General features: G+C 48.9%; 4 protein-coding genes across 4 annotated transcripts; 3 read left to right on the top strand and 1 right to left on the bottom strand.

Moving 5' to 3' along the window:
- Positions 1-2960: 2960 nt before the first annotated feature.
- On the top strand, positions 2961-9122 carry LOC142471105 (vomeronasal type-2 receptor 26-like). The gene is made up of 2 exons (XM_075577901.1): positions 2961-3120; positions 8218-9122. The coding sequence occupies exons 1-2, from the start codon at positions 2961-2963 to the stop codon at positions 9120-9122; spliced, it is 1065 nt and encodes a 354-aa protein (XP_075434016.1).
- Positions 9123-16873: 7751 nt separating this feature from the next.
- LOC142471107 (extracellular calcium-sensing receptor-like) lies at positions 16874-29025 on the top strand. Its single transcript, XM_075577902.1, has 9 exons — positions 16874-16995; positions 18482-18773; positions 19788-20525; positions 21038-21265; positions 21514-21637; positions 24264-25163; positions 27546-27689; positions 28110-28180; positions 28861-29025. The coding sequence occupies exons 1-9, from the start codon at positions 16874-16876 to the stop codon at positions 29023-29025; spliced, it is 2784 nt and encodes a 927-aa protein (XP_075434017.1).
- Positions 29026-29990: 965 nt separating this feature from the next.
- Positions 29991-50419, bottom strand: LOC142471108 (extracellular calcium-sensing receptor-like). The gene is made up of 7 exons (XM_075577903.1): positions 50349-50419; positions 47357-47662; positions 42112-42403; positions 34209-35021; positions 33547-33774; positions 33116-33239; positions 29991-31746 (listed from the first exon to the last, which is right to left on the bottom strand). Exons 1-7 carry the CDS (start codon positions 50417-50419, stop codon positions 30842-30844), a joined length of 2739 nt encoding a protein of 912 aa, XP_075434018.1. The 3' UTR covers positions 29991-30841.
- Positions 50420-59686: 9267 nt separating this feature from the next.
- Positions 59687-68187, top strand: LOC142471109 (extracellular calcium-sensing receptor-like). Its single transcript, XM_075577904.1, has 6 exons — positions 59687-59808; positions 59995-60286; positions 60935-61747; positions 62181-62408; positions 64095-64218; positions 67196-68187. Exons 1-6 carry the CDS (start codon positions 59687-59689, stop codon positions 68098-68100), a joined length of 2484 nt encoding a protein of 827 aa, XP_075434019.1. The 3' UTR covers positions 68101-68187.
- The last annotated feature ends 2918 nt before the right edge of the window (positions 68188-71105 follow it).

Here is a 71105-nt window from a genome sequence, read left to right on the forward strand (position 1 = left end):
CAGATTGCCCTATCTACCTTCCTAATAATTGAGTCCCCTACCACCACAATCTTTCTTTGCATCTGGGCATCCTGAGTCCCCACTGTGCTGGAGGAACTATTCCCCTGGCTGCTAGAGGAATTAGTCTCCCCCAGCCTTGCCATTTCTGCCCCAACATTCCCAATATCTTCACTCAACATGGCAAATCTATTGGGATGTGTCAGCTCAGAAATGACCTGCCTCTCCCTATTGCCCCTGCTTCCCCTTCCAACTGTCACCCAGCTACCTACCTGCTCCTCACTAACAGCAACTAAGCTACCAACCTGCTCCTCACTAAAAGCACCTCCATCTGCACCACTAGTCGAAGCAAGGGCCTGCTCAGTGAGCTCTAATTCCCTTTCAAGATTGCCAATGTCCCTCAATTTTGCAAGTTGCCTCTTCAGATCAGCAATCTCTGATTCTAAAGAGACCACCTGCTCACACTTCTCACAGCGGTATGCTCCTTGGAACAGCTGCTCCAAGTGCACATACATGTGGCAAGATGTGCACTGAGTGGCATTTTCAATCCTGCTCATTCTAGCAACTATGAAGTTTAGAAGTACTAACAGTAAACTGTACTTCAATAAACTATACCTTGTTTAACTGCTTCCTTGTTCAAACTGCTTCTGGTTCTAACTGCACACACTTTAACCAACCAGCACTTCAATCAACCACACAGATCAATCAGTACACGCAAGCTCAGGATTCGTTAGAAGCCTCTGTTTAAATAGGGACACCCACCAGGTGTGTTAGGTTATCAATTAACTAACCCCACCCACTGCAGGTGTGTTAGGCCAGCCAATTAACCAGCCCCCAGGAGAAAGGGGGGAAAAAGTTACAGGCTTCAAATCACAGCACACTTTAAAAATAGATTAACCCACTGCACACTCCCCAAAAACAGCCACCCCTGCTAGTATACCCAGTACTTCCCTTTCCTTCTGGTTCTAACTGCACACACTTTAACCAACAGCACTTCAATCAACCACACAGATCAATCAGTACACGCATCAGTACCAGCCTATAGGTGCCAGATTCTGTATCCCCCTGTTCCAGCCCTATATGTGCCAGGCTCTGTATCCCCCTGTACCAGCCTATAGGTGCCAGGTTCTGTATCGCCCTGTTCCAGCCCTATATGTGCCAGGCTCTGTATCCCTTAGGCCAGTCCTAAAGGTGCCAGGCTATACATTCCTGTACCAGCCTAAACGTTCCAGGCTCCTCACTCCACCTTCATCTCTTCACCTCGTCCTTTCAGATCAGCTATCTATCAACCAGCTCCCTCCTGAGCGACCGTGCACAGTTCCCTTCCTTTTTCAGGACTGTCCCCAGCGACGTCTTCCAGTCCCGAGGGCTGGCACAGCTTGTGTCCTTCTTCCACTGGGCATGGGTGGGGCTGCTGGCTGAAGACAATGACTATGGGCAGGAGGGCATCTTGGCAACCAAGATGGAGATACTGAGATCTGGGGCCTGTATAGCCTTCATCGATTTCATACTGACCAGCCGGCCCGACCTCAACAGCCCCCACCTCTCAAGGGTCATTGCAGAATCAAATGCCAATATTATTGTTGTCTTCTCCAATGATTTATATTTTATTCCGGTGGTAGAAGAGCTCTTGAGGCGCAATGTCACGGGGAAGAGCTGGGTGGCAAGTGAGTCATGGTCAACCTCAGACCTGTTATCCAAGGAGCGATACTGGGGCGTCCTACGGGGCACCATCGGCTTTGCATTACACAGCGGGCAGATTCCTGGGTTAAGAGAGTTTCTTAATGCCGGCCACCTCAAAAAGACTCCAGATGACATCTTCATGACTGAGTTTTGGGAGCAGCACTTTGTCTGCAAATGGGAGAGACCTGGGATTCCGTTGCCCAACGGCACCAGACTCTGTACCGGTCAGGAGTCTCTTGGAAGCACCTTCCACAATATCAATGTTCTCGGGATGACCTACAGCATTCACATTGCTGTTTCTGCTTTGGCCTGGGCTCTGCAGGATGTCGTAACTCGTAGGCAAGAGGCTTGCCCTGAATCGCGTGGGAGATGCACTGAGACTTTGGATTTCCAACCATGGGAGGTATCTTCACCCATCTTCTCTTTCATGTTTGTAGCATTCGATTCTACTTTGAGCTATTCATAGGGTCAGCCGTTCCTCTCGCTAATGAGATAAGACGCAGGGCATTCCTACTGTATAAGTTAATGACGCCAATTGCATTTCTCTCTATGGGATAAGATCGTCTCACAAACAAGATTCCTAACAGTTGATAAGTTAAGTGGGGTCTCCCTCTGATGGGATAAGAGAGTGTCTCTAGCAGTGGATTCCTAGAAGTGAACAAAGTCAACATTTTTCTCATTCATACTGACCCTACAAACTTACAGACGATGCTAATACTGTGTATTACATCAGAGAATCCCGCACTACGGAAACACTATTAACTTATAGAATCATGTTTGTAAGACGCCCTTTTATCCCATCACAAGGAGGTTCCTCTGATCCTATTAACTTCCTCTTAGGTTCTGCACTCTATGAAGTCCATCCGTTTCCAGGCTAAAGACGACAAAGACGTGTATTTCGACTCCAATGGGGACATCCCCGCTCTGTACGACATCGTCAACTGGCAAATGACTTCCTCGGGAACCATAAAGCACGTGAAGGTCGGGAGTTACGATGTAAGTGCCGGGCAAGGAGACACATTCGTGGTGAACACCAGCGCCATCCAGTGGGCAGCGGGGGATACACAGGTATGGGCAGAACTCTGCACTAAATAGTAATGAGACTCAATCAATGCCCCACCTGGGGAGGAGGTCACCTCTACGGGTGAGAGATAGCTCAGTGCCTGCACCTGTTCTTCCCTCTCTCTGTATAACTGTATAAAGATGAGAGAGATATTTGTCTCTCATTTCTCTGTATATAAAGGTAATAGATGTCTCAGTCTCTGTATATACACTTGAAAATGAGGTATCTGTCTCCGCCCCCCATCTCTCTCAAGGTCCCTCTCTCCATCTGCAGTCAGAGCTGTTCTCCGGGTTTCAGGAAAGCAGCTATAGAAGGGAAGCCTGCCTGCTGCTTCCAGTGTGTCTCCTGTCCCCAAGGGGAGATCTCCAACTACACAGGTGAGGGATGACCTTCATCTCCAAGGTCACTTAAAACTGTGGTCCATGTTTTCAGAGTAGCATCAAGTAGATCATTCTTGTGTTGATCATTCAGTTTCAATAGAAACATCTCAATAACTTTGTGGAACCACAAGAACGTTTTCTGGAACCATGTATGACCCCATCCCGAACCATCCCTCTCACTCCCTAATTCCAATCTCACTCATTGCTGCTAATGGAACTCCCTTTCATTAAAGGCAGCTCATACTCCGCCCTCTTCTGTAGCGTGCACACTATATGGTTTTAGATCCTGTAAGACCAGTAGCACCTATTAAACGGAGAGTTTGTTGAGTTTGTGGTATGAGTCACGGAATACCTAAAATCCAGAGATCCCCGATCTGTGCCCAGACCCCTTACTGTCTGCTGTCACCAGAGCCTGCAGGGTAGGCTCAACCCTGTTATATCCCCTATTAGATTCCTTCAGACATAGGTCACCACTAGCCGACACAAGGAGCTACACTGGCGACACACTTTATCGCAGTGCGGCCAGATCCGCAAGCCGGGAGATTTCCCGGCTTGCTAGTGGCCGCCCCTCGGCGTGCCGCGCGTCATAGACGCGCGGTCACGCGTCTTCGGGAGCCTGCGCCCCCTGCACGCGCGTCCAGGGCTCCCCGAGGGAGCCCTGGTGTCCCGCGATCGCGGGACAGCGGCAGGGGGTTCCGGGGGACCCGGCGGACCCGGCAGTGGTAGGGAGAGCGCCCCGATCGGAGGGCGCTCTTCCGCTGCTTCGGCGCGCGCCCGTCACACTCGGGCGCGCGCCAGGCTACTGCTGCGGCACAGAACGGGCAAATGCTCGAATAAACTGTGCCGCAGCAGTAATGAGCATTGGGTCTTTTATGGGTATAGTAATCCAACTCCCCTTGACAGTTACAACATAAACGGGCAAATACTGAAATAGAAAGGGCTAGGTAACTGTCCTCCAGGATGCAGCTGGGGCATAGCGGTCTTGGGCTATTTTAGTCCATGTGGGTGACTCAAGCTGAGCCCAAGTGCAGTCCAAAATACAAAACAGTCCTCTAGGGAAACGATGAACAAAACAGGCTAGTTGGTTCCAGACAGTCTAGCTCTGTGTTGTTTGTAGCCTCCTTGCTACTCAACTGGTGTGGTTCGGACTTCCACCCACTGAAGCTGGATGCCCCAAATACAGTAGATCAGCGTTTCCCAAATGGTGGGTCGCGACCCGGCACCGGGCCACGGCACCAAAATTGCTGGGTCGCAGCGAGGCTGGCCTCGCAGTGTCTCCCGTCCTCCCGTGGTCCCGTGCGCTTGCGCAGGGCCCGCTCCCTTCCCCCCCCCCCCCCCCGCTTCCAACGTGGGACGGAAGGGGAAGTACCAGCTCCTCTGCGGCCCGCACGTTATGTGGGACGGAGGGGGAAGTACCAGCTCCTCTGCGGCCCGCACGTTACGTGGGACGGAGGGGGAAGTACCAGCTCCTCTGCGGCCCGCACGTTACGTGGGACGGAGGGGGAAGTACCAGCTCCTCTGCGGCCCGCACGTTACGTGGGACGGAGGGGGAAGTACAAGCTCCTACTGCGGCCCGCTTCCCCCTGTGGCCAGCTTCCCGAGCTCACCTCCCGTGGCACCCCCTGCCATGGCACCCCCTCCCGAGCCCCCCTCCCATGCCCCCAAGCCCACCTCCCGTGCCCCCAAGCCCACCTCCCGTCCCGGGCAGATGGGATATCGGGGGCAGCAGGGGAAAGCGTCCGGCGGCAAGGTAAGTCATCCCACCCAGTCACTGCCTCCCACCCAAGTGCCCCTGGCCCCCTCCCTCCCACCCAAGTGCCCTTGGCCCTGTCTCTCCCACCCAAGGGCCCCTGGCCCCCTCCCACCCACCCAAGTGCCCCTGGCCCCCTCCCACCCACCCACCCCTGTGCCCCTGGCCCCCTCCCACCCACCCAAGTGCCCCTGGCCCCCTCCCTCCCTCCCACCCACCCAAGTGCCCCTGGCCCCCACCCTCCAACCCACCCAAGTGCCCCTGGCCCCCTCCCACCCACCCAAGTGCCCCTGGCCCCATCCCTTCCACCCACCCAAGTGCCCCTGGCCCCCTCATGTGCCCCCCACCCAACCCAGTGCCCCTGGCCCCCTCCCTACCACCCACCCAAGAGCCCCTGGCCCCCTCCGTCCCACCCACCCAAGTGCCCCTGGCCCCCTTCCTCCCACCCACCCAAGTGCCCCCTCCCTCCAACCCGCCCAAGTGCCCCTGCCCCCCTAAGTGCCCCTGACCCCGAAAAAGTGCCCCTGGCCCCCTCCCACCCACCCAAGTGCCCCTGGCTCCCTCCCTCCCACCCAATTGCCCCTGGCCCCCTCCCTCCCACCCAAGTGCCCCTTGCCCCCTCCCTCCCACCCAAGTGCCCCTGGCCCCCTCCCTCCCACCCACCCAAGTGACCCTGGCCCCATCCCTTCCACCCAAGTGCCCCTGGCCCCCTCATGTGCCCCCCACCCAACGCAGTGCCCCTGGCCCCCTCCCTCCACCCCAAGTGCCCCTGGCCCCCTCCCTCCCACCCAAGTGCCCCTGGCCCCCTCCCTCCCTCCCACCCAAGTGCCCCGGCCCCCTCCCTCCAACCCAAGTGTACCTGGCCCCCTCCCTCCCACCCAAGTGCCCTTGGCCCCCTCCCTCCCACCCAAGTGCCCCTGGCCCCCTCTCCAGTCACTCACATCCGTTGTTGCCTGTAATTCACTGTTTGTGTCTGTGTGCGTATAGGGGAGAGCGAGTGTGTGTGTGTGTGTGTATCTGTATCAGTGTGTTTGTGTGTATCAGAGTGTGTGTGTATCAGTGTGTGTGTGTATCAGTGTGTGTGTGTGTGTGTAGCAGTGTCTCTGTGTGGCTGCATGTGTGTCAGTGGCTGCGTGTGTGTGTAAGTGGCTGCGTGTGTGTCAGTGGCTGCGTGTGTGTGTGTGTATCAGAGGCTGTGTGTATGTATCAGTGTGTGTGTCAGTGGCTGCGTGTCTGTCAGTGGCTGTGTGTGTGTGTGTGTATCAGTGGCTGTGTGTGTGTGTATCAGTGGCTGTGTGTGTGTCTGTGTGTGTATCAGTGGCTGTGTGTGTGTGTGTATCAGTGGCTGTGTGTGTGTGTATCAGTGGCTGTGTGTGTGTCTGTGTGTGTATCAGTGGCTGTGTGTGTGTGTGTATCAGTGGCTGTGTGTGTGTATCAGTGGCTGTGTGTGTGTCTGTGCAGGCCCTATAGGCCAGTATAGGCGATAAAATTTTTAGTGGGTCACGAAGGAGAAGTTCAAAAATAACCGGGTCACGGAAAAAAAAGTTTGGAAACCCTGCAGTAGATCCCTTCAAGGGAACAGAAGGAAAAAGTGGCTCCTGGCTACCTAGCACTGTGCAGTGGGGACCACAACCCACCAAAGCTGGAGACCTCAAGATTGGCTCTCCAGTTAGCTCTCTTCCAGGAGAGACCTCTGTTATCCACAGCCACGCTGGGATTATCCACAGCAGTCTCTCTAATTCGAGACTCCCCTCTGATGTTCCAGCACTCAAATTGCCTCCCGCCGAAGTTACACACCATGACTGAAAGAGGATCCTCCCCGTGAGCTCTCCTTTAGCTCCCGGTACTTTGCTCTGGCGCCCAAGCACACAACTCTGCTAGGTCGCATCAGACAACTGCACTGGGCCTCTTCAGGATCCTTTGCTGAACACCGTACAGGGGCTCTCGCAAAGTCTGTTACCAGGGTTCTCTTGCTCATTGGGTCTGTCCTGGTTACATTAGCTGGAGTTCCCATTCACAAAATAGATGGGGTGGTCCTCTCAGCAGGTGGTCTACCCCTCCTCATCCCCCAACAAAGTGCACACAGACAGATATCAGGCCCATACAATAGGACTAGTACACACATTCCCATAAAATGGGTCCCCCTTTCCTGGCATACCATGTCCAACTCTGATGTCATTGACCAAGAGTCAGTCCAGCTTAACCCTTGCATGTCCATAACCTCTTGAACAGAGCGGTATCACTGTTTTTCTAACATTTCTACATATAAATACATAGGCAAGCCCCCTGTGCCCAACATTAACCCACGGCTGCCCATTGTACTACAGATAAGACTGGTCAGGACTTCACCTTTATTTTTGGGGGGAGTCCTGCTGCCCATTTGATCCCAGTATGCTGCATACTGTGGGTTAGGGGACTCCGTAGGAATGACTTGGAAGCTCTTCCGTCCAGCACGAGTGGAGAAGCTACTGCTATGGTACCTATTTATCTGCAAACATTTGGAGGATCTGGTAGCTACACCACTATTAAGAGCATGATCCATGTGACAGGACCATGAAGTGACAGCAGGAGAGGGTGTATGAGAAGAGCAGGGATATAACATGGCATTCTTGTGTCAGACTGAGTTTCTTTAGCAGCAATGTGTCCCCAGTATTAGAAGTATCTGCAGCTCGACCATTCAGTTCTGTTGTATTTTCCCATTCCTGGGAAGAGATAAAGATTATGGGAAATCTTATTGATGTCTTGGACACATGGAACTTCCTGTACCACAAGTGACATCATCAGAAAGGCAACCTGGGGACCTCTTTTTTTCTACCTTCCAGAGTTCCTTCTAGGGTCGCCTTTCTGTCCAAATACAGTATTTAAGTCACCTCAGTGAAGTATTTTACTAGTTTTATATCATGATTCTGTGTCCCGCTCTAAACGCACTTACTCACCCTCTTGGGGAGATAATAAAGACTCACATTCACACCTCTTCCTTCTTTCTCTTGAAGTTTTCCACTTCATCAAAAATTGTAAGATGTTTGGTCACAGATTCCTTTATTTTATTGTTTGCTTTTATTTAGTGTGGGATTATTACTGTTTTATATTTATATTGCCAAAATTTCCCGCCATATAACTCTTCCTCTAAGTGTTCCTAAACCTGCTCCCTATAAGCCCTCTTAGTCTTCCCCTAACTGCTCTTATAACCATTCCCTCCTCCTCTAACTAATCCTATAATTGTTCCAAAAAACTCTTCCCTTAACTGCTCCGATAACTTGTTCTACAGTATACAGTATCTCCTTTGATAAATGACAAGCTATGTATGCTCCACAAACCAAGATATATGTTTTGGTCTCTTTCAGACTCCATTGACTGCCTTCGATGCCCGTGGGACCAGTTGCCCAGTGTCCAACAGGACACATGCCTCCCAAAGACCATTGAGTTTCTGTCCTATGAAGAGTCCTTGGGTGCTGCTTTGGTAGCCACTAGTGTCTTTTCCTCCATGATCCCAGTTGCCCTCTTGGGGCTTTTTAGTAACTACAAGACCACTCCCATTATCCGAGCGAACAACTACTCTCTAAGTTGTCTTCTTCTGGTGTCCCTGTCCCTCTGCTTCCTCTGCTCTTTGGCTTTTATAGGTTACCCCCAACCTGGGAAGTGCCTCCTTCGCCAGGTGACATTCGGCATGGTCTTTGCCCTGTGTGTCTCCTGTGTCCTTGCCAAAACGGTCATCGTTGTCATCGCTTTCAATGCCACCAAGCCAGGCAGCAGCCTAAGGAAGTGGACAGGGACAAAGGTGTCCTACATTGTCATTGGACTGGGTGTCCTTATTCAGCTGTGCTTGTGCCTCACGTGGCTGTCAAGCTCCCCTCCCTTCCCAGAATACAACATACAAACCCAACCAGGGATTATCATTGTTGAGTGTAATGAGGGCTCTCCTACTGCCTTCTGGTGCATGCTGGGTTATCTTGGGTTCCTGGCCACCATCAGCTTCATCGTTGCCTTCCTGGCCAGGCGGCTCCCTGGCAACTTTAACGAGGCCAAGTTCATCACCTTCAGCATGTTGGCCTTCCTCAGTGTCTGGGTGTCCTATATCCCAGCCTCCCTCAGTGCCCGTGGCAAGTACACCGTGGCCATGGAGGTCTTCGCCATCCTGTCCTCCAGCTGGGCTCTGGTGGTCTGCATGTTTGTGCCCAAGTGCTTCATTATCCTCTTCAGGCCAGATCTGAACACGAGAGACAATTTAATGGAGAGAGGGAAAAAATAGAACAAAGAAGGATCAACCATTGGAGGTCGCCTCTAAATGATATTATTGAATATTTGAGCTCTCTCTCTCTCTGTCTTTCTATCTCCACCTTTCTCTTCATGCCAGACATTCACTCTCAATTTTTTTTCTTTCTTTTTACTTTATATCTTTGATGTACTGAAGGTGCAAGGAACATAATTTCAGTGATGTACAGTATGTTGTGTGTTAAAGGATCAGTCCCAGGTAAGAGCAAAGTGACTTAATGGCAGTGACACAGACAGAAGGGAGCTATGAGTCTGTCCCTTCCCCCGCAGGATGACATAGTGACACAGACAGAAGGGCGCTATGAGTCTGTGCCTCCCCCCGCAGGGTGACAGACAGAAGGGAGCTATGAGTCTGTCCCTCCCCCCGCAGGGTGACACTGTGTAAGGAATCCGCTCCGCGGTTTATGGTTTGCCTCACCTTGCAGACTTGTGCAGTCCTGGAACACTCCTCCTGTTATTTACTGCAGCCTGGATTCTCTCACCAAAGCAATACTGCCACACACTCCCTCTGGTATCTACTGCAGCTGTGCAGCCTCTCACTGCAACCTAGACTTGGATTCACTCATTGGAGCAGTACCTTCACACCCCCTCCGGGGATTGGCCTAGTCCTTTCCGGATGTCTTTCTGTTCTGCCACAAGCTCCCGCTTGTTCTCCTGTGCTGAAGCGGAGGTTTCGCCTTGCGTCCTTCAGCTTCCTTCAAGCTCCCGCTTGTTCTCCTGTGCTGAAGCGGAGGTTTCGCCCTGCGTCCTTCAGCTTCCTTCAAGCTCCCGCTTGTTTTCCTGTGCTGAAGCGGAGGTTTCGCCCTACGTCTTCAGCTTCCTGGTTTCCTGCACTGAAGCAAAGGTATCCCCTACGTCTTCAGCTTCCTGCTTTCCTGCACTGAAGCAAAGGTATCCCCTGCGTCCTTCAGTCTCCTGATTTCCTGCACTGAAGCGGAGGTTTCCCTGTGTATCTTCAGCTTCCTGGTTCCTGGGGTCCTACTTTTTCCCTAATCTAGAGAGGCCGTGTCCTGGTTCCTGCGCTGTTACAGAGGATTCCCCAGCCCGCTCAGGACTCTTGTGCTGTAGCACTGGTTCACCCGTGCAGCAAAGCGGTGTGCTACTCTGGTCTGCTTACCATCTCCTGTGACCAGTACCATGGGCCATGGTCGTCGCTCGCGCAGAGGACAACCCCGCACTCCTAAGCTGAAGCGGGGCTCTCCTGACTACCTGTTGCCAAACTCTTGCTTGAACAATGTTTATCCTGATGTCTCCTGTCCTGACCCTGGCTTGTACAACTACGACGCTGTCTTCTCCTATCCTGATCCTGCTACGTATGACAACGAATTGCGCAATCCGGATCAGCCTGCGCGGTCTCAGGTCGGTGCTTTTACAACCCTACCTCAGCCACACGGTCCGACCCTGGTTTGTGGCGAGCAGAACCCTGACACACAGTGACACAGACAGAAGGGAGCTAGGAGTCTATCCCTCCCCCCGCAGGGTGACACAGTGACACAGACAGAAGAGAGCTATGAGTCTGTCCTTCCCCCCGCAGGGTGACACCGTGACACAGACAGAAGGGAGCTATGAGTCTTTCTCTAGGCAACTGGTCCCACGGGCATCGAAGGCAGGCAATGGAGTGTAAAAGAGACCAAAACATATATCTCGGTTTGTGAAGCACACATAGCTTGTAATTTATACGAGGAGACATATATTGAGAAGTTATCGGAGCAGATAAAGGAAGAGTTACATGGAATGATTATAGAAGTAGATAGATTGGTAGGGAATGGTTATAGAAACACATAGGCGAGGCATAATAGGAAGCAGTTAGAGGAGCAGTTGGAGATTAGTTATAGAGAGCCGTTAAAGGAGGACTTATAGAGAGCAGTTTGTGGAGCAGGTGATGGAGGGCTTTTAGGGAGATGTTACTGGAACAGTTAGAGGAAGAGTTATAGGGAGGCAATTATTGGGAATATAAGTATGATACATTAATAATCACACACCAAAGAAAAGTAAACATTAAAAGTAAGGAATCTGTGAACAAAGATCATTGAATTGTTGATGCAGTGGAATACTTCCAGAGAGAGAAGGAAGAGGTGGGAGTGCGGTGGTCTCTAGTATATCGCCATGGGGGTGAGTAAATGTATTGATCATGGAACCATAATATAAAGTTAGTAATATACTTCACTGAGGTGACTTGAATATCTGGACAGAAAGGAGACCCTAGAAGGTTTAAGTACTCTTTTATTAAAAGCATATTGAACTCTGGAAGGTGGAAAACAGGAAGTCCCCAGGTTGCCTCTCTGATGATGTCACATGTGGTACAGGAAGTTCCACGTGTCCAAGATATAAATGAGCTTTCCCATAATCTTTAGCTCTTCCCAGGAATGGAAAAATACAACGGAACTGATTGATCGAGCAGCAGATACTAAAAAATAAAAAATATTAAATGTTCCCAGCACACAAAAGAAGGAAAATGGGGGAATGGTGAACCAAAAAGTTTAATAAGCACAACACGAAGTGAGTGAAAAAACCACAATACAAAAAGGGGGAGGGAAGGGAAGGGGTGGGATGAACAAACGTAAAAGTATAGGGGAAAAGGGGGGCGGCAAAGTTTCGGGTTATGAACCCCTTCTTCAGGCCCGTTCCCAAAAGACACAGGGTATCTAATGGTACTTCCTTAGTCCCTATACACGTCTCCCAAAGAAAGCACCAAAAACAAATGGGCAATGACACATGGATGTATCCTAGTAGGGAATAATGTAACCAGGTATATAATCTATATATATATGCATATAAGTGTCAAAAGGAGTGCCAGTGGGCGTGACTAAATGTATACAACAACAAAAAACAAAGATGCCAAAAGCTACTTCCAATGTGACAAAAATACACAGTGCAATACCTATATATTCTCTTGTAAAGGGGTCATTTAGTTTAACCCTTTGGCCAAAGCGTCTTAAGCCGGCTGCCAGTTACAAGGCATGACCGTTAGCAGGTCCTAACACTACCTGAGTTAAAATTCTTATTTACCTGTATAAGTATCCCAGCAAAATGAAACTGACCTGCCAACTTGGAAAGTGGGGAGGGGCCAGCTTAAACCTTGGGGGGGAGGGGCCACTACCCTCCCATAAGCAGCTGAGACCAGCTGCACGCAGGAAATACACAGATTCCCATGGGCATGGACCAACGGGAGGTAATGTGTTACCAGTGCCCACTAGTTCTATGCTCAGTCCCCTTCATGATAGTGTGCCGTCTTACAAACCAAACATTGATTGCACTGTGGCGGTCTGTACCGTGGTCATCTCTTTTTTCATGCCCGACTCGTTGCCGCAATCTCTGCGTGTTTTCGTTGTGTACACAGCACGCCGCTCCTTTACGCAGGCCCCCCCCACCCCCACCCTCACGCTCATTGGTTTTTATGCTGCCACCGCATTCGGTATTTGCCCTTTTGACTCTCAATGCAGTGCCGTGCGTCCGTTGGTGTGCACGCGCCAGACCATCGCCATGCCGAATCGGAAAAAAGACGCTTTGGTGGTGCGCACGCGCCGAATGACCGCCGTGACGACCGGAGGACGCGCTACCAGTGCGCATGCGCCGGGCAAAGTATCAGGATTCGCAGAGGATGCAACTGGCTCACGCTGGTTTCCACGGATGCTGTGCGCTTTACGATAGAGGCGCCTGCACTCACAATGATGTCAGCAACATGATGGTGCCTCATGTAAACACATACAGCACGTGACGCCATTTTCGCAGTTTTAGTGACTTTGTCATTGTTTTGTGGTAATCGTTTGATTGCTTGGATTTATTGCTTGCACTGTGGTGTGTGTGTGTAAATATATATATATATATATCTCAAATAAAAAGATCAATTGTGAGCACATTCACATGTCTTACACAGGTCTGCAACCCCGCCTTTCGCCATTATCCACAGCATACGGCGCTTCCACTGCAGCAAGGGATTCTGGGAAATGACATGCAAATGAGCACATAATGTGTCACCTTTTGCCTAAAAACCCATTGTTACATGGAGCCCATATAAGCTAATCCTCGCTGTTAACACAGCTTTAAAGCACAGCATGGGATTAGATGCAAAGCCAGAGAAACCACTCGCAGACATGTTTCAACCTTACTGGGTCTCATCAGTGTGAAGTTGGTTGTACTGCTGGCTTTGCAATTTTCAAGACTGTAGGGTTTACCATCACGTTTTAAGTTATGGTGGGTGAAAAAGGTGACAAGGAACCTCTTGTTGCCTTTTTCACCCACCATAACTTAAAACATGATGATATATATATATATATATATATATATATATATCTTATACTATATTAGTGAAAGCACTGTATGTTTGCCTGCCTGCCTGGATGTCCGGTGTCCCTAGGGGAAATCTCATTGGTCCCTTGGGTCGCCCGCCCCCGCACACCTCTCATTGGCCTGAGGCGGAGTGACGGGCCAAAGGACACACAGGGACACACACACACACACACACACACACACACACACCTCTCTCTGTCCTCTCACCCCCCCCATCACACTCACCTCCCTCTCCACTCACCTCCCTCCACCTCCCGCTCCACTCACCTCCCTCCCGCTCAACTCCCTCCACCTCCCGCTCCATTCACCTCCCTCTCCATTCACCTCCCTCCCGCTCAACTTCCTCCCCGGCGCGGGGCCGCTCAACTCCCTCCCCGGCGCGGGGACAGGCAGTGGGCAGGGCAGCCTGCCGCTGCCTCCACTCACCTCCCGCTCCCTCCACCCACCTCCCGCTCACCTCCCCTCACCTCCCACTCACCTCCCCTCACCTCCCGCTCACCTCCCTGGCGCGGGGACAGGCATTGGCCAGGGCAGCCTACCGCTGCCACGCGGCACCTAACCTCCCTCCCGCTCAACTCCCTCCCCGGCGCGGGGACAGGCAGTGGGCAGGGCAGCCTGCCGCTGCCTCCACTCACCTCCCGCTCCCTCCACCCACCTCCCGCTCCCTCCACTCACCTCCCCTCACCCTCCACTCACCTCCCCTCACCTCCCGCTCACCTCCCGCTCACCTCCCTGGCGCGGGGACAGGCATTGGCCAGGGCAGCCTACCACTGCCACGCGGCACCTAAGATGGCGGTGGAAGGAGGGACCCCTTCCTCCCTCGTGGACTAACTAACATGGCGGCGGCCAGAAGGAGAGGTCAGTGTGTGTGAGTGTGTGAGTGTGTGAGTGTGTGACTGAGTGACTGAGTGTGTGTGTGTGTGTGTCTGTGTCTGTGTGTGTGTCTGTGTGCGTGTGTGTGTGTGTTACACATTGTCTCAGACACTGTAGAGTGGGGACCGGAGCTACACATGGGGGGTGGGGGTGGGGGGGGGTCAGGAGCGGAGAAAGATACAGGGGGAGTGGAGAGGAGGGACCAGTCAATTTAAACCAAACCAACCCCCCTCCTGTCCACTGCCCCCCCCTCCTGTCCACTGCCCCCCCTCCTGTCCACTGTCACCCCCCCTCCAGGCCACTGTCACCCCCCCCCCCTGTCCACTCTCCCCCCCCCCTGTCCACTCTCCCCCCCCTCCTGTCCACTGTCACCCCCCCTCCTGTCCACTCTCCCCCCCCCTGTCCACTCTCCCCCCCCTCCTGTTCACTCTCCCCCCTTCCTGTCCACTCTCCCCCCCTGTCCACTCTCCCCCCCCTCCTGTCCACTTTCCCCCCCTCCCATCCCCTCCAAATAGTCACCTATTGTTCCACCATTTCTAAATAATACTACCTATTACGCATTTACATCCCGGGCAACGCCGGGTCTCTCAGCTAGTATATATATATATACCTATGGTGTTTCTGTCAATCTTCCCTTACATACCCCTGAGGAAGGTCCTGTGTAGAGGATTGAAACGTTGGTATAGATGTACCACTTTTCAAAATACACTTGTTTTGTTGTGTAGACAAACTACCATTTGTGTGCTGCCTCGTGCTTGCCTGACTTTGGAACGGTATCGTACACCTATATTATATATATGTGACATGCACCAACCGCTTATATTTCAACCCAACCCTTCTTTTTAGAGGAATCTGGATATTTAACATCCAACTGGACATGCGGGAGTTTTCCTCGTGGTTTATATATTGATTAAGCTAAATCAAGGTTCATATATAACACCTACGAATTGTGATCGTTGTTTTAAAGTTTGTATTTTAAATGAAAAAAAATGATCTTTATATATTTCATATTTCGTTTTCTTTGCCATTTAGGACCTCGGTCAGAATTGTGTTTCTATTATCCCATTACTAATTAGTCACTAACATTAGTTTAAGCTTTTTTTCTTTCTCCAGAGCTTGAGAAAGGACCTGTTCGATCTGAAACGTCGCTCTGAATTTATTCTTGGAATTCATGACGTGTTCGTGCGTTAAATAAATAAATGTTGGTATTTTTCTCAATCCTGGAGGGCCGTGGACCTTTTCTTTGCCAGTCATCTGCTCCTCTCTACATACCAGCTCTGATGTCTCGCTCTGCCCCTGCTCGTCTCCTGCGTTCTGCCCATAACCGTCTCCTCTCTGCCTCTTTCACCTCCACTGATCTCTCTGGCCTTAACACCTTTTGTCTCACTGCCCCATACCTGTGGGACTCCCTCACACTCCATATACGCCAAGCACCCTTGCTCCCTCTTTAAGTCAAACCTCTAAACTCGTCTCTGAAATGAAACATCCCTATAGCCTGGGGTCATGGCCACTGTCCCATACCCAGAGTGTGGCCAAGCACTGCCATCTACTGCACTTACTGTATCTCTCACTTTGCCCCTGCGAGTCTTCTGCGTTCTACCCATAACCATAACTATTCTTATCTGTACATATAATGGTTCTCCAAATCTCTCACTGCCAAAGCAGGACACAATATGTTGCTTCCTCTCATTGCTAGGGCCGTCACACTGACACTGCTGTCATGTGTCCCTCGTGGGAATGGATGAGCAGGAAAATAGAGAGATGTGTATTTGGGATTAGCACTGATTCCCAGGGTGCTGTCATTTCTTTGATAAGATAATTAATGGGAGATGGTGTAATTAATATCTGCAATCCCTGGACATCTGCACACCTTATAAAAACTGATACACTAGGGCACACTGTATGCGTGACACTGACAGACTGAGGGAGCCCCTGTCCTGTGTGTGTGACACTGACAGATTGAGGGAGCCTCTCTCCCTGTGTGTGTGACACTGACAGACTGAGGGAGCCTCTCCCTGTGTGTGTGACAGTGACAGACTGAGGGTCCCCTCTCCCTGTGTGTGTGACAGTGACAGACTGAGGGAGCCCCTCTCCCTGTGTGTGTGACAGTGACAGACTGAGGGTCCCCTCTCCCTGTATGTGACAGTGACAGACTGAGGGTCCCCTCTCCCTGCGTGTGACAGTGACAGACTGAGGGAGCCCCTCTCCCTGTGTGTGTGACACTGACAGACTGAGGGAGCCCCTCTCCCTGTGTGTGTGACAGTGACAGACTTAGGGAGCCCCTCTCCCTGTGTGTGTGACAGTGACAGACTGAGGGACCCCTCTCCCTGTGTGTGTGTGACAGTGACAGACTGAGGGAGCCCCTCTCCCTGTGTGTGTGACAGTGACAGACTGAGGGTCCCCTCTCCCTGTGAGTTAGAGATGAATCACAGACACAGACAGAGCTGCTGTTTATACAGAATTGGAAGATTGCTCCCCGTTATAATGTGGGGGTTATACACATTAGCTGTGGAAGTGTGTATGTGCTGGGGGTCAGGGCGAGGATGCAATCTGTCTGGTGGAAATATGAATGATTATCTGAGCGGGGCTGGAGACGTTATTATTGGAGAAACTTTTCCAATTCACGTGGGCAGAAGCTACATCGAAAACCTTTTCACAAGCAAACCTGCAGATCTTATATGTGAGACGTAAGTTTTAATTGAATATTGTCATCTTTGTTGCTATGTTGGGGGACACTGTTTGTGTGACACTGACAGACTGAAGGAGCTCATCTCCTTGTGTGTGTGACACTGACGGACTGAGGGAGCCGCTCTCCCTGTGTGTGTGACACTGACAGACTAAGGGAGCCCCTCTCCCTGTGTGTGACACTGACAGACTGAGGGAGCCCCTCTCCTGTGTTTGCCACACTGACAAGCTCAAAAGACACTGTGTGTGTTTGTGACACTGACAGAGTGAGTGAGTGAGTGTGTGTGTGTGTGTGTGTGTGTGTGTGTGTGTGTGTGTGTGTGTGTGTGTGTGTGTGTGTGTGTGTGTGTGTGTGTGTGTGTGTGTGTGTGTGTGTGTGTGTGTGTGTGTGTGTGTGTGTGTGTGTGTGTGTGTGTGTGTGTTTGTTTTTGTGACACAAACACACTCTGTCACGGGAGACAAATGCTTTTAACACCTTTGATTGAGCAAAGCAAGAGATAAAATAAATGGTCATTTATTTATACAATGAACATACACAGCTTGGTTTACAATTACAACGAAAAAAATACACTTACTAGTTACGATGTTAAGTCTTGTTACAGGATGGAATTTAGATGGAACTGTTACCGCATGATTAATCTCAGATGGAACTTATTCCTGATGGGCTGCACCGATTATTATAGGGTTAAAACTCCCTATACCTAACCTGGCCAGCCAATCTCTGTGTGGGAATAAATTATCCCACCTATCCTTGACTTTGCCAGTTCTTTGTAGAGTGGCACCGGAAGCTTCATAGCAACTGGGCATGTGCGACAAACGCCATCTTTTCCCTTTTGTCATGCTAGACCCCCTGCCGGCTTAGCGCCAGAAAGTCTGGACAGAGCAGCCATTTGGCAGGATGGCTTATTGAAGTCTCTTCCTTCACCCCTCCTTGCTAACACAGGGTCTAACGCTTCCCTACCCGTGTTAACACATGGTTAACACCTTCATATCCTGGACGGCCTTTGAAGCATTGGGGCGGGGTAGCTTCCTCTGTTTCCTATGCAAAAGGACCTTCATCCACACTGAATGTCTTCCTCTGAACATTACTTTACCAAAAACATAACCCTTGAAGACTTTTATACATCATTTTTGTATATACTGTACCTTTATAAAAAAATTGCGGCATAACCTTTCTAATGATTTTACTCCAGCAGCGCTCACAGCCAAAACGCAGTGCTCCAGGACCTTCCTAGCCGAAGTTAGCTAAACGCTATGCGCTCTCATTTAATTCATGAAATTATTGCCGCCACCTTATACCTGGTGGGACACACACAGACATGTTTAATACATTTGCAATGTTGCAGCCACTAATGGGCACAGAGCTAGCACTCTATAATTCCCCAATATGGCTCAGGGGCACCCAGACGGGCATAATACCTTTATTCGTTGGCCTGGGTACCCCCTCACCATCACACACACGGTTTATGACATTTTTTTTCCCTCTAGGTTTGTATTCCAGTATTATCAGACCATGCGAGCGATGATATTTGCTATAGAAGATATTAACTCAAACCCCGACCTCCTCCCCAACATCTCCCTGGGCTTCCAGATATTTGACTCCTGCGTCTCCATGAGACGGGCAGTAGAGGGGACATTCTGGCTGCTGTCGGGAGGAAAAGGAAGCATCCCCAATTACCGGTGTCACAGAGGGCCTCCTCTAGCAGGTGTCATTGGAGATGCTGCGTCCACACGCTCCATCCTATTGGCCCACCTGTTGGGACTGTACAGATACCCACAGGTAAGAGAGGTACGAGTGTGTTATAAATTGACTTGAAATAAGAGTAACATGAGCATCGGTCTCATAACATGGGTAAAGAGCTCTCCAACCTCCACATGTACAGTACAAACCTTTTCAGATCTTACATGTCTACTTTCAATTGTAAGCACTGGTCATTCATTCATTAATCTCTCTCTCTCTCTCTCTCTCTCTCTTTCTCTCTCTTTCTCTCGCTCTCCCGCACTCTCTCGCAGAGGGTGCAGGAGTAGAAAGGAGCAATGTTTGCTGGAGGAGAGAGAGAGAGGAGGCAGGGGCTTCAGGAGGAGAGAGAGGAGTAGGTGTTGCAGGAGGAGAGAGAAGGCAGAGGGTGCAGGAGGGGAGAGAGTCAGGCAGTAAGGGAGAGAGAGAGGTGCAGTAGGAGAGAGAGAGAGGTGCAGTAGGAGATAGAGAAGGCAGGGGTGCAGGAGGAGAGAGAGAAAAAAAAGAGAGAGAGTGATGCAGTCAAGCAGTAAGGGAGAGAGCGAGATGCAGTAGGAGAGAGAGAGGTGCAGTAGGAGAGAGAGGGGTTTCAGTTGTTGATAGCGAGATAGGATGCAGTTGGAGAGAGAGAAGGCAGTGGTGCAGTTAGAGAGAGAGAAAGAGAGAGATAGAGAGACAGGGGTGCAATAGGCAAGAGAGAGAGAGAGAGGTGCAGTAGGAGAGAGATAAAAGAGAGAAAGTTGGCAGGGTGCAGTAGGAGATAGACGGTGGTCATTGTGAACATGTTTTCAATTCATGTATGACCTTTGGGACTACATACATGCATGCATACATACATACATGCATACATACATACATACACATTGTGCCAGGCTCTGTATCCCCCTGTACCAGCCCTATATGTGCCAGACTCTTTATCCCATCTGCTAACACTACATGTGAAAGGCACTGTATCCCTTAGGCCAGTCCTAAAGGTGCCAGGCTATGTATTCCTGTGCCCGACTAAACGTTCCAGGCTCCTCACTCCACCTTCATCTCCTCTCCATCTCCTTTCAGATCAGCTATCTGTCAACCAGCTCCCTCCTGAGCGACCGTGCACAGTTCCCTTCCTTTTTCAGGACTGTCCCCAGCGATGTCTTCCAGTCCCGAGGGCTGGCACAGCTGGTGTCCTACTTCAACTGGACATGGGTGGGGCTGCTGGCTGAGGACAATGACTATGGGCAGGAGGGCATCTTGGCCACCAAGATGGAGATACTGAGATCTGGGGCCTGTATAGCCTTCATCGATTTCATACTGACCAGCCGGCCCGACCGCAACAGCCCCCACCTCTCAAGGGTCATTGCAACATCAAATGCCAATATTATTGTTGTCTTCTCCAGTGATTTATATTTTATTCCGGTTGTAGAAGAGCTGTTGAGGCGCAATGTCACGGGGAAGAGCTGGGTGGCAAGTGAGTCATGGTCAACCTCAGCCCTGTTATCCAAGGAGCAATACTGGGGCATCCTACGGGGCACCATTGGCTTTGCACTACACAGCGGGCAGATTCCAGGGTTAATAGAGTTTCTTAACGCTGGCTACCTCAAAAAGACTCCAGATGACATCTTCATGACTGAGATTTGGGAGCAGCACTTTGTCTGCAAATGGGAGAGACCAGGGACTCCTTTGCCCAACGGCACCAGACTCTGCACCGGTCAGGAGTCTCTGGGAAGCACATTTCACAATATCAATTTTCTCGGGATGACCTACAGCATTCACATTGCTGTGTCCGCTTTGGCCTGGGCCCTGCAGGATGTCGTAACTCGTAGGCAAGAGGCTTGCCTTGAATCGCGTGGGAGATGCACTGAGACTTTGGCTTTCCAACCATGGGAGGTATCTTCACCCATCTTCTCTTTCATGTTTGTAGCATTCGATTCTACTTTGAGCTATTCATAGGGTCAGCCGTTCCTCTCGCTAATGAGATAAGACGCAGGGCATTCCTACTGTATAAGTTAATGACATCAATTGCATTTCTCTCTATGGGATAAGAGGACGTCTCACAAACAAGATTCCTATCAGTTGATAAGTTAAGTGGGGTCTCCCTCTGATGGGATAAGAGGGTGTCTCTAGCAGTGGATTCCTAGAAGTGAACAAAGTCAACATTTTTCTCATTCACACTGACCCTACAAACTTACAGACAATGCTCATACTGTATTACATCCGAGAATCCCGCACTACGGAAACACTATTAACTTATAGAATCATGTTTGTAAGACGCCCTTTTATCCCATCACAAGGAGGCTCCTCTGATCCTATTAACTTCCTCTTAGGTTCTGCACTCTATGAAGTCCGTCCGTTTCCAGGCTAAAGACGACAAAGACGTGTATTTCGACTCCAACGGGGACATCCCCGCTCTGTACGACATCGTCAACTGGCAAATGAGTTCCTCGGGAACCATAAAGCACGTGAAGGTCGGGAGTTACGATGTAAGTGCCGGGCAAGGAGACACATTCGTGGTGAACACCGGCGCCATCCAGTGGGCAGCGGGGAATACACAGGTATGGGCAGAACTCTGCACTAAATAGTAATGAGACTCAATCAATGCCCCACCTGGGGAGGAGGTCACCTCTACGGGTGAGAGATAGCTCAGTGCCTGCATCTGTTCTTCCCTCTCTCTGTATAACTGTATAAAGATGAGAGAGATATTTGTCTCTCATTTCTCTGTATATAAAGGTAATAGATGTCTCAGTCTCTGTATATACACTTGAAAATGAGGTATCTGTCTCCGCCCCCCATCTCTCTCAAGGTCCCTCTCTCCGTCTGCAGTCAGAGCTGTTCTCCGGGTTTCAGGAAGGCGGCTTTAGAAGGGAAGCCTGTCTGCTGCTTCCAATGTGTCTCCTGTCCCCAAGGAGAGATCTCCAACCAAACAGGTGAGGGATGACCTTCATCTCCAAGGTCACTTAAAACTGTGGTCCATGTTTTCAAAGAAGCATCAAGTAGATCATTCTTGTGCTGATGGTTCAGTTTACACAGAAACATCTCAATAAATTTGTGGAACCACAAGAACTTTTTCTGGAACCATGAATGACCCCATTCCGAACCATCCCTCTGACTCCCTAATTCCTTTCTCACTTATTGCTGCTAATGGAACTCCCTTTCATTAAAGGCAGCTCATACTCTGCCCTCTTCTGTAGCGGGCACAATACATGTTTTTAGGCCCTGTAAGACCAGCAGCACCTATTAAACTGAGAGTTTGTTGTGTTTGTGGTATGAGTCACAGGATACTTAAAACCTGGAGATTCCCGATCTGTGCCCAGACCCCTTACTGTCTTCTTTCACCAGAGCCTGTAGGGTAGGCTCAACCCTGTTATATCCCCTATTGGATTCCTTCAGACATAGGTCACCACTAGCCCGACACAAGGAGCTAATGAGCATTGGGTCTTTTATGGGTATAGTAATCCAACTCCCCTGGACAGTTACAACATAAACGGGCAAATACTCAAATAGATAGGGCTAGGTAACTGTCCTCCAGGATGCAGCCGGGGCATAGCGGTCTTGGGCTTTTTTAGTCCATGTGGGTGACTCAAGCTGAGCCCAAGTGCAGTCCAAAATACAAAACAGTCCTCTAGGGAAACGATGAACAAAACAGGCTAGTTGGTTCCAGACTGTCTAGCCCTGTGTGGTTGGTAGCCTCCTTGCTACTCAACTGGTGTGGTTCGGACTTCCACCCACTGAAGCTAGACGCCCCAAATACAGTAGATCCCTTCAAGGGAACAGAAGGAAAAAGAGGCTCCTGGCTACCTAGAACTGTGCGGTGGGGACCACAACCCACCAAAGCTGGAGGCCTCAAGATTGACTCTTCAGGTAGCTCTCTTCCAGGAGAGACCTCTGTTATCCACAGCCACGCTGGGATTATCCACAGCAGTCTCTCTAATTTGAGACTCAACTCTGATGTTCCAGCACTCAAATTGTCTCCAGCCGAAGTTACACACCATGACTGAAAGAGGATCCTCCCCGTGAGCTCTCCTTTAGCTCCCGGTACTTTGCTCTGGCGCCCAAGCACACAACTCTGCTAGGTCGCATCAGACACCTGCACTGGGCCTCTTCAGGATCCTTTGCTGAACACCGCACAGGGGCTCTCGCAAAGTCTGTTACCAGGGTTCTCTCGCTCATCAGGTCTGTCCTGGTTATATTAGCTGGAGTTCCCATTCACAAAATAGGAACACGGGGCGTAGCCAATCAGTGGCGGGATAATCATAGATGGGGTGGTCCTCTCAGCAGGTGGTCTACCCCTCCTCATCCCCCAACAAAGTGCACACAGACAGATATCAGGCCCATACAATAGGACTAGTACACACATTCCCATACAATGGGTCCCCCTTTCCTGGCATACCATGTCAAACTCTGATGTCATTGACCAAGTGTCAGTCCAGCTTAACCCTTGCATGTCCATAACCTCTTGAACAGAGCGGTATCACTGTTTTTCCAACATTTGTACATATAAATACATAGGCAAGCCCCCTGTGCCCAACAATAAGCCACGGCTGCCCACTGTACTACAGATGAGACTGGGCAGCAGGTCAGGGCTTCACCTTTATTTTTGGGAGTCCTGCTGCACATTTGATCCCAGTATTCTGCATACTGTGGGTTAGGGGACTCCGTAGGAATGACTTGGAAGCTCTTCCGTCCAGCCTGAGTGGATGAGCTACTGCTATGGTACCTATTTATCTGCAAACATTTGGAGGATCTGGTAGCTGCACCACTATTAAGAACATGATCCATGTGACAGGACCATGCGGTAACAGCAGGAGAGGGTGTATGAGAAGAGCAGGGATATAACATGGCCTTCTTGTGTCAGACTGAGTGTCGTTGGGAGCAATGTGTCCCCAGTATTAGAAGTATCTGCAGCTCGATCATTCAGTTCCGTTGTATTTTCTCATTCCTGAGAAAAGCTAAAGATTATGGGAAATCTCATTGATGTCTTGGACACATGGAACTTCCTGTACCACTAGTGACATCAACAGAAAGGCAACCTGGGGACCTCCTGTTTTCTACCTTCCAGAGTTCCTTCTAGGGTCTCCAATCTGTCCAAATATTTAAGTCACCTCAGTGATGTATTTTACTACTTTTATATCATGATTCTCTGACCCGCTCTAAATTTACCTACTCACCCTCTTTGGGAATACTAAAGACTCACATCCACACCTCTTCTTTCTGTATCTGGAAGTTTTCCACTGCATCAAACATTGTAAGACGTTTGGTCACAGATTCCTTTCTTTCATTGTTTGCTTTTATTGATTATTATATTTATATTATAATATAATTCGTGCCCTATAATTTTTCTTCTAAATGTTCCTAAACCTGCTCCCTATAAGCCATCTAAGTCCTCCCCTAACTGCTCTTATAACCATTCCCTCCTCCTCTAACTAATCCTATAATTGTTCCAAAAAAATCTTCTCTTCTTCTCCGATAATTTGTCCTATACAGTATCTCCTTTGATAAATTACAAGCTATGTGTGCTCCACAAACCGAGATATATGTTTTGGTCTCTTTCAGACTCCATTGACTGCCTTCGATGCCCGTGGGACCAGTTGCCCAGTGTCCAAAAGGACAGATGCCTCCCAAAGACCATTGAGTTTCTGTCCTATGAAGAGTCCTTGGGTGCTGCTTTGGTAGCCACAAGTGTCACTTCTTCAATGATCCCATTGGCCCTCTTAGGGCTTCTCAGCCACTTCAGGGCTACTCCCATTATCCGAGCCAACAACTTCTCTCTAAGTTGTCTTCTTCTGGTGTGCCTGTCCCTCTGCTTCCTCTGTTCTTTGGCTTTCATAGGTTACCCCCAACCTGGGAAGTGCCTTCTTCGCCAGGTGACATTCGGCATGGTCTTTGCCCTGTGTGTCTCCTGTGTCCTTGCCAAAACCGTCATCGTTGTCATCGCTTTCAATGCCACCAAGCCGGGCAGCAGCCTAAGGAAGTGGACAGGGACAAAGGTATCCTACATTGTCATCGGACTGAGTGTCCTTATTCAGCTGTGCTTGTGCCTCACGTGGCTGTCAATCTCCCCTCCCTTCCCAGAATACAACATACAAACTCAACCAGGAATCATCATTGTTGAGTGTAATGAGGGCTCTCCCACTGCCTTCTGGTGCATGCTGGGATATCTTGGGCTCCTGGCCACCATCAGCTTCATCGTTGCCTTCCTGGCCAGGCGGCTCCCTGGCAACTTTAATGAGGCCAAGTTCATCACCTTCAGCATGCTGGCCTTCCTCAGTGTCTGGGTGTCCTATATCCCGGCCTCCCTTAGCGCACGTGGCAAGTACACCGTGGCCATGGAGGTCTTCGCCATCCTGTCCTCCAGCTGGGCTCTGGTGGTCTGCATGTTTGTGCCCAAATGTTTCATCATATTGTTCCGACCCAACATGAACTCGAGAGAACGTCTCATGGGGAAAGACAGAAGTCAGAGTTAGAATATGACATTCATCCATAAATGTTTACTTTTGAGGTTATATTTAATGTATAGTTACTCATCTCACTGTTTATTCTAAGTAAATAAATGTAAAAAAAAATGTTGTTCAAGTGATAGCAGAAAATATGTTTTTTTGTGCGTATTATGAAGCAAACTCGTTTCATGCCCTTCCCACCTATCCTCATTATCCAGGTAACTCCTCGCTTAACTCCTCTGATTTCTCCATATAACATCTCCCTATAACTCCTCATATTGTTCTATATAACAGCTCACTCTCAGTATAACTTTCTCTATTATCCCATACAATTGCTCCCTATAACCCTTCCTATTACCCTATATAAACACTCCCTGTAACTCCTCCTATATAACCGATTCCTATATCTCCTACTATTTCCCTCATACCGTGTCACCCTGCGGGGGGAGGGACAGACTCATAGCTCCCTTCTGTCTGTGTCACTGTGTCCCCCTGCGGGGGAGGGACAGACTCATAGCTCCCTTCTGTCTGTGTCACTGTGTCACCCTGTGGGGGGAGGGACAGGCTCATAGCTCCCTTCTGTCTGTGTCACTGTGTCACCCTGCGGGGGGAGGGACAAGCTCATAGCTCCCTTCTGTCTGTGTCACTGTGTCACCCTGTGGGGGGAGGGACAGGCTCATAGCTCCCTTCTGTCTGTGTCACTGTGTCACCCTGTGGGGGGAGGGACAGTCTCATAGCTCCCTTCTGTCTGTGTCACTGTGTCACCCTAGGGGGGGAGGGACAGACTCATAGCTCCCTTTTGTCTGTGTCACAGTGTCACTCTGCGGGGGGAGATACAGAATCATATCTCCCTTCTGTCTGTGTCACTGTGTCACCCTGCGGGGGGAGGGACAGACTCATAGCTCCCTTCTGTCTGTCTGAACATTTTCAATCTCATCCATTCCCACGAGGGACACATGACAGCAGTCTCAGTGTGACGGCCCTAGCAAAGAGACAAAGCAATATATTGTGTCCTGCTTTGGCAGTGAGAGATTTGGAGAACCATTATATTTACTGATAAGAAGAGTTGTTGTGATCCTCAGCAGGGGACCACAACACACTGTACACATATACAACACAATCCCCAAACAGTGCATTGTGGGTGTGAGTCAGTGTCAGTGGTCCAGCAGCCTCCCAATCCTGGGTATGTTGGGTTATGATGGTGCCGGCACACCGTGGGAGCTCATCTTGTACTGAACATGTTGAAGGCCTGTTCCTCTATAATGTGCTTCAGTACCACTGTGTCTTTATCGCCGGTGAGGGTCCCCTCCTGCGGCTCCTGCTCTCCTTTCCCCTCAGGAACTGTAACTCTCAGCTCCATGTGCACTCTGCCTGCAGACCTGGAATGAACCTGCTGTAATCAGGTCCACAATCTACTGTCATAGCTGCCATCCCCTTAATAACTTCTCTCCCTATTAGTACCTCCTTCTTCAGCAGCTTCTCTTCTGGCTCCTCATAGTCACATGTCCAACGGAGAGGAACCTGCTAGGAACCTGTGTGCCATACACGGGGTTACATCCTCCTCCTGCTAAAGCATTGATGTCCCCATCAAACAAGATAAGACCACCTTCGTACATTTATCTAAGACAACAGATGCCTCCTCACTAGGTACACAATATCATATGTACAGTGGAACCAACACACAGACCGTTCTTACAGATTGGGTCAGAACTACACCAAATGGTTCCACATATTCCAGGGTCACCTATTCCTAATGTCATTGGCACCATCCATTTAGTCGTAATAATCATGGCAAAGAGAAGAAGACTCCAATGGTGGATAAAATCTATTTTATTCGACGGAAAAGGTAAGAAGTGAAGAACTCGGGAAATGTGCTTAACTGATAAGCAAATATGGCAATCCAACTGTCCATGGGCTGCCCCTTCGATCCTCCGGTGTTTAGTTTCTGTGGTGTGTCTGCTAGCACCTCCTTCTCGGTGTCCCGAGGGTCCCGGTGCCGGGTTGTGGTCTGATGCTTGGAGCTGGCTGATTTCGCTGGTGGGGGAGCACGATTGAAATGTAACGGTCCTGTCCCAACGCCTTTTTGTGTTCCCCATTTAAATAGGAAGGCCCACCATGACACATTCTCATTGTCAAACTCTCTCCTGATAGATAACAGTTATTTTGTGTTATGCTGAAAAGACTACCCCTGCCTTCTTGAAAACAAGGACTAATCCCTGTTTGGATAAAGCTGCCAGAGTTCTGAAACCAGCATGGAGCTGGTTAATTGCAGCGACTCAATTAGCCAGTATCCACCTGGACTACTCAAAGCTCAGTGAAATAGCCTCATGTGAGACACAGGGGGGAGATTTCCTCAGCATGACGGTGGTGACATGAGGAGAGGGTCTTGAATACACAGGAGGACTGTGCATTGACAGCAAAACAAAAGAGGACCAGACCTCTTTTCCTGGACACAGAGGTCCCAGGAACCTCCCAGAGGCTGAACACTTAAGCACACCAAGGCACCTGGACACCACTGACCTGAAGGGTCACCTGCTTTTAGGTACCGCTGAGACATTGGGGTGGTTTACTGTTAAGGGGCTGATCCTCCCAGTCTTGTAAGAGAGGGACTGGGGGAAGTAAGTTAGCCCTTACACAGGGATAGGTGTTTGTGGTTTTTGTATATTTTTGTTTGCTGTGCTGTTTAAAAGGGACAGGCGCAATAAAGCCATATGTTCATTTCACCCGAAACGGTGTCCATTTGCACACCTCCGCACACATCTCTGACACTTCCCCTAACTCATTTTTTTCCATTCTCGGTCACCTCTAACCCGGGCCTCTCACGTGGAAGGCGTGAATTCTACCACTGGTCCACCAATGCATTTATAAACTTTCCTTGGCGCTTTGTGGATGAATAAATAAAATAAATATACTGACTTGTGTCCTGGAACAGGATTGTACATTTTTCCGTGTTCCTTTGCAGCTCTCAGAATAACTGTTTCTCCCAAGTTAAGCTGCACGTTTTTCCCCTGTTCTAGCAGCCCGTGCTGTTGTGTAAACTGCAACATTGTTGACACGTATTCCCCTCTTTACACAGCCACTAGTCGGTTGCCCTGGCAACCTCCCAAATTCTCATTGCCATGAGTTTGGTTTAGCCCTGTTGTTCCCCTGCCCCTGTTTAATTGGATTGGTCCTCAGCCTGTTCCTTCCTGTCACAGGAAAGTGTGCTTCCTTTCCCAACAAGCTGCCTAAGTGAGTGCACTCTCCCCTCCATTCCTCCCTCTGTAAAGGCAATCCTTTTTTACCTTCCCCCCCAAATCAAAGCACCTTCCTCTCAGAAAAGCACTCTCTCTCACAACGCAGAACACATTCCCATCATTAGGTCATTCTCCTGACAAGAGAACTCTGCCAATTATAACCTTGTGCAAGTACTTTTATTTCTGTTAACTCCCCCCAATAAAGCTGAAGAAAATAGAAGGACTTTGCATGCTTTAAAAAAGGGGACGAGTTAAGCTATCTGGATTTATTCGCATGCTACATATAACCCTGGGTCCAGAACAACTTGATAGTCAACAACGATGAAAGTCATGTGAAGCTCAGTATGTGCAGAGACCTCATGGGCTCGCTCTGAATGCACAGGGAACAAGTGATGGCGATGGGTGTAAGACAGATGACATGTCTCCCACCTCTTGTTCTTCGATGATAATATGACTCCCATATTTTGATCCCTGAAGGAGCTTGTGCAGATTATAGAGTATGGGCAGAGGATGGGGTACCAGGAGGTGCTTGGCTCCGGACTCAAGTTCACGTACCTCCTACACCTCAACAAGTGGTATCAGGAGAACTTAGAGATGGGGACAATGAGGAGGATGAAGACACAACCAGTTTTCCCATCATAAATCTTGGTGATGTCAGAGAGGTGATACTCAGGTGCGAGGTTTGGAGAGGGAGTCAGTGTCCCATAGCTCCCTTCTTTTTGTGTGACTGGGTCACCATTCAGTGGGAGAAAAAAACTACATGTTGCATAGCTCCCTTCTGTCTGTGCCGTCATGCAGGCCTAGAGATAGACTCATAGCTCCCTTCTGTCTGTGCCATCCTGCAGGCCTAGAGAAATGCTCCCTTCTGTCTGTGTCACTGTGTCACCCTGCGGGGGGAGGGACAGTCTCATAGCTCCCTTCTGTTTGTGTCACTGTGTCAACCTATGGGGGAAGGGACAGACTCATAGCTCCCTTCTGTCTGTGTCACTGTGTCACCCTGCGGGGGGAGGGACAGACTCATAGCTCCCTTCTGTCTGTGTCACTGTGTCAACCTGCAGGGGAAGGGACAGACTCATAGCTCCCTTCTGTCTGTGTCACCCTGCGGGGGGAGGGACAGTCTCATACACTGCCGACACACTTAATTGCAGTGCGGCCAGATCCGCAAGCCGGGAGATTTCCCGGCTTGCTAGTGGCCGCCCCTCGGCGTGCCGCGCATCATAGACGCGCAGTCACGCGTCTTCGGGAGCCTGCGCCCCCTGCACGCGCGTCCAGGGCTCCCCGAGGGAGCCCTGGTGTCCCGCGATGTGGGGGACGGCGGCAGGGGGTTCCGGGGGACCCGGCGGACCCGGCAGCGGTAGGGAGAGCGCCCCGATCGGAGGGCGCTCTTCCGCTGCTTCGGCGCGCGCCTGTCACCCTCGGGCGCGCGCCAGGCTACTGCTGCGGCCAAGAACGGGCAAATGCTCGAATAAACTTGGCCGCAGCAGTAGCTCCCTTCTGTCTGTGTCACTGTGTCACCCTGCGGGGGGAGGGACAGACTCATAGCTCCCTTCTGACTGTGTCACTGTGTCACCCTGCGGGGGCAGGGACAGACTCATATCTCCCTTCTGTCTGTGTCACTGTGTCACCCTGCGGGGGGAGGGACAGACACATAGCTCCCTTCTGTCTGTGTCACTGTGTCACCCTGCGGGGGGAGGGACAGGCTCATAGCTCCCTTCTGTCTGTGTCACTGTGTCACCCTGCGGGGGGAGGGACAGACTCATAGCTCCCTTCTGTCTGTGTCACTGTGTCACCCTGCGGGGGGAGGGACAGACTCATAGCTCCCTTCTGACTGTGTCACTGTGTCACCCTGCGGGGGCAGGGACAGACTCATATCTCCCTTCTGTCTGTATCACTGTGTCACCCTGCGGGGGGAGTGACAGACTCATAGCTCCCTTCTGTCTGTGTCACTGTGTCACCCTGCGGGGCGGAGGAACAGACTCATAGTTCCCTTCTGTCTGTGTCACTGTGTCACCCTGCGGGGGGAGGGACAGTCTCATAGCTCCCTTCTGTCTGTCACTATATCACCCTGCGGGGGGAGGGACAGTCTCATAGCTCCCTTCTGTCTGTCACTATATCACCCTGTGGGGGGAGGGACTGTCTCATAGCTCCCTTCTGTCTGTCACTATATCACCCTGTGGGGAGAGGGACAGACTCTTAGCTCCCTTCTGTCTGTGTCACTCTCATTAAGTCACTTTGCGCTTACCTGGGACTGATCCCTTAACACACAAAATACATCACTGCAATTATGTCCCTTGCACCTTCAGTACATCAAAGATATAAAGTGAAAAGAAAGAAAAAAATTGAGAGTGAAAGTCTGGAGTGAAGAGAAAGGTGGAGATAGAAAGACAGAGAGAGAGAGAGCTCAAATATTCAATAATATTATTAAGAGGCGACCACCAATGGTTGAACCTTCTTTGTTCTATTTTTTCCCTCTCTCCATTAAATTGTCTCTCGTGTTCAGCTGTGGCCTGAAGAGGATGAGGAAGCACTTGGGAAGAAAGATACAGACCATCAGAGCCCAGGTGGAAGACAGGATGGCGAAGACCTCCATGGCCACGGTGTACTTACCACGGGCGCTGAGGGAGGCCGGGATATAGGACACCCAGACACTGAGGAAGGCCAGCATGCTGAAGGTGATGAACTTGGCCTCGTTAAAGTTGCCAGGGAGCCGCCTTGCCAGGAAGGCAACGATGAAGCTGATGGTGGCCAGGAGCCCGAGATATCCCAGCATGCACCAGAAGGCGATGGGAGAGCCCTCATTACACTCAACAATGATGATCCCTGGTTGGGTTTGTACGTTGAGTTCTGGGAAGGGAGGGGAGCTTGACAGCCACATGAGGCACACACACAGCTGAATAAGGACACTTAGTCCGATGACAAAGTAGGACACCTTTGTCCCTGTCCACTTCCTTAGGCTGCTGCCTGGCTTTGTGGCATTGAAAGCGATCACCACGGTGATGGTTTTGGCAAGGACACAGGAGACACACAGGGCAAAGACCATGCCGAATGTCACCTGGCGAAGAAGACACTTCACAGGTTGGGGGTAACCTATGAAAGCCAAAGAGCAGAGGAAGCAGAGTGACAGGGACACCAGAAGAAGACAACTTAGAGAGAAGTTGTTGGCTCGGATAATGGGTGTGGCCCTGAAGTGGCTGAAAAGCCCTAAGAGGGCAAATGGGATAATTGAAAAAGTGACACTTGTGGCTACCAAAGCAGCACCCAAGGACTCTTCATAGGACAGAAACTCAATGGTCTTTGGGAGGCATCTGTCCTGTTGGACACTGGGCAACTGGTCCCACGGGCATCGAAGGCAGTCAATGGAGTCTGAAAGAGAAGAAAACATATCTCTCGGTTTGTGGAGCACATATAGTTTGTAATTTATCGGAGAAGACATATGGAGGAGTTATAAGAGCAGATAAGGGAAGAGTTATATGGAACTATTATAGAACTAGATAGAGGAGAAGTGGTAGGGAATGGTTAAAGAAACACTTAGGGGAGGCGTTATAGGAAGCAGTTAGAGGAGCAGTTGGAGAGGAGTTATAGAGAGCAGTTTGTGGAGCAGGTAATGGAGGGCTTTTAGGGAGATGTTACTGGAACAGTTAGAGGAAGAGTTATAGGGAGGCAATTATTGGGAATATAAGTATGATACATTAATAATCACATACCAAAGAAAAGTAAACATTAAAAGTAAGGAATCTGTGAACAAAGATCATTGAATTGTTGATGCAGTGGAATACTTCCACAGAGAGAAGGAAGAAGTGGGAGTGCGGTGGTCTCTAGTATATCGCCATGGGTGTGAGTAAATGTATTGATCATGGAACCATAATATAAAGTTAGTAATATACTTCACAGAGGCGACTTAAAGATTTGGGCAGAAAAGAGACCCTAGAAGGTTTAAGTACTCTTTAATTAAAGGCATATTGAACTCTGGAAGGTGGAAAACAGGAAGTCCCCAGATTGCCTCTCTGATGATGTCACTAGTGGTACAGGAAGTTCCACGTGTCAAAGACATCAATGAGATTTCCCATAATCTTTAGCTCTTCCCAGGAATGGGAAAATACAATGGAACTGAATGATCGAGCTGCAGATACTTCTAACACTGGGGACACATTGCTGCCAAAGACACTCAGTCTGACACAAGAACGCCATGTTATATCCCTGCTCTTCTCATACACCCTCTCCTGCTGTCACCGCATGGTCCTGTCACATGGATCATGTTCTTAATAGTGGTGTAGCTACCAGATCCTCCAAATGTTTGCAGATAAATAGGTACAACTGCAGTTCCTCTACTCGTACAGGATGGAGGAACTTCCAAGTAATTCTGAGTTAGTCCCCTAACCTACCGTTTTCCTCTTACCATACAGAACAAACTCTTTGTTTAATATGCGTAGTTGGTCTTACAGGACCTAAAAAAATGTAGAGTGCCCGCTACAGAAGAGGGCAGAGTATGAGCTGCCTTTAATGAAAGGGAGATCCATTAGCAGCAATGAGTGAGAAAGGAATTAGGGATTGATTGGGATGGTTCGGGTTGGGGTCATAAATGGTTCCAGAAAACGTTCTTGTGGTTCCACAAAGTTATTGAGATGTTTCTGTTGAAACTGAACGATCAGCACAAGAATGATCTACTTGATGCTACTTTGAAAACATGGACCACAGTTTGAATTGACCTTAAGAAACTAAGGTCATCCCTCACCTGTGTGGTTGGAGATCTCTCCTTGGGGACAGGGGACACACAGGAAGCAGCAGACAGGCTTCCCTCTTATAGCTGCCTTCCTGAAACCAGGGGAACAGCTCTGACTGCAGATGGAGAGAGGGACCTGGAGAGAGCGGGGAGGATGGAGACAGAGCTTATATTCACCTGTATATACAGAGATAGGAGTGAATAGATGTAAAGACTGAATTCTCATTTTCCTGTATATACAGAGAGAGGAAAGACTGAGCTATTTATCACCTGTATATACAGAGAGATGATAGACTGAGCTATCTCTCACCTGTATATACAGAGAGAGGAGATACTGAGCTATCACCTGTATATACAGAGAGATGAGAAACTGAGCTATCTGTCATCTGTATATACAGAGAGAGGAGAGACTGAGTGTGCTTAGTGCGGTGTTCTGCCCGTACCTGTGTATCCCCCGCTGCCCACTGGATGGCGCTGGTGTTCACCACGAATGTGCGCCCCGGCCCAGCACTTACATCGTAACTCCCGACCTTCACGTGCCGTATGGTTCCCGAGGAACTCATTTGCCAGTTGACGATGTCGTACAGAGCCAGGATGTCCCCGGTGGGGTCGAAATACACGTCTTTGTCTTCTTTAGTCCGGAATCGGACGGACTTCAGAGAGTGCAGAACCTAAGAGGAAGTTAATAGGATCAGAGGAGCCTCCTTGTGATGGGATAAAAGGGCGACTTACAAACACGATTCTATAAGTTAATAGTGTTTCCATAGTGCGGGTTTCTCTGATGTAATATACAGTATGAGCATCGTCTGTAAGTTTATAGGGTCAGGGTGAATGAGACAACTGCTGACCTTGTTAAATTATAGGAATTCACCACTAGAGACACCCTCTTATCCCATCAAAGAGAGACCCCACTAAACCTATCATCTTATAGGTATCTCATTTGTGGGACGCCCTCTTATCCCATAGAGAGAAATGCAGCTGATGTTGCTAACATACAGGTATGGCCTGCATCTTATCCCATTAGCGAGAGGAGCTGCTGATCCTGTTAATATCTCAAAGTAGGATCGAATTCTACAAACACCAAAGAGAAGATGGGTGAAGATACCTCCCATGGATGGAAAGCCAAAGTCTCAGTGCATCTCCCACTCGATTTAGGGCAGACCATTTGTTTATGAGTTAGGACGTCCTGCAGAGCCCAGGCCAATGCGTAAACTGCAATGTAGACATTGTAGGTCCCCCCCAGAACATTGAAACTGCTGAAGGTGCTCCCAATAAACTCCTGACCTGTGCAGTGTCTGGTGCCATTGGGAATTTGGGTCTCTGGTTTCACCCAGTTGCAGCCAAAGTTCTGCTCCCAAAACTCCATCATAAAGCTGTCATCTGGAGTCTTTTGGGGGTGGCCGGCATTAAGGAAATCTCTGAAACCAGGAATGTACCCACTGTGTAGGGTAAAGCCAATGGTGCCCCGTAGGACAGCCCAGTATCGCTCCTTGGAGAGCAGGGATGAAGTTGACCACGATTCACTTGCCACCCAGATCTTCCCCGTGATGTTGCGCTTCAAGAGCTCTTCTACCACCGGGAGAAAACTTATGTAACTGGAGAAGACAACCACAACGTTGGCATTTGACTCTGCGATAACCCTCGAGAGGTGGGGGGCATTGCTGTCTGCTCGGCTTATCATTATAGAGTCGATAAAGGCCACGCAGGCCCCAGCTCTCAGTATCTCCATCTTGGTAGCCAATATGCCCTCCTGCCCATAGTCATTGTCCACAGCCAACAGTCCCACCCATGTCCAGTTGAAGTAGGACACCAGCTGTGCCAGCCCTCGGGACTGGAAGACGTCACTGGGGACAGTCCTGAAAAAGGAAGGAAAGCGTGTACGGTCGCTCAGGAGGGAGCTGGTTGCGAAGTAGCTGATCTGAAAGGAGATGGAGAGAACAAGGTGGAGTGTTGAACCAGGAATCTATAGGGTGGTACATGGGAAACAAATCTAGAGCTTGTACAGGAACACAGAGTATGGCATGTCTAAGGCTGGTACAGGGGATACACAGCCTGGCATGTCTAAGGCTGGTACAGGGGATACAGAGCCTGGCATGTCTAGGGCTGGTACAGGGGGTACACAGTCTGGCATGTCTAGGACCGGTACAGGGGGTACATAGCCTGGCATGTCTAAGGCTGGTACAGGGGATACAGAGCCTGGCATGTCTAGGGCTGGTACAGGGGATACAGATCCTGGCATGTCTAGGGCTGGTACAGGGGATACACAGCCTGGCATGTCTAGGGCTGGTACAGGGGGTACACAGCCTGGCATGTCTAGGGCTGGTACAGGGGGTACATAGCCTGGCATGTCTAGGGCTGGTACAGGGGATACAGATCCTGGCATGTCTAGGGCTGGTACAGGGGATACAGATCCTGGCATGTCTAGGGCTGGTACATGGGATACAGATCCTGGCATGTCTAGGGCTGGTACAGGGGGTACATAGCCTGGCATGTCTAGGGCTGGTACAGGGGGTACATAGCCTGGCATGTCTAAGGCTGGTACAGGGGATACAGAGCCTGGCATGTCTAGGGCTGGTACAGGGGATACAGAGCCTGGCATGTCTAGGGCTGGTACAGGGGATACACAGCCTGGCATGTCTAGGGCTGGTACAGGGGGTACACAGCCTGGCATGTCTAGGGCTGGTACAGGGGGTACATAGCCCGGCATGTCTAGGGCTGGTACAGGGGGTACACAGCCTGGCATGTCTAGGACTGGTACAGGGGGATACACAGCCTGGCATGTCTAGGACTGGTACAGGGGGTACATAGCCTGGCATGTCTAGGACTGGTACAGGGGGTACATAGCCTGGCATGTCTAGGACTGGTACAGGGGGTACATAGCCTGGCATGTCTAGGGCTGGTACAAGGGATACAGAGCCTGGCATGTCTAGGGCTGGTACATGGGGATACACAGCCTGGCATGTCTAGGGCTGGTACAGGGGATACAGAGCCTGGCATGTCTAGGACTGGTACAGGGGGTACAGAGCCTGGCATGTCTAGGACTGGTACAGGGATACAGAGCCTGGCATGTCTAGGGCTGGTACAGGGGGTACATAGCCTGGCATGTCTAAGGCTGGTACAGGGATACAGAGCCTGGCATGTCTAGGGCTGGTACAGGGGATACAGAGCCTAGGGCTGGTACAGGGGGGTACAGATCCTGGCATGTCTAGGGCTGGTACAGGGGGTACATAGCCTGGCATGTCTAGGGCAGGTACAGGGGATACACAGCCTGGCATGTCTAGGACTGGTACAGGGGGATACAGAGCCTGGCATGTTTAGGGCTGGTACAGGGGATACAGAGCCTGGCATGTCTAGGACTGGTACAGGGGGTACATAGCCTGGCATGTCTAGGGCTGGTACATGGGGTACGAGCCTGGCATGTCTAGGGCTGGTACAGGGGATACAGAGCCTGGCATGTCTAGGACTGGTACAGGGGGTACAGAGCCTGGCATGTCTAGGGCTGGTACAGGGGATACAGAGCCTGGCATGTCTAGGACTGGTACAGGGGGTACATAGCCTGGCGTGTCTAGGGCTGGTACATGGGGTACAGAGCCTGGCATGTCTAGGACCGGTACAGGGGGTACATAGCCTGGCATGTCTAAGGCTGGTACAGGGGATACAGAGCCTGGCATGTCTAGGGCTGGTACAGGGGATACAGATCCTGGCATGTCTAGGGCTGGTACAGGGGATACACAGCCTGGCATGTCTAGGGCTGGTACAGGGGGTACACAGCCTGGCATGTCTAGGGCTGGTACAGGGGGTACATAGCCTGGCATGTCTAGGGCTGGTACAGGGGATACAGATCCTGGCATGTCTAGGGCTGGTACAGGGGATACAGATCCTGGCATGTCTAGGGCTGGTACATGGGATACAGATCCTGGCATGTCTAGGGCTGGCACAGGGGATACAGAGCCTGGCATGTCTAGGGCTGGTACAGGGGGTACATAGCCTGGCATGTCTAAGGCTGGTACAGGGGATACAGAGCCTGGCATGTCTAGGGCTGGTACAGGGGATACAGAGCCTGGCATGTCTAGGGCTGGTACAGGGGATACACAGCCTGGCATGTCTAGGGCTGGTACAGGGGGTACACAGCCTGGCATGTCTAGGGCTGGTACAGGGGGTACATAGCCCGGCATGTCTAGGGCTGGTACAGGGGGTACACAGCCTGGCATGTCTAGGACTGGTACAGGGGGATACACAGCCTGGCATGTCTAGGACTGGTACAGGGGGTACATAGCCTGGCATGTCTAGGACTGGTACAGGGGGTACATAGCCTGGCATGTCTAGGACTGGTACAGGGGGTACATAGCCTGGCATGTCTAGGGCTGGTACAGGGGATACAGAGCCTGGCATGTCTAGGGCTGGTACATGGGGATACACAGCCTGGCATGTCTAGGGCTGGTACAGGGGATACAGAGCCTGGCATGTCTAGGACTGGTACAGGGGGTACAGAGCCTGGCATGTCTAGGACTGGTACAGGGATACAGAGCCTGGCATGTCTAGGGCTGGTACAGGGGGTACATAGCCTGGCATGTCTAAGGCTGGTACAGGGATACAGAGCCTGGCATGTCTAGGGCTGGTACAGGGGATACAGAGCCTAGGGCTGGTACAGGGGGGTACAGATCCTGGCATGTCTAGGGCTGGTACAGGGGGTACATAGCCTGGCATGTCTAGGGCAGGTACAGGGGATACACAGCCTGGCATGTCTAGGACTGGTACAGGGGGATACAGAGCCTGGCATGTTTAGGGCTGGTACAGGGGATACAGAGCCTGGCATGTCTAGGACTGGTACAGGGGGTACATAGCCTGGCATGTCTAGGGCTGGTACATGGGGTACGAGCCTGGCATGTCTAGGGCTGGTACAGGGGATACAGAGCCTGGCATGTCTAGGACTGGTACAGGGGGTACAGAGCCTGGCATGTCTAGGGCTGGTACAGGGGATACAGAGCCTGGCATGTCTAGGACTGGTACAGGGGGTACATAGCCTGGCGTGTCTAGGGCTGGTACATGGGGTACAGAGCCTGGCATGTCTAGGGCTGGTACAGGGGATACATAGCCTGGCATGTCTAGGGCTGGTACAGGGGGTACATAGCCTGGCATGTCTAAGGCTGGTACAGGGATACAGAGCCTGGCATGTCTAGGGCTGGTACAGGGGGTACATAGCCTGGCATGTCTAAGGCTGGTACAGGGATACAGAGCCTGGCATGTCTAGGGCTGGTACAGGGGATACAGAGCCTAGGGCTGGTACAGGGGGGTACAGATCCTGGCATGTCTAGGGCAGGTACAGGGGATACACAGCCTGGCATGTCTAGGGCAGGTACAGGGGGTACATAGCCTGGCATGTCTAGGGCTGGAACAGGGGGTACATAGCCTGGCATGTCTAGGGCTGGTACAGGGGATACAGAGCCTAGGGCTGGTACAGGGGATACAGAGCCTAGGGCTGGTACAGGGGGTACAGATCCTGGCATGTCTAGGGCTGGTACAGGGGGTACATAGCCTGGCATGTCTAGGGCTGGTACAGGGGATACACAGCCTGGCATGTCTAGGGCAGGTACAGGGGGTACATAGCCTGGCATGTCTATGACTGGTACAAGGGGATACACAGCCTGGCATGTCTAGGGCTGGTACAGGGGATACAGAGCCTAGGGCTGGTACAGGGGGTACATAGCCTGGCACCTGCTACCTACTGCTACCTGCTACCACCTGCTACCTACTGCTACCTGATGCCACCTGCTACCCCCTGCTACCTACTGCCACCTTCTACCTGCTGCTACCTGCTACTACCTGATACCTACTGCTAACTACTGCTAGCTGCTGCCACCTGCTACCTACTGCTACCTGCTGCCGCCTGCTACCTACTGCTACCTACTGCTACCTGCTGCTTCAAGCTGCCGCCTGCTACCTCCTGCTGCCTGCTACATCCTGCTACTTACTGCTACCTGCTACCTACTGCTACGTGCTACCTACTGCTACCTGCTGCCACCTGCTACCTACTGCTACCTACTGCCGCCTACTGCTACCTACTGCCGCCTGATACCTACTGCTACCTGCTGCCACCTGCTACCTACTGCTACCTCCTGCTGCCTGCTATCTACTGCTACCTGGTGCCACCTGCTACCTACTGCTACCTGCTGCCGCCTGCTACCTACTGCTACCTCCTGCTGCCTGCTACCTACTGCTACCTCCTGCTGCCTGCTACCTACTGCTACCTGGTGCCACCTGCTACCTACTGCTACCTGCTGCCGCCTGCTACCTACTGCTACCTGCTACCTACTGCTACCTCCTGCTACGTCCTGCTGCCTGCTACCTACTGCTACCTACTGCTTCCTGATACCTACTGCTACCTCCTGCTGCCTGCTACCTACTGCTACCTCCTGCTGCCTGCTACCCACTACTACCTCCTGCTACCTCCTGTTGCCTGCTAACTACTGCTACCTGCTGCCATCTGCTACCTACTGCTACCTGCTGCCATCTGTTACCTGCTACCTACTGCTACCTGCTGCCACCTGCTGCCTGCTACCTACTGCTACCTGCTGCCTTCTGCTACCTACTGCTACCTGTTGCCATCTGCTACCTGCTACCTACTGCTACCTGCTGCCATCTGCTACCTACTGCTACCTGCTGCCACCTGCTACCTACTGCTACCTGCTGCCGCCTGCTACCTACTGCTACCTGCTGCTGCCTGCTACCTGCTGCCACCTGCTACCTGCTGCCACCTGCTGCCACCTGCTACCTACTGCTACCTGCTGCCGCCTGCTACCTGCTGCCACCTGCTACCTACTGCTACCTGGTGCCACCTGCTACCTACTGCTACCTGCTACCTACTGCTACCTGCTGCCACCTGCTACCTACTGCTACCTGGTGCCACCTGCTACTTATTGCTACCTGCTGCCTGCTATCTCCTGCTGCCTGCTACCTGCTGCTACCTACTGCTGCCTGCTGCCGCCTGCTACCTCCTGCTGCCACCTGCTACCTCCTGCTGCCTCCTGTTGCCTGCTACCTACAGCTACCACCTGCTGCCTGCTACCTACTGCTACCTGCTGGCGCCTGCTGCCTGCCACCTGCCTGCTGCTTGTTGCCTTCCTGCTGCCTGCTGACTGCCTGCTTGCTTTCTGATACCTGCTGCCTGCTTGCTTTCTGCTGCCTGCAAAGATATTCTCTGGAGGGTTCTGCAAGGATCAGGGGACGTGGCTATGAAATTATTCCACACAAGAATCCATTTATTAAAAGTGAGGATCTGTGGCGATGACTTCTACTCTAAAGAATAACGTTTAGATTTTTGTCATCATTGCGAGGAGACTGATGCAGTGAGGCCAGGCGCTTGCAGGTTAGGTTGTGGCCAACGAACAGATATCCATTTGTCACTCAAACATAGGAGCACATCGGCCAAAATGAGTCTCGTTACATTCAGCAAACTCACCTGAAACTATCGATATGACTCACGCCCGTCTCAGTATTGGGGAAATAAAGTTATGACTCTGGTTCTATATTCAGGCAGACTTTTAAACGTCAGAAGAATTGGGGGGGGGGTTCCTCTAAGTAATAAAAATGTCAGGAGAGACGATTTACGACAGGGTGGGGGGTCTTATGGTGTGTCGATGGGGACGAAATGATGCAAAAGTCTCACCCAGGTAATATGAAAACCAGAATTCAACAAGAGGTGTGTTTTGGGCTCAAACACGTGAATTTTCATCTTCTACTCTAGTGACTTCCCTGGGGAAGACCTGTAACGTATCATAACATACTGTATACACATTTCTGTTGGTTTATCCTTTTATTTTCAGAAACTGTTCTGCATTTATTATAACTGTATGTTCTTGTAATAATCTTTACTGTTATCTACAGCAATGTATTTATTATAGATATTAAACTAATCTTAATAAATAATGTTTTAGGCTCTATAGAGAGTAATTTACATTTTTGGACACATTTTGCTACAACAGAGTTTTGTGTGTTACGTGCATAGTGCATTGGGATGGTGAGAGAGAGAGAGAGAGAGAGAGAGAGAGAGAGAGAGAGAGAGAGAGAGAGAGAGAGAGAGAGAGAGAGAGAGAGAGAGAGAGAGAGAGAGAGAGAGATATGAAACCATGTACAATAGAACTTTGAACTTAATTTATATATTTATTCCATTGAATCTCCCATAGGTTCCTCTCTCGGTCTGTAGCCCAAGTTGTCCCTCGGGGTTTAGGAAGATGGCCATACCAGGAAAACCTGCCTGTTGTTTTGAGTGTGTCCCATGTCCCCAAGGAGAGATTTCCAACCAAACAGGTAAGAAGGTCACAGGTATTTTGGCAAAAGTCATGTTATTGATGGCAAAGGTTAACATCAGTGTCTCTTCCAGATGCTGTGGAGTGTCACAGATGTTCCTGGGACACGTGGCCGAGTCTTCAACATGACAGGTGTCTACCAAAGACCATACAGTTCCTCTCCTACAAAGATTCACTGGGAATCAACTTAGCAGCCATTTCCCTCTCTTCTTCAATATTTCCTATTGGCATTCTGGGAGTTTTCATCTGCCACAGGACAACGCCCATTGTTCGTGCCAACAACTGGTTCCTCAGTTGTCTACTCTTGGTGTCCCTGTCCCTCTGCTTCCTCTGTTCTTTGGCTTTCATCGGCTACCCGCAGCCTGAGAAATGTCTTCTGCGACAGGTGGCATTCGGCATCGTCTTTGCCCTCTGTATCTCCTGTGTCTTGGCCAAAACCATTACAGTTGTCATCGCCTTCAAGGCCACCAAGCCGGGCAGCAGATTAAGAAAATGGACAGGGACAAAGGTGTCCTACTTTGTCATCGGGCCGAGCGTTTTCATTCAGCTGTGTGTGTGCGTGATGTGGTTGTCCCTTTCCCCTCCCTTCCAAGAACACGACATCCAAAAAAAAAAATTGGAAAACAGTACATGTAAACAAGAGACCTGTGAGGTTTTGCGAGCTCTGTACACATGAAGAAGTGACACTTCTTGTTCTCTTACCTGTGGGTATCTGTACAGTCCCAATATTTGGGCCATTATGATGGAGCGTGAGGACCCCGAGTCTCCAATGACACCAGCTAGAGGTGACCCTTTGTGACGTTGGTAATTGGGGATGCTTCCTTGTCCTCCCGACAGGATCCAGAATGTCCCTTCTGCTGCCCGTCTTGTGCCAGTGCAGGTGTCAAATATCTGGAAGCCCAGAGAGATGTTCGGGAGGAGGTCGGGGTTTGAGTTAATCTCTTCTATAGCAAATATCATCGCTTGCATGCTCTGATAATTCTGGAATTCAAACCTAGAGGAAGAGGAAGAAATGTCACAGACAGTGTTAGTCACACACACACACACAATCTGTCAGTGTCACACATGCAAAAACAGTGTCTCCTCAACTTGAGTGTCCTACATGTAATGTTGGTGTCAAACACATAGGAGAGGGGCTCCCTCAGTCTGTCAGTGTCACACGCACACACAGGGAGAGGGGCTCCTTCAGACTGTCACTGTCACACACATAGGGAGAGGGGCTCCCTCAGTCTGTCAGTGTCACACACACAGGGAGTGGGGTTCCCTCAGTCTGTCAGTGTCACACGCACACACAGGGAGAGGAGCTCCTTCAGACTGTCACTGTCACACACACAGGGAGAGGGGACCCTCAGTCTGTCAGTGTCACACACACAGGGAGAGGTGCTCCCTCAGTGTGTCACTGTCACACACACAGGGAGAGGGACTCCCTCAGTCTATCACTATCACACATACAGGGAGAGGGGCTCCCTCAGTCTGTCAGTGTCACATACACAGGGAGAGGGGCTCCCTCAGTCTGTCAGTGTCACACACACAGGGAGAGGGGCTTCCCTCAGTCTGTCAGTGTTACACACACAGGGAGAGGGGCTCCCTCAGTCTGTCAGTGTCACACACACAGGGAGAGGGGCTCCCTCAGTCTGTCAGTGGGACACACACAGGGAGAGGGGACCCTCAGTCTGTCAGTGTCACACACACAGGGAAAGGGGCTCCCTCAGTCTGTCAGTGTCACACACACAGGGAGAGGGGCTCCCTCAGTCTGTCACTGTCACACACACAGGGAGAGGGGCTCCCTCAGTCTGTCAGTGTCACACACACACACACAGTAGAGATGGCCTTTTCTGTCAGTGTCACACATGCACACATGCTCACAGTGTCGCCTCTGATAGCCACACAGATGGTAGGATTCATTTAAAACTTACGTCTGACATATAAGATCTGCAGGTTTGCTTGTGAAAAAGTTTTCGATGTAGCTTACGCCCACATGAATATAAAAAGTCCCCCCTATAATAACGTCTCCAGCCTCGCTCAGATATTCATTAATGTTTCCACCAGACAGATTGCATCCTCTCCCTGACCCCCAGCACATACACACTTCCACAGCTAATGTGTATAACCCCCACATTATAACGGGGAGCAATCTTCCAATTCTGTATAAACAGCAGCTCTGTCTGTGTCTGTGATTCATCTCTAACTCACAGGGAGAGGGGACCCTCAGTCTGTCACTGTCACACTCACAGGGAGAGGGGCTCCCTCAGTCTGTCACTGTCACACACACAGGGAGAGGGGTCCCTCAGTCTGTCAGTGTCACACAAACAGGGAGAGGGGTCCCTCAGTCTGTTACTGTCACACACACAGGGAGAGGGGCTCCCTCAGTCTGTCACTGTCACACACACAGGGAGAGGGGACCCTCAGTCTGTCACTGTCACACTCACAGGGAGAGGGGACCCTCAGTCTGTCACTGTCACACACACAGGGAGAGGGGCTCCCTCAGTCTGTCACTGTCACACACACAGGGAGAGGGGACCCTCAGTCTGTCACTGTCACACTCACAGGGAGAGGGGACCCTCAGTCTGTCACTGTCACACACACAGGGAGAGGGGCTCCCTCAGTCTGTCACTGTCACACACACAGGGAGAGGGGACCCTCAGTCTGTCACTGTCACACACACAGGAGAGGGGCTCCCTCAGTCTGTCACTGTAACACACACACAGGGAGGGGGGATCCCTCAGTCTGTCAGTGTCATACACACAGGGAGAGGGGACCCTCAGTCTGTCACTGTCACACACACAGGGAGAGGGGCTCCTGCAGTCTGTCACTGTCACACACACAGGGAGAGGGGACCCTCAGTCTGTCACTGTCACACACACAGGGAGAGGGGACCCTCAGTCTGTCAGTGTCACACACACAGGGAGAGGGGACCCTCAGTCTGTAACTGTCACACACACAGGGAGAGGGGACCCTCAGTCTGTCACTGTCACACTCACAGGGAGAGGGGTTCCCTCAGTCTGTCACTGTCACACACACAGGGAGAGGGGCTCCCTCAGTCTGTCAGTGTCACACACACAGGGAGAGGGGTTCCCTCAGTCTGTCACTGTCACACACACAGAGACAGGGGACCCTCAGTCTGTAACTGTCACACACACAGGGAGAGGGGACCCTCAGTCTGTCACTGTCACACTCACAGGGAGGGGGGCTCCCTCAATCTGTCACTGTCACACACAGAGGGAGAGGTGCTCCCTCAGTCTGTCACTGTCACACACACAGGGAGAGGGGCTCCCTCAGTCTGTCAGTGTCACACACACAGGGAGAGGGGATCCCTCATTCTGTCACTGTCACACACACAGGAGAGGGGCTCCCTCAGTCTGTCAGTGTTACACACACAGGCAGAGGGGCTCCCTCAGTCTGTCACTGTCACACACACACACAGGAGAGGGGATCCCTCAGTCTGTCAGTGTCACACACACACAGGAGAGGGGCTCCCCCAGTCTGTCAGTGTAACACACAAAGGGAGAGTGGCTCCCTCAGTCTGTCAGTATCACACACACACAGGGAGAGGGGATCCCTCAGTCTGTCAGTGTCACACACACAGGAGAGGGGCTCTCTCAGTCTGTCAGTGTCACATACACACAGGGAGAGGGGACCCCTCAGTCTGTCAGTGTCACACACACAGGAGAGGGGACCCTCAGTCTGTCAGTGTCACACACACAGGAGAGGGGACCCTCAGTCTGTCAGTGTCACATACACAGGAGAGGGGCTCCCTCAGTCTGTCACCATCACATACACACAGGGATAGGGGCTCTTTCAGTCTGTCAGTGTCACACACATAGTGTCCCCTCAGTCTGTCAGTGTCACACACATAGTGTCCCCTCAGTCTGACAGTGACACACAGATGGACTCCTTAAGTCAGTTTTATAAGTTGTGTAGATGTCCAGGGAATGCAGATATTAATTACACCATCTCTCATTAATTATCTTATCAGGGAAATGACAGCACCCTGGGAATCAGTGCTAATCCCAAATACACATCTCTCTATATTCCTGCTCATCCATTCCCACGAGGGACACATGACAGCAGTGTCAGTGTGACGGCCCTAGCAATGAGAGGCAGCAACATATTGTGTCCTGATTTGGCAGTGAGAGATTTGGAGAACCATTATACGTACAGATAAGAAGAGTTATAGGGAGAGGTTCTATGGGGCAATAGAAGCAGTTATAGGGAGAGGTTAAATGGGTAATAGGAGGAGTTATAGGGAGGGGGTATATGGGGCAATAGGAGGAGTTATAGGGAGCGGTTATATGGGGTAATATGAGGAGTTATAGGAAGCGGTTATATGGGGTAATAGGAGTTATAGGGAGAGGTTCTATGGGGCAATAGAAGCAGTTATAGGGAGAGGTTAAATGGGTAATAGGAGGAGTTATAGGGAGGGGGTATATGGGGCAATAGGAGGAGTTATAGGGAGCGGTTATATGGAGTAATAGGGGGAATTATAGAGAGCAGTTATATGGCGTAATAGGAGGAGTTGTATGGGGCAATAGGAGGAGTTATAGGGAGCAGTTTTATGGGGTAACAGGAGGAGTTATCGGGAGCAGTTTTATGGGGTAATAGGAGGAGTTATAATGAGAGTGAGTGGCTATACGGGGTAATAGGAGGAGTTATAGTTCATGGGGTTTTGGGAAGCCAACAACAGCTGGACCAACGCACGGCTGCAAGAGAGCCTGGTGTACTATGGCTGTTACATTGATGACATATTGATCATCTGGGATGGGGAGGAAGGTAGTCCCGAACATGCTCTCTGTGATTTCAACAACAAGAATCTAGGACTTAAATGTACACACCAAATGGACTCTGGTGAGATAGTTTTAATTCTGGATTTAGTGCTATCGGTCGCCGAAGATAAAGTGATATTGACCAAAGTTCACTTGATGGGTGTAGCAGTGAACAGTTATCTGCATGCGGATTGCGGTTACCACCCTAAGTGGATCCGAAACGTCCCTCTGAGTCAGTTTAACCGGCTCGGACGTAACTGCTCATCAGATTATAATCTTTGAGACTCAATTTGAGACGTCGATTGATGGGACATTTCTCCAGGAAGGGTGGTGATGTGGATTTCGTTCATAGCTCATATAACAAAGCGAGGGCCATTGAGAGATCAGAACTATAGGCCTAAGTCCAGAAATAAACATCATACTGGAAAAGATACGGCTGACAATAATAATACATCTGGTAACAATTCCGTCACGGGTGGCGCAAAGTTCATCACTACATATAGTGGTTATTCCAGTAAGATCACCCAAATCCTCAACTTACACTAAAACGTGTTGTTGCTTTGTAGTAGAGGGAAGGTCAAAACGAATTGCTTTTGCAAGGGAGTGGGTAAGAATAGAAGTGCTCACTCAGCCTGCGTGGATGAAAAGGAAGTGTGTGATCTTAGTCACACAGGAAACGGGACTGGACTGCGCTAACTGTGAACACAGATAGGGGAGTATGGGAAACTCCACTTAGCTAGGGGGGATTCAAGAGGTTGTCAAGGCAACCAGCTATTGACAGTCTGGAGAGGGGAATGTAACTACAATGTAGCAGTTTCCACATGCACTGGGAGTTACAGCTGCAGGGAAAGCTGACATCCAAAATGGAGAAGGCGGGCGGGCAGTCAGAGCTGCAAAGGGAAACAGAATAATAAACAGTCCTGTTCCAGGACAGGAATTGAGTCTGTCTTGGCCTCCAAATTAGGAGGAGACAGATTCAAGACACTTTGCATTGGAAAGTCCTATTGGATTTATTGCTTAGACACACTTTCTCCGCTGGGACTCAATAAGTGTAGAGACACCAGCATTCTGGTGTGATGCTCCTTGTATTGCCGCTGCTGTTTCCTTTACATCCTGCTACCATTGGTCAGGTTTGTGTAGTCGTTAATTAAAACAGCAATCTACCCCCTTATAGAATATCATACATGTGATCACGTATATGGTCACAATTATGTTCTATTTCATCACTATATAATGTCTCATCCACAGTGTTGGCATTTGACTCTGTGATGACTCTCGAGAGGTGGGGTGTATTGCGGTCAGGCCGGCTTATCAGTATGGACTCGATGAAGGCTATAAAGGCCCCAGATCTCAGTATCTCAATCTTGGTGGCCAAGATGCCCTCCTGCCCATAGTCATTGTCCTCGGCCACCAGGCCCACCCATGTCCAGTTGAAGTAGGACACCAGCTGTGCCAGCCCTCGGGACTGGAAGACGTCGCTGGGGACAGTCCTGAAAAAGGAAGGGAACCGTGCACGGTCGCTCAGGAGGGGGCTGGTTGATAAATAGCTGATCTGAAAGGAGATGGAGAGGAGAAGAAGGTCTGGTACGTATAGGCTGGTGCAGGAACATATAGCCTGGTATCTCTAGGGCTTGCAAAGGGGACACAGAGGCTGGCACCTCTAGAGCTGGCAAAAGGAACACAAATCCTGACACCTCTGGCACAGCGGATACCAAACCTGGCACCTCTAGGTCTTGCATGGGGGATAGGGATACAGAGTGATTGCCTCTATGGCTTGTACAGGAAATACAGCCAAACAACTCTAGGATTGGTACAGGGGATACAGAGCCTCACACATGACGGGCTAGAACAGGGGATAAAGAGATAAAGAGACTGGCACCTCTAGGGCTACTACAGGGAATACAGGGCCTGGACCTTATATGGTTGGTACAGAGGATACAGAGTGTGGCACCTATATGGCTACTTTGGGGGATACAAACCATGGCACTTCTAGGGCTGGAGCAGGGAATACAGAGTCTGATACTTCTAGGGCTGGTATAGGAAATAAAGCCTGGCACTTCTGGGGATGGCACAGGGGATATAGAGCCTGGCACTTCTGGGGATGGCACAGGGGATATAGAGCCTGGCACTTCTAGGGCTTGTACAGCGGATGCAAAGTATTTATCTACCGTGTGTTACTGCTGTGAAGAATACACAGAGAGAGAAAGAGTGACAGAGGATAAGGAGAGGGGAGTGTGACACTGTGATGGAGTGGCCTGTAGGCAATGTCAGTAGAGTCCACACAATGCATTTTAGGCCGTACCAAAACATTGAGTGGTTTATTTCTCCACAAACACAACAAAACATTGGGCACACTGTCCCTTTAAGGCAAAACACAAAGCATAAAATGAAAGCCTAATCCACCTTCTGCGATTTACTAAACAGTACAGGCCCTAGTTACTCGGCTGGCTAGCTGAAGTAGTTACCAGCCCCAAACATATAAAAAATATCAGGGAATAATATGTATTAAGTCCTTATCGGAGGGTACTGGTCCGGCGTCTCCAGTTTCTCCAGGTGAACATCAGTCCTGCTGCTCCCAGGCAGTCTCTTGCCCTATATCTGTGCAGGCTTCTCTCTTATGCGGGGCTTCGGGATTCCCACTGATCCCAGGCAAATCCCTCGATGGTATAGATGTGGTAATTGGTGCATCACATAGTAAGCTTAAAGCGGTATAAATCCTTTAAAAGGGAATCCAGCATCCAGAAAACTGTATAATAACAGAAATGATCATCCCAGGGAGAAAATGGGGACCTAGTGATGAACCAGAAGCCTCAGTCTCTGCGGCCTGGAGCTCCTTTGGTGCTGGGTGTGAATCCCACCTGGGCCACAGGCAATCCTCTGTGAGCCTCATCTCTTGCAGAACAGGAACGGGAACTCTAACAGAGACTCTGACAAGCAGCTACTTCCGGCCTTTTCAACCCTGTTCAATCAGGAGTTAATTGGAAAAAAGCTCAGGAAGGAACCCAGACACCAGTTTGTAGTTTCCTTATCCTTGCAAAGGGAGTAAGTTAACTCCTTTACTCCCTTACAGACACAGTGGTAAAGGGGGAGGACAGGGGACAGTGACACACAGAGGTGAAAGTGAAAGAAGGAGGGGAGAGGAAAGAAGTCAGTGACACACAGAGAGGTGACAGTGACAAAGGGGGACAAGAGGGAATAGGGACAGAGGGGAGGAGAGGGGGCAGTGAAACAGATTGGTGACAGTGACACAGGGGGAGGAGAAGGTATATTGACACATACAGAGGTGACAGTGATTGTGACAGAGGGAGGGGACAGGGGACAGTGACACATAAGGTCCTATTCTATAAGCCTCGATAAGCCACTTATCGAGGCCTTTTCAGCCAAAATGCCTACTTCTATTCAGTAAGCCTCGATAAGTGGGCGATAAAGGCATGAATCGCCAATTTCTGCTGTCCAAAACACATCTCCGGGTAAGCGATGATAAGCCCCTTATCGGCAGGTGTGGAAACGTGTGCAATTCTAGTAGCCTCGATTAGTTTATCCAGGCTAATCGTGGCTCTAGAATGGCGAGTTTCTCCCCAAATCCTCACGCCAGGAAAAGTTGGCGTGAGGCTGGGGAGACGCTGCACAGAGAAGGCGGCGAGAGAGGACATGTAAAAAAAATGCTTTTTTCCTGCATCGAATTGATGCCGGGAGTTTACCATGTGATATGTTCCATTCTAAAAAGGATTTGACATCCTCCCTTAAAGTGATGTCACATCCTTTTAACTAATGGAACATATCACATGGTACAGGAACAAATGGGATTGTCTTCAATCCCATTGGCTGTGATAACATGTGATATAGCCATGTCGTTTTAAGAATGTGACGTACTGTACCTCCCTTGGAGATGACTTCACATCCTTAAAAAAAAGACGTCACATGATACAGCATCCAATCGGATTGGAGCAATACCATATGACCCTAAAATGTGACATCAGAGGCCCTATATAAGGCCTGTGCAGTACGTCTCATTGAAGCAGAAGATCTCGACGTGGCAACATCCGTTTTGGATTTACCATGGGGGGGGGTTTTGGAGTGAAAAAAAATATATAGACGATTAAATAAAAGAAGAAAATAAAGACAGATGAAGAAAGAAGAAGGAGAAAGAAGATGAAAGAAAGAAGGTTTTGGTACCTGATGCTGTTCTTCAAGGCGGATGGTGACGGATTGCAGGTGATGACGTCGCGGGACAAGAGCTTCCTCATACGCCGGGATTCGGAGGGGGAAGACTTCTAAAAGGTAAGATAAATATTGAATGTATGTAAGGTTTTATTATTGTATTTTTTATTTTTTTTTATGTTTTTCATTGCCCATTGACTGCTAATGTTTTCGTCTGTGCCCCTTTAGGGTACAGATAAACACAGTGACAGGCAATGCATTTTTTGGCAAATGCTTGTTTTGAATTGATTGCTATTTTTGCTATTTCTGTTTATTGTTTTGATTGAATTGTTTGGAATTTGGATGGCTTGTTTTTTAGTGCATTTTAGGGTTGGTTAGCGGTTTAAATGAATTAATTGTTTTGTTAGCTAGTGGTTTTATTTATTTAATTGATTTGTTGGCTAGTGCTTTTATCGAATTGGTTGGATAGGTGTTTATTTATTTGTATTCTTTGGAATAACATAATTTGAATTATTTTGCTGTTATGGTGAGAGATACATTTTATTCATGTGCACAATTAGGCTTTTTATTTCATTAGCTGTTGTGGTATATGTGGGCTTATCATGCCCATATTATATGGGTAACAGGAACAGATGAACAGGGGAAAAACTAGGAGCACAGCAATGAAAAAAGAGAACTGGAGGCCAAAATGAAAAAATAACAAACATTTATTGGGACATAAACTATTTAAAAGAGAAACCTCTGACGCGTTTCTCGCATGGTGCGCTTTATCAAAGAGTAGTTTCAATAGTCTCAAACAAACTCTTATATGGTCAACACCCTCAAAAGCACCGCCTACCTGTGCCCAGGTAAAAACAACCCCCCAGTACACACATCCCCTGTGAAAATGAAACACAGGAAAGGGGCGTAATGCTCAGAGGGAAAAGATCCACAAAGAGATAATGAACAGGTAAAAATGCAATAACAAAGACCAAGAAAATTAAAAAAAAATCAATAACACATAAATATCAACTGTGGAAGCATTGAAATACATACGTTCAAATCTGTAATAAACAATCAATATGTACCTAACTCATTAACTCGTTAACTTGATGCAATATAGCAGAATATAAACCATATATTCATATCCATCTCACTGAAGACATAATAAATTTGATCTCAGGTAAGAAATCTGCCAAAGTTTAAAATAATCGGGGCACATGTATAGAACATAATATGCTAGAGAAACACATGAAAAAATAAAGAAATGAATGAAAATAATAATAATAATGAAGGCTAAAAGGAACTGTCAGACACAATATATATATATATATATATATATATATATATATATATATATATATATATATATCTTATATGATCATATGGAAAGCAGATCAGGAATTTGAGTAAATATCTTAATGATCAAAAAATCAGTCAATAATATAAAGCAGAAGAATAGCAAGCAAAAAATATTAATAGAAAATGTTTTAAATCCCATTCTGTATTAATTCCTGCAGGAAATAATGTATTTAAAGAGTGGATCCAAAACATCTCACGGGCATAGACACGTGTTCTACAACTGAAAAATGAAAGTTTGATAGACTGCCCAAAGGACAATCAGTGAAATGTTTAGAAACTGTTAACGTAGGATCTTTTCTTTTTATGGAACGAATATGCTCCATAATTCTGTTTTTAACAGGACGTATAGTACGTCCCACATACCCATGGTCACAGCCACAAGTAATATAGTACAGTATATAGCAAATTGAGAATCACAATTAATAAAGGATGGGATTATATAATTCCTTCTAGAATAAATAATCTTAATGGATTTGATGGGTTTCGCATAACAACAAATACAACATTTTCCACACCTAAAGAAACCTTTTAACTTGTCAGATTTTTTGGGCTCCATAGAGTTAAACAAACTTGGAGAAAGATAATTAGATAAGGATTTGGATTTCCTAAATTTAATGGCTGGACCCTGGTTAACTGAACTATATAGGTCTTTATCAAGAGTAAGGGTCCCCCAATATTTGTAAATGATAGAACGTATCTGTTCAGCCTGCCGACTAAACTGAGTGACAAATAGAGGAGACGTTCTATCATTATTGTTTTGATTGAATTGTTTGGAATTTTGATGGCTTGTTTTTTAGTGCATTTTAGGGTTGGTTAGCGGTTTAAATGAATTCATTGTTTTGTTAGCTAGTGGTTTTATTTATTTAATTGATTTGTTGGCTAGTGATTTTATGTGGAATTGGTTGGATAGGTGTTTATTTATTTGTATTCTTTGGAATAACATAATTTGAATTATTTTGCTGTTATGGTGATAGATACATTTTATTCATGTGCACTATTAGGCTTTTTATTTCTTTAGTTTTTGTGGTATATGTGGGCTTATCATGCCCATATTATATGGGTATGAGGTACTACTGTGTCAATCAATGGGTAAAGGGGGGCATAGTGCCCTTTGGGTGGGTGGTTAGGCCTCCCTGGTGGGTAGCGGGAGAGGGTGGGTTAACCCCTTAATTACTATAGTGGTTATTAATCACTAAAATGATTAAGGGGTTAGGCCATTAGATTGTATTTTTTCAAGGCCCTCAGTTGGAGAAAAGATAAACCCAATGGAAATAAATGGGAACCCTACTACCCACCCCCTCTACTCCCAACAGCCCCCCCCCCCCCCCCACACATACACACACACATAGTAATGGGCAAAATCCCTATTATCCAGATCTGGATAATTGCACATTTGCCCATTAAAAATACAACATTATCAAGCCAGCATAAAGTAAATTAAAGTTGCACTTACCCCTGCAAGGATGAAGGCCCTCCTCGTTTTCCTCCCCATCCTCAGTGGGCAGCAACATTACAATAAAGAAGACAAACTACTGGCCACTAACCCCTTAATCACCTTAGCGGTTTTTAACAATTTAGCAATTGAGGGGTTAACCCCTGTCCCTTTGCTACCCACACGGTAGGCCTAACCACCCTCACCAGGGCAACTACCCCTTCTACCCATTGATTGGCATAGTTGTAAACCATGCCCATAATATGGCCATGGTTTGACACTATGGCAATGAATGGGCAAGATACCAATAAAAAAAACAAGCACTAAATAAAATACATTACAATTCAATGTTTAAAAATGACAATAAACCAATTGATTGACACAGTGGCAAACCATGCCCATAATATGTGCATGGTTTGCCACTATGGCAATGAATGAGCACGCAAAAAAAAACCAGCCACAAAATAAAACACATGACATTTAAATATAAACAAGTATTTCACAATAAAACCATGACATGGGCATGGATTGCCACATTGACAATGGATGGGCAACCTAAAAAAAACACACATAACACAAAATACAATACATTACAATGAAATAAAAACAAGCATTTGTCAAAAAAAATGCATTGCTTGTCACTGTGCTTATCTATAGCCAGAAATGGGTAAAGATAAGCACATTGTCAGCCAATGGGCATCCTCCAAAAAAAATAACCACACAATTAAATAAAATACAATCCATGTGTTTCTTACTTTTGATGTCTTCACCCTCCGAATCCAACGCGAGAACAAACTCTTCACCCACGACGCAATGCCCCTCAAACAGCCGAGGCGAAGAAGTCCATGATCATATGTTGATTGAAGAGACGTTGCCAGAAAATTCTTCCGTCTTTTCTTCTTTCTTGTCTTCATTGTAATCCAAATGGGGGGGAGGGGCAGATGTTGTCCTGTCATCTTCTAGGGCTCCAATGAGATGGGACAGGCCTTATATAAGGCCTTTAACGTCATATTTGAGTGTCAAATGGTACACCCCCAATCCGATTGGCTGCTGTACCATGTGACAGGTTCCCTTTTTTTTCTCTCAGGATGTGAGGTCATCAAAAAGGAAGAGAAGCCAGCCAAACAGAAAGGATATGCTTCCCCCCCCCCCTTTAAGATGACATCACTGTCACGGGGGACCAGCACTTTTAACACCCTTACCACCGGGATTACTATCACCGGACAGGACACAATAATTGAATAAACGAAAGTTCATTCTGGCGAACCAGCAAAACGCACAAAATACACAATCACAGTGACACACTCACCAGCTGGGGGTCTGAGTGGCAAGAAACTAACCTCAACAAGGTGCAGGGGCCTGCTTCAGTAGGCTTGCCCTGACCGGCTCCTTCTCCCGGCTTCTCCGGCGCATCTTTGCCGAGCACAGCGCTGTTTCACACACAGCACTTTTGAATCTCCCGCCAGCCGTGTCTCCGATCAGTTCCCAAGATTTTCTGGTTCTCAGATCGTCCGCGCTCCTTACATAGCCCTCGGTGGCAATACTTAATATGGAGCAGGACGCACCGGCCAATCAGGGCGCGGATAGTGACGGTGCAGCCAATCAGAGGACGCGGGCTCGCCCCGGCTGCCCCAATCAGAGGAGAGGGCCGGCCTAGGCACTTAGGACCGCCCCATAATGACAGCTGCTGGCCAGCGTCAAATTCGAACTTGCCAATGGGGATTGTGCTTACACGGCTCAGACTGTGAGGAATGGTTCCCTGTAAGGAATCCGTTCCTGGGTTTGGTGGAAACCTTTTCCTTACAGAACTGTGCTGTTTCTAGACAACCTCCCCTCACATGTGCTGGCAATTACTGCAGTCCTGCCTCGGTGCTCTCTCATTGGAGGAATGCCTTCACACCCCTCTCCTGGGATTGGCCCGCTGGCCTTCTTATACTATTCTCTCACACTGCCTCAGTGTGGAGCATAGTCCTTTCTCATAGGATGTAACTGTGTTTGCCACAAGCTACCTGTTTGGCCATCCTGTTCTTGTATTATTGGTACTAGTTCCTAGATCTGGTTCCTGTTCCCTGTTCCTTGCTCCTGGTTCCTGTTCCCTGTTCCTGGGGCCTGCTGTATATCTCCATTGCAGATGATGTGTCCTGCACCCAGCGCAATCCTTCAGCTTCCTGTTCCCTGAGGCCTGCTACCTTCTCTCCCTGCAGAGGTCTGGTCCCTGGGGCCTGCTGTATATTTACATTACAGAGGCCGTGTCCTGGTTCCTGTGCTGAAGCGCTGAATCTCCAGCATTAACCTTCAGCTTCCTGATTCCTGAGGCCTGCTGCATTCCTTCTGTGAGGAATCCACTCCTGGATTTTCTCGTAGCCTTGCAGGGTGCTGTTGTTCTCACTAAATTCCCTCTATGCAATCAACAGCAGCTGTGTGCGGGCTATCACTGCAACCTAGCCTTGTACTCAGTCATTAGAGCAGTGCCCTCACACCCTCCTCCTGGGATTGGCCCGCTGGCCTTTAAATACTACATTTCCACAATGCTTCTCTGCCGAGCATAATCCTTCTTGGATGTTTCCTGTGTTTTGCTACAAGCCTCCTGGCTTGTTATCTCTCGTTACTGATCTCTGTTTTTGTTCTAGTTCATTGTACTCGTTCCAGTTTCCTCCAGGCCTGCTGCTGCTACGCTGAGTTCCTGAGTTCCTGGTTCTTAGAGGCTGGCATGTACTTTTGCGCTGAAGCTCGGGGTTACCAGTGCTGCCTGGTGGTGTGCCCTCTCCGGTCACTCTTCCCTCTCCTAGACTGGCGCCATGGTCCGTGGACACCACTCGCGAAAACCTCGTTCCCGACCTGCAGCGATTGCGCTGAAGCAAAAGGACCAGCTTGATTTCCTGTTGCCGACTCTCTGCTTGGACTATGACTACCCGGATATCTTCTACCCCGACTCTGGCTCGTCCAACGACTACGCTGTTTTCTCCAGTCCTGAACCCGGCCTGTTTTACTATGAACTTCGCACTCCAGACCAGTCTACGCAGTCTAAGGTCGGTGATTTCATAACCCCACCTCAGCCACGCGGTCCGGCCCCGGTTTATGGCGAGCACAACCGTGACACCTCCCTTGCAGAGGCCTTCGTTATGGGCCGCTCCCGCTCCTCACGCAGAGGACATTCCCGCAGTGCTGCTGCTACGCTGAAGCGCTGCGCACCTGATTCCTTGTTGCCGAACTCCAGCCTGGATATCGACTACTCTACCATCTCCAACCCTGACCCTGCTACGATTGACTACGGACTGCGCAATCCTGAACCGGCTTCGTGGTCTAAGGTCGGTGTATTCACATCCCCACCACAGCCCCGCGGTCCGGTCCCGGTTTGTGGCGAGCACGTCCGTTACACTCACTTTGGCCAGCCCTATTACCTCCTGCTGGGTAGGCGTCTCAGTATCTGCAGAGAACTGTGCATGCAATGTCTTGTGTATAATGTACTGTATAACCCTTTTCACTCTGTATTTGTAACCATGTATTTGTCGTCATAACTCTGTGCCCTGGACATACGTGAAATCGAGCGGTAACTCTCAGTGTATTACTTCCTGGTAACACGTTTTTATAAATAAATAAACAAAGGATCTATCCCAATGAGAGCCCATGCCCGGGCCTGGTAATCAGCCCTTCCTTGCTCACCATTTGTCCCGGCACTTAGCCATCCCCAATTTCTATGCAGGCAGCTCAGCCAAGTGAATTACCGGGTCTGCCTGCAGAGAAATGCTTACAACATAAATCACATTACTGGCAGTGTTACTAACTGTATGGGGAACATGCTGCATTCTAACAGGGGGAATAAAAGTGCACTTTTAGTGTTACAGTCCACTTTCCCCCAATTCCTACAGGTTTTCCCCCTTCCAGACATCACACAGTGATTATAGCTCTTTTCTGGAGAGGGTTACACAAAACATTTCATACATTGGCCAAAATGAGACTCACAGAGGCAGCCATTACACACGGTATTGGGGAAGCCAGCCAGGCTTCACCTGTATTATGTGAGGCCGGCTACCCCTACTATCACAGTCACTTCAACCCAAAAAAACGAAATGGCCACCATCACATGGTGTATATACCATGAGATTCCTTTCCTTTTTTGGAGCGCTGAGATGTCATCAAAAAGGGAGGGAGGCAAGCTACCTGATTGGGTATTTTACCTTCCTTATTGATGATGTCACAAAGAAAGGGACTAAGTTGAGTTTTTAAGAGGGGGGGGCAGCAATGACAGCAGATTAGATCTGCGTGGGCCTGAGCACAGCAGGTTCGTCTGATATCTGCAGACACAGTGCACGTGTGCACGTGGTGGCCGGAGCTGAGAGTTACAGTTCCTGAGGGGAAAGGAGAGCAGGCGCCACGGGAGGGGACCCTCACCGGCGATAAAGACACAGTGGCACCGAAGGACTTTTTTGAGGAACAGGCCTTCAACGTGCTCAGTACAACACGCGCTCCCACGGCGTGCCGGCACCATCATAACCCAACATACCCAGGATTGGGAGGCGGCTGGACCACTGACACTGACTCACACCCACAATGCAATGTCTGGGGATTGTGTTGTATATGTGTACAGTGTGTACTGATCCCCTGCTGAGGATCACAAGGTGCCTGAGTTTAATAAGTGTATAGTAACTAAGTGAATTACCCATAATGTGTTTGTATTATTCCCGTAGGCCACGCGTGGCCCAGTAATTGACAGTGACTCAGGCCCCAGCCTCAGCGATAGCTGTAAGTCTGAGAGATAAAAGTCGAGGGGTTACGTCTGTACATATAATGGTTCTCCAAATCTCTCACTGCCAAAGCAGGACACAATATGTTGCTTCCTCTCATTGCTAGGGCCGTCACACTGACACTGCTGTCATGTGTCCCTCGTGGGAATGGATGAGCAGGAAAATAATTAAATGTACATTTGGGATTAGCGCTGATTCCCAGGGTGCTGTCATTTCCCTGATAAGATAATTGAGGAGAGATGGGGTAATTAATATCTGCATTCCCAGGACATCTACATGACTTATAAAAACTGACCCAGAGAGTCCATCTCCTGCGTGTGTGACACTGACAGACTGAGGGCACACTGTGTGTGACATAGATTGAAAGAGCCCCACTACTTTGCGTGTGTGACAGTGACACACTGAGGGAGCCCCTCTCCCCGTGTGTGTGTGACAGTGACAGACTGAGGGAGCCCCTCTCCCCGTGTGTGTGTGACAGTGACAGACTGAGGGAGCCCCTCTCCCTGTGTATGTGACAGTGACAGACTGAGGGTCCCCTCTCCCTTTGTGTGTGACACTGACAGACTGACGGAGCCCCTCTCCCTGTGTGTGTGACAGTGACAGACTGGGGGCCCCCCCTCCCTGTGTGTGACAGTGACAGACTGAGGGAGCCCCTCTCCCTGTGTGTGTGACAGTGACAGACTGAGGGTCCCCTCTCCTGTGTGTGTGACACTGACAGACTGAGAGAGCCCCTCTCCCTGTGTGTGTGACAGTGACAGACTGAGTGTCCCCTCGCCCTGTGTGTGTGACACTGACAGACTGAAGGTCCCCTCTCCCTGAGTGTGTGACACTGACAGACTGAGGGTCCCCTCTCCCTGTGTGTGTGACAATGACAGACTGAAGGTCCCCTCTCCCTGTGTGTGTGACAGTGAAAGACTGAGGGTCCCCTCTCCCTGTGTGTGTGACAGTGACAGACTGAGGGAGCCCCTCTCCCTGTGTGTGTGACACTGACAGACTGAAGGTCCCTTCTCCCTGTGTGTGTGACACTGACAGACTGAGGGTCCCCTCTCCCTGTGTGTGTGACAGTGACAGACTGAGGGAGCCCCTCTCCTGTGTGTGTGACACTGACAGACTGAGGGTCCCTTCTCCCTGTGTGTGTGACAGTGACAGACTGAGGGAGCCCCTCTCCCTGTGTGTGTGACAGTGACAGACTGAGGGAGCCACTCTCCCTGTGTGTGTGACAGTGACAGACTGAGGGAGCCCCTCTCCTGTGTGTGTGACACTGACAGACTGAGGGAGCCCCTCTCCCTGTGTGTGTGACACTGAAAGACTGAGGGTCCCCTCTCCTGTGTGTGACACTGACAGACTGTGTGAGCCCCTCTCCCTGTGTGTGTGACAGTGACAGACTGAGGGTCCCACTCTCCCTGTGAGTGTGACAGTGACAGACTGAGGGAGCTCCTCTCCCTGTGTGTGACACTGACGGACTGTGTGAGCCCCTCTCCCTGTGTGTGTGACAGTGACAGACTGAGGGTCCCACTCTCCCTGTGTGTGTGACAGTGACAGACTGAGGGTCCCACTCTCCCTGTGAGTGTGACAGTGACGGACTGAGGGTCCCCTCTCCCTGTGTGTGTGACAGTGACAGACTGAGGGTCCCCCCTCCCTGTGTATGTGACAGTGACAGACTGAGGGTGCCCTCTCCCTGTGAGTTAGAGATGAATCACAGACACAGACAGAGCTGCTGTTTATACAGAATTGGAAGATTGCTCCCCGTTATAATGTGGGGGTTATACACATTAGCTGTGGAAGTGTGTATGTGCTGGGGGTCAGGGAGAGGATGCAATCTGTCTGGTGGAAATATGAATGAATATCTGAGCGGGGCTGGAGATGTTATAATAGGGGGGACATTTTCTATTCACCTGGGTATAAGCTACAGCGAAAACCTTTTCACAAGCAAACCTGCAAACCTTAAATGTCAGACGTAAGTTTTAATTTAATGTTACTATCTTTTTTTGTGTGTGTGTGTGTGTGTGTGTGTGTGTGTGTGTGTGTGTGTGTGTGTGTGTGTGTGTGTGTGTGTGTGTGTGTGTGTGTGTGTGTGTGTGTGTGTGTGTGTGTGTGTGTGTGTGACTAACACTGTCTGTGACATTTCTTCCTCTCCCTCTAGGTTTGAATCCCAGAGATATCAGAACATGCGAGCGATGATATTTGCTGTGGAAGAGATTAACTCAAACCCCGACCTTCTCCCCAACATCTCTCTGGGTTTCCAGATATTTGATACCTGTGTTGGCACGAGACTGACAGCAGAAGGGATATTCTGGGTAATGTCGGGAGGACAAGGAAGCACCCCCAATTACCGGTGTCACAAAGGGTCACCTCTAGCTGGTGTCATTGGAGACTCAGGGTCCACACGCTCCATGCTGATGGCCCACATGTTGGGACTGTACAGATACCCCCAGGTAAGAGAGATACAAGTGTCACTTCGTTATATGTACAGAGCTCTGCAAACCTCAACCTGCCTTGACGTGGCTCGCAGGCTTACAATGCTTTGGCCAAAGGGTTAAACTAAATGACCCTTTTCCAAGAGAATATATAAGTATTTTACCGTGTATTTTTGTCATATTGGAAGTGGCATTGGGCTTCTCTGTCGCTTCTTGTATACAATAGCTCTCCTTTTTGACACTTATATACATATATATTTTGTTTGGGGCTCAGGGGTTCCCAAAATGAGCTTGCTGGGGTTCTGTGTGTTGTTTCCCCCTGTATCATCCCTAGAGGTGCCAGGTTCTGTATCCCTGTATCAGTCCTAATGGTGCCAGACTGTATATTCTCTGTGCTAACCCTAGAGGTTCCAGGCTCTGAATATAATGGGATAGCCCTAGAGGTGCCAGGCTATGTATCCCCTGTTCCAGCCCCAGTCGTGCCAGGCTATGTATTTCTGTACCAGCCCTAGACATGCCAGGCTCTGTATCCTCTGTACCAGCCCTAGACATGCCATGCTCTGTATCCTCTGTACCAGCCCTACAGGTGCCAGGCTCTGTATCCCTGTACCAACCTATAGTTCGGGTTCCAAACTCCACCTTCTTCTCCTCTCCGTCTCCTTTCAGGTCAGCTACTTCTCCACCAGCTCCCTCCTGAGCGACCGTACACAGTTCCCTTCCTTTTTCAGGACTGTCCCCAGTGACGTCTTCCAGTCCAGAGGGATGGCACAGCTGGTGTCCTACTTCAACTGGACATGGGTGGGCCTGTTGGCTGCGGACAATGACTATGGGCAGGACGGCATCTTGGCCACCAAGACGGAGATACTGAGAGCTGGGGCCTGTGTGGCCTTCATCGAGTTCATACTGATAAGCCGAGCAGACAGCAACGCCCCCCACCTCTCGAGGGTCATCGCAGAGTCAAATGCCAACGTTGTGGTTGTCTTCTCCAGTGATATAAATTTTCTTCCGGTGGTAGAAGAGCTCTTGAAGCACAACGTCACGGGGAAGAGCTGGGTGGCAAGTGAATCGTGGTCAACTTCAGCCCTATTATCCAAACAGCGATACTGGGGCATCCTACAGAGCACCATTGGCTTTTCAATACACAGCGGGCAGATTCCCGGGTTTACAGAGTTCCTCAATGCCAGCCACCCCCAAAAGACTCCAGATGACATCTTCATGATTGAGTTTTGGGAGCAGAACTTTGGCTGCAAATGGGAGAGACCAGGGACCCAGTTGCCCAAGGGGACAAGACACTGCACAGGTCAGGAGTCTCTTGGGAGCACCTTTAGCGGTTTCAATGTTCTGAGGGGGACCTACAACATCTACATTGCAGTTTACGCATTGGCCTGGGCTCTGCAGGACGTCCTAACTCATAAACAAATGGTCTGCCCTAAATCGAGTGGGAGATGCACTGAGACTTTGGCTTTCCATCCATGGGAGGTATCTTCACCCATCTTCTCTTTGGTGTTTGTAGAATTCGATCCTACTTTGAGATATTAACAGGATCAGCAGCTCCTCTCGCTAATGGGATAAGATGCAGGGCATACCTGTATGTTAGCAACATCAGCTGCATTTATCTCTATGGGATAAGAGGGCGTCCCACAAATGAGATACCTATAAGATGATAGGTTTAGTGGAGTCTCTCTTTGATGGGATAAGGCGGTGTCTCTAGTGGTGAATTCCTATAATTTAACAAGGTCAGCAGTTGTCTCATTCACCCTGACCCTACTAACTTCTAAGAATCCTGTACACACGATGCCCATATACTGTATTACATCAGAGAATCCCGCACTACGGAAACACTATTAACTTACAGACGTGACTTTTATCCCATCACAGAGAGGCTCCTCTGATCTTATTAACTTCCTCTTAGGTTCTGCACTCTATGAAGTCCGTCCGTTTCCGGACTAAAGAAGACAAAGACGTTTATTTCGACCCCAACGGGGACATCCCGGCTCTGTACGACATCGTCAACTGGCAAATGAGTTCCTCGGGAACCATACGGCACGTGAAGGTCGGGAGTTACGATGTAAGTGCCGAGCAAGGAGACACATTCGTGGTGAACACCAGCGCCATCCAGTGGGCAGCGGGGGATACCCAGGTACGGGCAGAACACGGCACTTCAAAGTAATGAGACTCCCTCAAGGCTCCATCCAAGAGGGTGGGGAGGGTGGTCATTTCTATGGTTGAGAGATGTAAATAATGTACAGGTGATAGATAGCTCAGTCTCTCCTCTCTCTGTATATACAGGTGATAGCTCAGTCTCCCCTCTCTCTGTATATACAGGTGATAGATATCTCAGTCTCCCCTCTCTCTGTATATACAGGTGATAGATAGCTCAGTCTCTCCTCTCTCTGTATATACAGGTGATAGATAGCTCAGTCTCTCCTCTCTCTGTATATACAGGTGATAGATAGCTCAGTCTCCCCTCTCTCTGTATATACAGGTGATAGATATCTCAGTCTCTCCTCTCTCCGTATATACAGGTGATTTATATCTCAGTCTCTCTCTCTCTCTCTCTGTATATACAGGTGACAGATAGCTCAGTCTCCCCTCCCTCTGTATATACAGGTGATAGATAGGTCAGTCTCTCCTCTCTCTGTATATACAGGTGATAGCTCAGTCTCCCCTCTCTCTGTATATACAGGTGATATTTAGCTCAGCCTCTCCTCTCTCTGTATATACAGGTGATAGATAGCTCAGTCTCTCCTCTCTCTGTATATACAGGTGATAGATAGCTCAGTCTCCCCTCTCTCTGTATATACAGGTGATAGATATCTCAGTCTCTCTCTCTCTCTGTATATACAGGTGATTTATATCTCAGTCTCTCTCTCTCTCTCTCTGTATATACAGGTGACAGATAGCTCAGTCTCTCCTCTCTCTGTATATACAGGTGATAGATAGCTCAGTCTCTCCTCTCTCTGTATATACAGGTGATAGATATCTCAGTCTCTCTCTCTCTCTCTCTGTATATACAGGTGATTTATATCTCAGTCTCTCTCTCTCTCTCTCTCTCTCTCTCTCTCTCTCTCTCTCTCTCTCTCTCTCTCTCTCTCTCTGTGTATATACAGGTGACAGATAGCTCAGTCTCCCCTCTCTCTATATATACAGGTGATAGATAGGTCAGTCTCTCCTCTCTCTGTATATACAGGTGATAGCTCAGTCTCCCCTCTCTCTGTATATACAGGTGATATTTAGCTCAGCCTCTCCTCTCTCTGTATATACAGGTGATAGATAGCTCAGTCTCTCCTCTCTCTGTATATACAGGTGATAGCTCAGTCTCCCCTCTCTCTGTATATACAGGTGATAGATAGCTCGGTCTCTCCTCTCTCTGTATATACAGGTGATAGATAGCTCAGTCTCTCCTCTCTCTGTATATACAGGTGATAGATAGCTCAGTCTCTCTCTCTCTCTCTCTGTATATACAGGTGATAGCTCAGCCTCCCCTCTCTCTGTATATACAGGTGATAGATAGCTCAGTCTCTCCTCTCTCTGTATATACAGAGGATAGATAGCTCAGTCTCTCCTCTCTCTGTATATACAGGTGATGGATAGCTCAGTCTCTCTCTCTCTGTATATACAGGTGATAGATATGTCAGTCTCTCCTCTCTCTGTATATACAGGTGATCGATAACTCAGTCTCTCTCTCTCTCTCTCTCTCTCTCTCTGTGTGTATGAACTTTATAGGTGATACATAGCTCAGTCTCTGTATATTCAATCCTATCTCTGTATATACAGGTGAATATAAGCTCTGTCTCTGCGTCTCTGTCCTCCTCTCTCTCTCCAGGTCCCTCTCTCTGTCTGCAGTCAGAGCTGTTCCCCGGGTTTCAGGAAGGCGGCTATAAGAGGGAAGCCTGCCTGCTGCTTCCTGTGTGTTCCCTGTCCCCAAGGAGAGATCTCCAACCACACAGGTGAGGGACGACCTTAGTTTCTAAGGTCACTTCAAACTGTGGTCCATGTTTGCAACGTAGCATCAAGTAGATCATTCTTGTGTTGATCACTCAGTTTAACACACACATTCCCAGCACGCTCTAACTCCAACACTCACCACATTATACATATATATATATATATATTTATGTCAAAAAGAGTGCTACTGAGCGTGGCCAATGTATACAAACAAAAGACAGGGAATTGCCCAATGCTACATCCAATTGACAAAACATATGAAGTAATAAGAATAAAGTTTAAATACTTCAATAATAATAATATTTACTTGGTTAATTAGTTAAACCCTTTGTACCCCCTAGTTTGAGCACCCCTGGGTTAGGGGACTCTGTAGGAATTACTTGGAAGTGCCTCCACCCAGCACGATCTGGGAAGAACTCAAATGATCTTCAAAAGGTCAACATAGATGTGAAGTAGGGGTAAATATGACTATGTTTAATAAAAGACAAGCCCTGCATTAACACCTACCGATAAATAACACCGTTGTATTATGTCATGTGTATGTCTAGCTATGTATTCAGTCTTCGCCTGCTTCCAGCACCTCTGGGCCCAGGGGTTAATTGTGGTTGCAAGAGAAGTGTTGCAGACGTTGTCTGTGACTTTTCCCTGTAACCGTTTTCATGTTGCTCTTTGTAGTGTTGCTGTTAAACCCACCAATCAGGGGCCTGGGCACGTAGTCCGCACCTGGCCCCTGAAGGTTACAATATGGTGGGTTAAGTGTATAAATAGGTGGGGAGGGAGACCCCTAGCAGATCAGATCAGATGAGACTCAGACTCAGGCCAGGAGTTTGGGGCTGAATGGATTCCAGTGCTGGGGCCAGGCCTGGAGTCCAGTCCAGAAGACATCCTGTGGGGAAAGAGCAGGGAAAATCTCTCTGGGGAGGTCCCTGTGCCTAGGACTATATGGTATCCCTAGTTTACCCTGGATAAGTATGTGGTGTCTGTTTATTCGTACAGTTGTGGATACTTCTTTTTCCCAATAAAGTAATTTGACAAAATCTTGAGTTTCTGTCTGGCGACTTGGTTTTGGTCTCCCGAGACAATCGAGATTTCCTATTTTCTACCTTCCATAATTTAATATGCTTTCAATAAAACAGTACTTAAACATTCTAGGGCCTCCTTTCTGTCCAAATCTTTATCACCTCTGTGAAATATATTCCCAGCATTATAACAAGATTCCATGAGCCTCTCTAAATGCATTTAGTCACCCCCTTGGGGAGATTCAGAAGACCACCCCACTCACACCTCTTCCAACCGTCTCTGGAAGTATTCCACTGCATCACGAATTGTAAGGTGTTTGGTCAATGTTTACTTTTCTTTGCTGTGTGATTATTTTGGTGTATAATCTTTTTATGGGCAATTATTGCCTTCATATGCTTTATCTCTTCCCCTAACTGTTCCTATAACTGCTCCCGTTAACTCCTCCCCAACTTCTCCTATAATTACTCCCTATAACTCCTCCCCTAACTGCTCCTATAACCTCTCCCTATAACTCCTCCTCTAACTGCTCCTATAACTGCTCCCTATAACTCCTCTTCTAACTGCTCCTATAACCTCTCCCTATAACTGCGCCTATAACGTCTCCCTATAACTGCTCCTATAACCTCTCCCTATAACTCCTCCCCAACTTCTCCTATAACCTCTCCCTATAACTCCTCCTCTAACTGCTCCTATAACCTCTCCCTATAACTCCTCCCCTAACTGCTCCTATAACCGCTCACTATAACTGCTCCCGTTAACTCCTCCCCAACTTTTCCTATAATTACTCACTATAACTCCTCCTCTAACTGCTCCTATAACCTCTCCCTATAACTGCTCCTATAACCACTCCCTATAACTCCTCCCCTAACTGCTCCTATAACCTCTCCCTATAACTGCTCCTATAACCACTCCCTATAACTCCTCCCCTAACTGCTCCTATAACCTAACCCTATAACTGCTCCTATAACCTCTCCCTATAACTGCTCCTATAACCACTCCCTATAACTCCTCCCCTAACTGCTCCTATAACCTCTCCCTATAACTGCTCCTATAACCACTCCCTATAACTCCTCCCCTAACTGCTCCTATAATCTCTCCCTATAACTGCTCCTATAACCACTCCCTATAACTCCTCCTCTAACTGCTCCTATAACTGCTCCCTATAACTACAACTGTAACTGCTCCTATAACATCTCCCTATAACTCCTCCCCTAACTGCTCCTATAACCTCTCCCTATAACTCCTCCCCTAACTGCTCCTATAACCTCTCCCTATAACTCCTCCCCTAACTGCTCCTATAACCTCTCCCTATAACTCCTCCCCTAACTGCTCCTATAACCTCTCCCTATAACTCCTCCCCTAACTGCTCCTATAACCTCTCCCTATAACTCCTCCCCTAACTGCTCTCATGACCTCACTCTATAACAGCTCCATTCACTTCTCATCTAACTGCTTCCTATAACGCCTCCCCTAACTATTCATATAACCATTCCTTGCAACTCCTCCCCTAATTACTCCTATAACCTATCAATATAAAAGGCTTAGGTATGTTTCCGGACAATGGTTCATCTGTTACAGGGTTGCTAAGCAACAACTGGAATGCCGCTTCCAGTAGAGGAACAAGGAGGGGAGGAAACAGAGAGACAGCAAGGAGTGGAAGAGGCAGAAGAGATGAGTGGGAGAGGAGGGGAGTGTGCAGAGAGAGGAGGAGAAACAGAAAGGCAGCGAGTGGAAAGAGAGGGGAGGAGAGAGTGCATAGAGGAACAGGGCATGGTGGAGGCAGAATAAGGTGGGGAAGAGGGGAACAAGAGACCACAAGGCATTACCGGGAGGTGTGAAAACAACGAGTATTTCTTTTTAAAGTTTTAGATCTGCTGGATCGAAGTATCTTACGCAAGTTCCATATAACTGTTCCCTTAACTGCTCCACAACCGCGATGTATGTTTTGGTCTCTTCCAGACTCCATTGACTGCCTTCGATGCCCGTGGGACCAGTTGCCCAATGTCCAACAGGACAGATGCCTCCCAAAGACCGTTGAGTTTCTTTCCTATGAAGAGCCCCTGGGTGCTGCTTTGGTAGCCACAAGTGTCACTTCTTCCACAATTCCAGTTGCCCTCTTGAGGATTTTCAGCCAATACAAGTCAACTGCCATTATCCGAGCCAACAACTACTCTCTAAGTTGTCTTCTTCTGGGATCCTTGTCCCTCTGCTTCCTCTGCTCTTTGACTTTCATAGGTTACCCCCAACCTGGGAAGTGCCTCCTTCGCCAGGTGGCATTCGGCATGGTCTTTGCCCTTTGTGTCTCCTGTGTCCTTGCCAAAACCGTCACAGTTGTCATCGCTTTCAAGGCCACAAAGCCGGGAAGCAGCTTAAGGAAGTGGACAGGGACAAAGGTGTCCTACTTTGTCGTTGGACTGAGTGTTCTTATTCAGCTGTGCGTGTGTCTCACGTGGTTGTCAAGCTTCCCTCCCTTCCCAGAACTCAACATTCAAACCCAACCAGGAATCATCATTGTTCAGTGTAACGAGGGCTCTCCCACCGCCTTCTGGTGCATGCTGGGATATCTCGGGCTCCTGGCCACCATCAGCTTCATCCTTGCCTTCCTGGCTAGACAGCTACCTGACAATTTCAACGAGGCCAAGTTCATCACCTTCAGTATGCTGGCCTTCCTCAGTGTCTGGGTGTCCTATATCCCGGCCTCCCTCAGCGCACGTGGCAAGTACACCGTGGCCATGGAGGTCTTCGCCATCCTGTCCTCCAGCTGGGCTCTGCTGGTCTGTATCTTTCTTCCCAAGTGCTTCATCATCCTCTTCAGGCCAGAACTGAACACGAGAGACAATTTAATGGGGAGAGGGAAAAAATAGAACCCAAGAAGGTTCAAGAACTGGTGGTCCCCTTTTAATGATTGCTCCGACAAGAAAATACTTATAATTTAAACAGAAAACACAAAATGCCCAATGCCACTTTCAATATAACAACAATACACAGTACAATACTTATATATTCTCTTGAAAAAGGGTCATTTAGTTCAACCCTTTGGCCAAAGCGTCGTAAGCCTGCGAGCCATGACAAGGCAGACCCTGGTCACAGGACCCTACCACTACCAGATAAAATACTAATACACCTGTACTAGGATTAAAATTCTCATTTACCTCTATTAGGAGGGAGAAGGATCAACATTGGATCCATATCCACTAAAATGAAAGAGACCTGCTAAGCAGGGCAAGGAAATACTTTTTCAAGAGGTTGATTCAGATTGTCGATTTCAGCCACGAGTACACACGTGAATAATACCAACACCAGTTGTTAATAAAATACAATTTATTAGTCCCATAGCTTCGAGTATATTGAGCATATTACAGCAATCAGGATAACGCACGATATCAAGCAGGGGACCCCCACCATTCCAGAAATAAAATGCCTGGTAGTTGTATTTCTGTGATCAGGTTTGTCCTGCTCGCAGAGCCGAGCACACACCAGGTCTGCAGAAGATGGAGGGTCTGTTAAACGTGTGTGCTGGACAAACCTCTCGGGAAACGCATTCCGGCGGCCAGCCGAGGAGCCAGCGAGCGAAATGCTCCCCCCCCCCCCCCCGTCTTTCTCCCTGCTGCTCACCGCAGACCGGGGATCTTAGCTGCACAGCGCCGACACAGGATTCTCGGCCTACACCAGTTTTCGTTTGATTTATTTTTTCTTACACAAGAATAGTGGGGGGGGGGCAAACACAAGTATACTTCTCAGGGACGAAAATGTGAAAACTTTGCTCCCCAAGTCTCCTCAGGTTATCTTTAGGAAGGCCCCTAATCTCAAACAGGTTCTAGCACCAAGCTCTGTAAGTAAATATAAATCAAACAGAACCTGGATGAAGGCCTAAACAGGTATCATCATCTTTGCCTGAACTGCAATGGATGTAAATATAGTGAAAGTGGAAGTACATTCAAGTCCAATGTCACAAGCAAGGAGTATACAGGCAGTCCTCGGTTATCCACCGGAACCCGATCTGGAAGTAGCGTTGGATAGTGAAACCGCTGTAAAGTGAGTCCCATGTTAATCAGTGGCGGTGAGCGTTGGGATAACGTATTCCGGCGTCGGATAACGCATTCCGGCGTCGAAAAAACGGCCCCTAGGGTTGCATTGTAAAGCGTTGGATGTGCCATTCGTTGCAAAGTGAAACGCTGAATAACGAAGACTGCCGGTAAAATGAATTCATTCATGAATTGCAGTAGCAACTGTGCTGTATATATGCATGAAGGTCCTTGCGGAGAACAATACATTGGTCGCACCAGCAGACAGATTCAAAGGAGACTGGCCGAGCATATATACAACATTAAGACGCATAGCGTATCAAACCCTTTTCGGCTGAAACACAACCAAGACCAAGAAGGTTTAAAATGTAGGGGTACCAAGTGCCCACAACCGAATTGGAGGGGAGGGAGATCGATGGGCTCAGATATCCAAAAGAGAAATCTATTGGATGTACCAACTGACATCACTGTCCCCACTTTGTTTAAATCGGGGTTTTGACCGGGGGGTCATTCCTTGGAGACTGATATGATGTTTCTTCTGTGTTTGGATAAATCATTTCCACATCAATGTTGTGTGTTCAACACCAGGTGAAAAATGTTCATAATTTATTGAGATAATTATCCTTAATTTAAAGTATATTTTACACAAAAAAAACATAATTTATTAATTATTTGAATGAATGGTTTATTATTAAACAACATTGATGGAGATAAATGATAATATCCCTACTTCCTATATACTGTATGTATCTCATACATTCTTTGTGTATATATATACATATATACAGGCATACCCCGCATTAACGTACACAATGGGACCGGAGCATGTATGTAAAGCGAAAATGTACTTAAAGTGAAGCACTACCTTTTCCCCACTTATTGATGCATGTACTGTATGGCAATCGTCATAACTGATGTAAATAAGGCATTTGTAACAGGCTCTATAGTCTCCCTGCTTGCGCACAGCTTCGGTACAGGTAGGGAGCTGGTATTGCTGTTCAGGACGTGCTGACAGGCGCATGCGTGAGCTGCCGTTTGCCTATTGGGCGATATGTACTTACTCGCGAGTGTACTTAAAGTGAGTGTACTTAAAGCGGGGTATGCCTGTATATATTATATATATATATATAGCAACACAGAAAAGAGAACCCCCCAAAAATAGCACTCTAGCATACATGAAATGTATCAAAAATGTATTCATCACATACAAACATAAATTAATAAAAAGGAACAGTGGTGTCCACAAAGCTGCGATAATACCGAACACTCCTGAGACCATTTTTTTTTTGCCGCTACACTTTTACATTCATGGGTGTGGTCACTGCTAGTTTAATGTAGCACTGTGAACCAGCAATTACTATTTGTCTCCACACAGTTGGTTCAGCTGCTGTCTCTCCTTTCAGATTTGTGGCATTTGTATTTACAGCCTATTTTAGCTCTAATCCTCTTATCTCAGGAGTGTTCGGTATTATTGCAGCTTTGTGGACACCACTGTTCCTTTTCTATTAATTTATGTTTGTATGTGATGAATACATTTTTGATACATTTCTTGTATGCTAGAGGGCTATTTTTGGGGGGTTCTCTTTTTTTTGTGTTGGTATTCATACTATTCTCATCCCCAGCACCGCCAGTAGTCTTTATTACTCACACTTAATTTAACTGGCTTTAGCACATTTAATTTTAGGTCTGTTGCAGGTTATTTTCGTGTTTCATATATATATATATATATATATATATATATATATATATATATATATTTATTTATATATATATATACTGTAAATATATCATGTTATGGATCATGACATCCTCTCTTGGAATCCCTCTAATGTATCTAGGGTTAA

Source organism: Ascaphus truei, chromosome 20, assembly GCF_040206685.1.
Source record: "Ascaphus truei isolate aAscTru1 chromosome 20, aAscTru1.hap1, whole genome shotgun sequence".
In the NCBI taxonomy this organism is placed as follows: Eukaryota; Metazoa; Chordata; class Amphibia; order Anura; family Ascaphidae; genus Ascaphus; species Ascaphus truei.

Bases quoted from the DNA above. Each gene is read 5' to 3' on its own strand.
- LOC142471105 (XM_075577901.1), top strand. From the start codon at position 2,961: ATGAGGTATCTGTCTCCGCCCCCCATCTCTCTCAAGGTCCCTCTCTCC. The intron at 3,121-8,217 runs GTGAGGGATGAC...GGTCTCTTTCAG, and splicing joins GGAGATCTCCAACTACACAG to ACTCCATTGACTGCCTTCGA.
- LOC142471107 (XM_075577902.1), top strand. From the start codon at position 16,874: ATGAATGATTATCTGAGCGGGGCTGGAGACGTTATTATTGGAGAAACT. The intron at 20,526-21,037 runs GTAACTCGTAGG...ACTTCCTCTTAG, and splicing joins CCTGGGCCCTGCAGGATGTC to GTTCTGCACTCTATGAAGTC. The intron at 25,164-27,545 runs GTCAGAGTTAGA...TTGAATACACAG, and splicing joins TCTCATGGGGAAAGACAGAA to GAGGACTGTGCATTGACAGC.
- LOC142471108 (XM_075577903.1), bottom strand. From the start codon at position 50,419: ATGAGGAAGCTCTTGTCCCGCGACGTCATCACCTGCAATCCGTCACCA. The intron at 42,404-47,356 runs GTATGATATTCT...CTCTTCCTCTAG, and splicing joins GACCATATACGTGATCACAT to GTTTGAATTCCAGAATTATC. The intron at 33,240-33,546 runs GTACGGGCAGAA...CGCTCTCTCCAG, and splicing joins GGGCAGCGGGGGATACACAG to GTCCCTCTCTCCATCTGCAG.
- LOC142471109 (XM_075577904.1), top strand. From the start codon at position 59,687: ATGAATGAATATCTGAGCGGGGCTGGAGATGTTATAATAGGGGGGACA. The intron at 59,809-59,994 runs GTAAGTTTTAAT...CTCTCCCTCTAG, and splicing joins GCAAACCTTAAATGTCAGAC to GTTTGAATCCCAGAGATATC. The intron at 62,409-64,094 runs GTACGGGCAGAA...CTCTCTCTCCAG, and splicing joins GGGCAGCGGGGGATACCCAG to GTCCCTCTCTCTGTCTGCAG.